This window comes from Triticum aestivum, chromosome 2B, assembly GCF_018294505.1.
Source record: "Triticum aestivum cultivar Chinese Spring chromosome 2B, IWGSC CS RefSeq v2.1, whole genome shotgun sequence".
In the NCBI taxonomy this organism is placed as follows: Eukaryota; Viridiplantae; Streptophyta; class Magnoliopsida; order Poales; family Poaceae; genus Triticum; species Triticum aestivum.
This window is the reverse complement of record NC_057798.1, coordinates 414,750,870-414,822,958: the sequence shown is the minus strand read 5'-3', so window position 1 is coordinate 414,822,958 and position 72,089 is coordinate 414,750,870. Positions and strand designations below refer to the sequence as shown.

Here is a 72,089-nt window from a genome sequence, read left to right as displayed (position 1 = left end):
ATGAATAGTAATATCAGAGATAAGGGGTTACCTTAGTCCAAGGACCTAGGGTTACAAATCCTAGCCGGCTTTGTTAGTGTACACAGAGTCCTTCACGACTCTGCTATCTTTGTCTTGTACGACTAGTCCTCCATGGGTCTCCCTAAATGTGTCTCGGGCCGACAAATGTGGCGCAGGATGGAACCAAACCAAGGGTCTCACCTCGGCCCACCGTACCTCACGCAATGACACAACCTCTGCCCCCAGGTCTCGTTATCTTCTCACACCCACACATACCAACACATACACCACACAAAATATGTTCTCCTCGTGCATCTATCCCCTCCCCCCTTGCATATACCCACTCAAGGGCATCTCTCGCCGTGACATCCTATTTGTCTCTCTCTCTCTAGACCACTCTCATTTCTTGTGCTATCTCCCCCACCCCCCCCCCCCCCCCCCGCCGGCCCTTCTATCCATGCCTCTCTCAAATACGTAATACATACACATACCTCTCTAGGCCATGCCAAATACATCAACTACACATTCACACATGTTACATCACGTACCCCATTGATCGAAAAAGCCCTCTCTTCACGTTTATTTCGCATACAACATTCCTTTTGAATAAAACCACACAAAGTGTGGCCAAAAAATTATTTTAGAATTTCTACATGTATACAACATTACAAAGTTATATGGAGGAGTATGAATGTTAATTTGCATTCCATGGTGTCCCCAATGATATTTATTCCGTGCCGTGAATTTTTATATTTTTATACTATATATAAAGTTAGTCATAATAAAGAGAAGCAAAGAGCATCTCTCTCTCCATCGCATACACCCCCTCTACGCCCCTTTCATGTATGCACACAAACTATCTCCAGGTCCTCTAAAAGTACGCCCCCAGCACATTCACGCATGTTTTATCTTTCTCTCGCAATATATATAGTGACGATCATTGTATTTGAAGCAAAAGCATGATACATATATTGGACTTTAGAATCCACCCATTACGGTCACCATTTATGTTTTGTGGTTATTATACAGTCACGGGCTCACCGTACAGCTCTGTATTTGCTCAAGACACGGCTAGTTGACCAGTTAAACGCTCCACATGGCACCTCTAGTGTTGCATCACATTATCTCACTACCATTGGTCCCACCTGTCGGCGTGTATAAGAATGAAAACAAACGATAAAAACATATTGGATGGTGGTTCGAAGTCATGACCGCGGGCACAACGGACAAGGTGGCCTTGTATTAGTATGCTGAGCCATCCGTTTTAACATACAGGGCCTGGTGTGGTGATTATACACATGCACGCATGCACATGAACTACATGCACGCAACACTCACACGAACACACGCAGCCACGCACACACGCAACACTCACACGTACACACACAACCACGCACGCACGCAACACTCACACGCACACACGCATGCATGCATGCACACATCACACGACCAACACATGCTCTCATGCTCAAGTGCTCAACCTACACGTGCATGCGCACACATCAGGCCCTCACAGACACATACACAACCAGGTGGTTCCCGCGCACGGGTTGAAGTCTTGTCGCGCCTGCGTAGATTTGTGTTTATCTGACCTTTTTCCTATACAAACTGACAGGTGGGACCCACAAGTACGTGGTCAATTTAACTAGTCAACATAGTGCCACGTAGACTATTTGGCAGTTCAACAGAGTGCAATCCGATGCTGAACGGTGAGAAAGTGACCGTATAATCACCGCAAAATGTATGTAGTGACCGTAATGAGCGTATTCTAAAGTCCGGTGACCGTATTACGCTTTTTGCTTGAAATACACTGACCGCCCGTGTATTTATCTCTTCTCTCGCTCTCTCCGTAGAGCCGAGTAGGCCAACGTGCCAGTGCCTAAATTGGCGCACGCCACCCCATTATTGATGTACTACTTTCATAAGAGCAAGCATTCACGTCTACTGTACAAACTTTAAATATGAGTTACAAATGATATGAAAACGAATATAAATATTTGAATCCACTTTATTCCCAATTTCTCTTTGTAGGCCCTCCAAAAGTACATCTCTACACGTTCTCGCATGTTACATCTAACAACTATGCAATACATCACTACTACTACACTCTAACACAATAAATCATATGTGTTTTTTGTTTTACTAGATCTCATGTTGTTACTTAATTATTCAGTTTGCATACATTAAAATTAACTTTTGAAATGTATGGCTAGTATCATCTACCATGCGGGAAAAATCCCTCCCTTGTCTGTTTAATCAGGTTTGTATCGATGGATCGTGCGAAACAACAAAACTATATTAGTACTACAATACAAGTAACAATTCACTGGGTCGCCGTGTCATGTACTCCTCCGTTGTAAGAGTGGAGCGCTCGCTTTCATAAATGTTCTACTCCCTTACACCGGCATGTGGGACATCAAGCAACCGGGTTCATGTGCCATATCGAAATAATAGTGCAGAGCAGCAGGGGTGAAGCACCCCAGTCATGGTGTCGGCGTAGTAATGAGCAATGACGCGTCAAATCACAAAGCTGCACCTTTCCCACAGTTAAGTTGGAGGGACGAAGTAATAATGCTAAAAAAAGAAGTTGGAGGGACGAAGCAACCATCATTTCGCTCATTGCTGAATCCGCTTCTCCCTCATCTTCTTCAAGTTAACCATGTGTTGCTTCTGCCGTTGTTCTGCCTCATGTGGGACGCAGATCGTCTTGGTAAAGCACTGACATGTGGAACCGCATGTTAGCAAACCGCCAGGCCAACGTCCTCTAAAAATAAGAAACCTCCCCTGTCATCCGCGCGGCAAAATCACCTCCTTTTTACTAATCTTGATACCATAATTTTTTAGATCAATATAATCAAGATTTGTATAGATAGCACACAGGATCAAAACCAAGTGGTATGGTTAAGGGCATCCACAATGTGTAGCCAAATGTGAAAATAGCTTTTGGCATCGATGGGAACCATCATGGACAGTGTTGCCAAAGCCAAAAAGATGGAACCGAAGCTCCCTAATTGATTGATTGAAGGAATATAAAAATGCAACCTCTCTCCTCTTTCTCCCATGCTTGGACGCATGTACAGTATAGAGCACAGAGTCTACTCCCCTGTCCCTTCTATCACAAATCACAAAGCAGTGAGGCGTCAAATCACAAGGCACTGACGAAGCAACCATCATTTCGCTCTTCGCTGACTCTGCTTCTCCATCGTCTTCTTCGAGAAACCACCTTACCGCACTAAGCTGGACGGACGATGCTATTGTGTAGTACTAGTACATTTACGCGTCCTTTGGTTCAACGGACTTCCTGGATGCAAATAAGTCGGTTGTCTTGGCTTGCAGGCGGCACTTGCGAATGACTTACCATGGTCTCCCTCAATGGTGTTCTCCATTGAACGCACTTTGCCAAACCACAACGTTCGAGATATCGTCAACGTCACCGCAATGGGGAAGGAAGTCAAATAGTTACTACCTCCATTTTTTGTACACAAGGCCAGTATCAAAATTACAATTTGCAGAAGGCCACTAACACTAATCGAGGCAAAATTGATGGGGTTTGCCTCGTACTAGCAATCAAGGACATTAATATACCCTTGCTTGTATGCGGAAGTGAGAAGGTTGGTTTGCACAGCGCTGCATTAATCAAGCAATGAGGAGTGAGATGGTTAGATCTTTGGGCGTTGGAGAAAAATAGGCATTAATTGACACGTCAAACGAGGATTTATATCGATCAATCCTGCGAAGGAAAACCCCGCCTTTCTTTTTTAACACAAGTAGTACTCCGGCCTCGATGGCAGCGGCATTCACGCACTCCGCGTCAAGTTGAGCCTCCATCGCCCGGTTCACATCCACGACATCCGGTTCCGCCTGCAGGAGGGCCTCGATGGCAGAGGCATATGCATGCTCCACGTCGAGTTGAGGCTCCGCCTCCCGGTCCTCCTTTAGGATCGCCAGGTTGAACCGCTGGTCCGCCTGCACCATGGGGGACCCGGACGCCATCATGAATTTGACGCCCATCGTCTGATACACATCGGGGCCCTTCTACATCGCGACCTCCGCCATGAACATCGGTTCGGCTTCCTCCTCCTTGGAGCTAGCTCCAGAGAACTCGGGGATTGTCCCATCACAAAGCGGGCTTGGGAACGGAGGTCTATGGCGCCGACCGCTGCCGCGATTTTTGTGCGGCGCTCGGGCATCGTCATCTTGTAGTACGTGATCTTGTGGCTCACCATGGCTTTCCGGTGAACTAGGGGATGCTTGATGCGGGCTAGGGGATCAAAAGGTGGGGGAATGGGCTGGAGAGGAGGTGTGGTTTTGGGGCAGTGGCTGGCATAGGCCGAGCAGTGAAGGTTTTGGTGTGAATAGTGGTTCCGGTGAGGACCGTTCAATCAGTTTTGACTGTACATCACTTTTGTCGCGTTCATGTTGCACCCCGGCATGTTGGACCCTCCATGTCGCTCACCGAATGGAATGTGCTTCGTCTTGCGTTTCGCTCGTTTGTGCAACCACCGTTGAGAGCAAACTGACGTCCCTCCCTCTCCCCCGCCCGCATCATTTATACTACTACTAGAAGAGAGAGACATCGGCCAAGTGTTACTAGTACTCCCTCCATTTTATGCGAAGTAAATAAAAACAGAGGGAGTATACTACTAGTACTATGAGCACTGCATACTCTACTACAGATGTTGTCAGTACTCCACTAGTACTATTGGACAGGGAGCTTAAAAATAGTTACTATTGGACTGGCTATACATGGCGAAATCCTAGTAGGAAGAGCATGCACAAGAAGAAGCACATTCACGTGTTTGAAAACATATTGGAAACCATCTCTGTTTGAATACAAATCTAGGAGCACGTACAAATCTAACAATATTGATTGGGCGTTGTTGAATGTTGATACTTTTTTCTGTAAGTTTGATCAAAGTAGAGATACTTTGACTACACATAAAACTTATATGTAAACTAGAAAGGATCGGAGGGAGTATATTGCACGTTCAAAAGCGAAACGAACATTGAATACCTTTTATATATGATTTGCTGATGCTATGATCACCGGTTCAATATTTTGAATCCACCTTAGGTATCACACATGCACCCACTCGTTCTATCTCGGTTTCATCTCGGGGTCCGGAGATCGATTGAAAGAGGACTAGGGTTGGTACAGTATGTTCGGTTCACTTTTGAACGTACAATATACTCCCTCCGATCTCCATAGACCCCCTGGGTCATTTCTATCATAGAAACACAACAAACATTTATCTCCTTGCATGTCACACACTTGATCTCTGAACATCAATCGATCTCGTCAGGATGTGTCGGGGCATGAATCGAATGGGATGTCAAAACTAAGATGGGAAGCGACACGTACTAGAGGCAAAGTGAAACTTTAAATGAACCGGTTGTCTGTATGTATGTCGGACAAATTACAACATTGGAAATACAAGCATGGTCTAGGCCCACATTTGAATGATACTCGATGGAATGTTCAAATGAGGCATGCGAGAGGATGGGCTCGATAGGAGGGCGGCATGATCGATGGAGAAGAGGGTTGAAGAGGAATAAGAAATAAGCAACGCCACATGATTATACTTGAACGGCTCAAATAAACAATAAGTTGTCTCGTTTTCCCTTTCGTCTTGGTCACGGAGTAAGATACTCCCTCCGTTTTTATTTACTCTGCATATTAGGTTTGACTGAAGTCAAACTTCATAAAATTTGACCAAATTTATAGAAATAATATGAACATTTACAATAGAAAATCTATATCATGTGAAAGTATATTCAATAATGAATCTAATGGTATAGGTTTGTTATTGTATATGTTATTATTTCTGTCTGTAAACTTTGTCAAAGTTTACAAAGTTTGACTTTGAGCAAAGCTAAAATGCATAGTAAATAAAAACAGAGGGAGTACGCAGGGACTAGTATAGTTATTAATGCCGAAACATGGTAAGTTGGACCCCTAAATGTGGGCACGGACTGGGCACACCTCAGTTATTCCTTCAAACAATCGGACACCTACATTAGCACACCATCTGTCTAATTAATCAAGTGTTACGCTTCACTAGTTGAAAAGTAAAAGGGTGGTACTGTACCCAAAACTACCACACTTGGGGCTAGAGTAACAACTTGGTATTGTACCACATTTGAACCAGGGCACAAAAACCACCTGTTCTGCATGTAATGTGCAACACGGAGCACTAACGCTCAAATTTGGCCGGGAAAACAGGGAACTGACATGTAGGTCACACCTGTCGGGACGACGTGGCATGGACTAGTCCAATGAAGGAGCTGGCCCACGATCTCCTCGCCACCGACAACCGTTCACGTGGGTTGTGGGGGCCAGCAACGTGGCGTAGCTCCCGCACCGCCTCTGGACATGGCGATCATGGTGAAGGACACGCTCATCATTGCTAGACACGGTCGGCTTCAGGGTGACGAGGGTGGCGTTAGCACTGTGGCACGACCAGCAGATCAACATCCAACTCGTGGAGGATGCACGGGGCTCCGAAGTGCGCGTGCGCCGCGACGCGTCTGCGGAGTTTTCTAGCACGGCCAACTGCATCCCCAGGACCTGAGACCATGCCGGGCCGTCTTGCTTTTCCAATGACATGTGGGGATCGCATGTGAGAAAAGGTCATCTCCAACGTTGCCACGACCGTAGCTGACTACCCTGGCACACCAAAAATCCTCGTCCCTCGCGTCGTTGTGCGGTGCGTTCCCAACCTGCGCCAGGTACCCGCATTCATGTTGTCCGTCTGTATGCCGTCTTTAAGAGGCTCAGTGCCCAAGGACCAACTCCGGCGACTTAATGACACATCCGGACGCTTGGCCTCATCGGAATGCGCTACTTCAAGCAGCAACGCCCAGCTAAACTCCACACCATAGCGCATCGTCCTGCTACCTGGCACCACATCCGCCATGACCGCAAGCGCGAACGCTTTGCGGGAGAGCTTATCTTCGGGGATGAAGCTCGAGGTCGCTGCCCTCACTCAAGTCGCCGCTTGCAACGCAATAGCGGCGTAGCTGATCGCGGACGCAGCCGCACAAGCGGTGGCCACGCTGGCGGCCGATGGCGGGAGCACCGTCAGCCAAGCGGCCGACGACGGGAGCACCGTCAGCCACGCGCCCTACTTGCCACTGTTTGTCTGTATGCATGTCGAACAAATTACAACATTGGAAATACAAGCATGGTCTAGGACCACATTTGAATGATACTCGGCGGAATATTCAAATGAGGCATGCGAGAGGATGGACTCGACCGGAGGGCGGCATGATCAATGGTGAAGAGGGTTGGAGAGGAATGAGAAATAAGCAACGCCACATGATTATACTTGAATGGCTCAAATAAATAATATGTTGTCTCGTTTTCCCTTTCGTCTTGGTCACAGAGTAAGATACTCCCTCTGTTTTTATTTACTCTGCATATTAGGTTTAACTGAAGTAAAACTTCATAAAATTTGACCAAATTTATAGAAATAATATGAACATTTACAATAGAAAATCTATATGATGTGAAAGTATATTCAATAATGAATCTAATGGTATTGGTTTGTTATTGTATATGTTATTATTACTATCTATAAACTTTGTCAAAGTTTACAAAGTTTGACTTTGAGCAAAGCTAAAATGTGGAGTAAATAAAAACAGAGGGAGTACGCAGGGACTAGTATAGTTATTACTGCCAGAACATGGTATGTTGGACCCCTAAATGTGGGCATAGACCGGGCACACCTCAATTATTCCTTCAAACAAGCGGACACCTACATTAGCACACCATCTCTCTACTTAATCAAGTGTTACGCTTCACTAGTTGAAAAGTAAAAGGGTGGTACTGTGTCCAAAACCACCACACTTGGGGCTAGGGTAACAACTTGGTACTGTACCACATTTGAACCAGGGCACAAAAACTACCTGTTCTGCGTGTAATGCGCAACACGGAGCACTAACGCTTGAATTTGGCCAGGAAAACAGGGAACCGACATGTAGGGCACACCTGTCGGGACGATGTGGTGCGGACTAGTCCAATGGAGGAGCTGGCCCACGATCTCCTCGCCACCGGCAACCGTTCACGTGGGTCGTGGTGGACAACAACGTGGCGCAGCTCCCACATCGCCTCTGGACACCGCGATCACGGTGAAGGACACGCTCATCGTTGCTTGACATGGTCGGCTTCAGGGTGCCGAGGGTGGCGTTAGCACTATGGCACCACCAGCAGATCAACACCCAGCTCGTCGAGGATGCATGGGGCGCCGAAGTGCGCGCGCGCCGTGACACGTCTGCTGAGTGTTCTAGCGCGGCCAACTGCATCCCCAGGACCTGAGACCATGCTGGGTCGTCTTGCTTTTTCAATGACATGTGGGGATCGCATGTGATCAAAGGGCATCTCCAACGTTGCCATGACCGCAGCTGACTACCCTGGCACACCAAAAACCCTCGTCCCTCGTGCCGTCGTGCGATGCGATCCCAGCCGGCGCCAGCTGCCCGCATTCATGTCATCTATCCTTATGCCGTCATTAAGAGGCTCAGTGCTCGAGGAACCAACTCCGGTGACTTACTGACACACCCGGACGCTTGGCCTCACCGGAATACGCTACTTAAAGCGGCAACGCCAGCTAATCTCCACACCATAGCGCATTGTCCTGCTACCTGGCATCACATCCGCCATGACCGCGAGCGCGAACGCTTTGTGGGAGAGCTTATCTTCGGGGATGAATCTCGAGGTCGCCGCCCTCGCTCAAGTCGCCGCTTGCAACACAATAGCGGCATAGCCGATCGCGGACGCGAACGCACAAGCGGTGGCCACGCAGGCGGCCGACGACGGGAGCACCATCAGCCACGCGTCCTACTTGCCATCGTCCAACGTTCGGTGGCTCATGTGGCAGGTGAAGCGACGGACCGTCCACGTCCATCATCAGCGACCTCACGTCCACCGACACCACCAAGGTCGGGGACTCCTCCGAGAATGAGTAGGGAATGGGAGGTGGCAGGGCATGGTGTGCCAACTGGCCAGTCCGTCTCCCGTGTTCTACTCTTCCTCGCCGGAGACTGCACCTTAACTTCACGGGTCTTGAACCCCGCCCCCGTACATGGAGATCACAGATGGAGGACGTTGGTCGCCGCCTTAGAGTAGGTTTAGGGTCAGGTTTCTTTTATTTTTCTGTCCTATAAAACTTCGAAATGTAATGAAAATCTGTCGTGTTTGCATGAATCTCGTCCGGTGTATATGAACTTTCACCATAATAGTAAGATATATTGTAGGAGTATGAAAATATATGGAATGATGATTTGTTTTTGTGTATATAAACTTAGAACATTTGACCCGAGACAAAGCTAACACGTGAAGTAAATAAACACATAGGGTCTACATACACAATTTATCTTAGGCACTCCAATAGTACGTCCACTACACATTCACACATTTCACATCTTTCTACATCTACGAGAACCTACAAAAGGGTTAACGTAAATTGCCTCTCTCTCCCCCGCTGATTTTCATGCTGGTGGGCCCCTCCCTCCCCCCAATCTCCAATCAACAGCCCACACGTTTCACATCATGTTAATTACGTAACTGGGATTTCGTAGGTGTACCATTACTCGTCCTAAACAAACCAACTAAGCCAACCTCCCAGCATATCGCGCGGGAAAAGACCCGGCTATGCCATTTTAGTCGGGATTACCGGATTACTAGTAGTAGTATCAATGGATCGCGTGAAGCACCAAGTTTTGTTTTAGGGGGCGAAGCACCAAGTTTAAAAGGAAAAAAGGTGGTACACTCACAGCACGCCTATCGCGGTTACGTTGCACCCCTCACACGGTCGGTCCGGCACACGGCTCACGCAAACGGAACGCGCTTCGCTTGCCTCTTCGCTGACACGTGGGGCCGCACTTGGAGAAACCGATCATGTGCCAAACTGCCCCGCCCACCGCGCAAAAATCCCCCCAAATCCCAAATTCAACTGCCTTTCGGCCAACTAGCCAATAATATTCCCCAAACCCCCTCCCCCCGGCCCCTCCGCTCCATTCGCTCTGCCAAAGCCGCACAACGATCCTCTCGCTCCCATAGTACGCTCTCATAGACTGACGTCCTCTAGCCACACCGCCACGCTGGCGACGTTCTTGTGGAGATGCATGGCGGTCAGCTTCTCCCATGGTATGCGTATTCTAGACAAAGGCCCCGTGCATGTCAGAGTAGCGTTGAATGTTAGCTAATAGACACTGTTAATCTCACTATTTGCCGAAGTAGTTTACAGTCAATATGCTCTGCTTAAGAAGCTTCCTTGCCCTGATCTGCACTCAATCTGCTTAGCTGAGATGGCATGCCATGCCCGATTAGTTGCTAAAATATCCTGCCATATATTTATTGTGACGTAGATTGCCATGGTTTAGTAGCCAATCTGTTATGTGAAATAGCTCTGCACCATTTTATATTCGATCTTTGTTGCTGAGATGGCCTTTGATGGATGTGCGCTCGACCCCATTGACTGTTGAAACAGCCTGCCATAATTTAGCACTCAAATTTGTTTGCTGAATTAGCTTTACATATATTTTGTTACTTAGATCTGCTTGTCCAAATATCTTGCCATAGCTTTAGACATCGACCTAGGTATTTTTCCTGGACTTCATACAAAAGCATATATGTTTTTCCTGTAATATCTAGTAGAAGAACTAATTTGTATGGCTAACAGATGGACAAAACTTGGATAACTTTTGCTCGAAGATTCTCTGCTGCATATGTCGAGGGGGTTGAAAACTTCATGAACTTTATCAGAGCTGAGTACAGTGGTCCGAAATCATATGTGCTATGCATGTGTAGCAGTTGTGAATTCAGTTACAAGACCCCAGTCAACTATGCAAAATCATCTACACTTGTATGGAATGTCGGTCACATATACTAGGTGGTTCATCATGGTGAAACTGTGAACGTCAATGTTACTGACTATGTGGAAGCAGCAGATCACCATCTTGATCTGCCTGATGCTCAGGTGGAAGAGGAGGAGGTGGTCGTGGTGGTGGAGCCAGTGAGTTTGACCAACATTGAAACAATGCTACGAAATACTCGTGCATTTCATGAACTTTCACCTGCAGAAGAAAAATGGTGGGCCTGCATGTTGGAACAATGCAACATGGCTGTCACCCTAGGAAATAGGCTGTCGGTATTGTCAGGTATGGTCACCTTTCTTCAGGTGAAGACATCTGAGCAGATGAACAACAAATCATTCGATGTGATGTTGGCTGCTTTCCGCAAATCTTTCCCAGATGCGTCTGAGCTGCCACACACCTACAGTAAAATGAAGAATTTCCTTCATGTAGTTGGAATTGGATATGATATGATTCATGTTTGTAAGAATAATTGTCTTCTGTTATGGCAGGATTATGCCAACTTAAGTGAATACCCAAAATGCAAATCATCAAGATGGAAAGATGGCAATGATGTGAAGAGGATTCCTCATAATGTTCTGACACATTTTCCAATTATACCAAGATTGCAGAGGTTGTTTCATGATGCTGAAACAAGAGAGGATGTACTATGGCATTCTAGGAACAAGGAGTACAGAGAACAGAATGTAATGAGCCATCCATCACATGGTAGTGACTGGAGAAGCTTCAATAAAAAACACAAAAAGTTTGTTGTTGACCAGAGAAACATTAGACTTGGCTTAGCTTCAGATGGATTTAACCCATTTGGCCACCAGAGTGCCACATATAGCATGTAGCCAGTGCTTGTTATCCCTTACAACATGCCTCCAAATGTCTGCACCAAAGAATCAAACTACATGATGGCATTGCTCATCCCAGGTCCAAAAAGTCCTGTAAAGGATTTTGATTTATTCATGGAGCCTCTTGTGGAGGAACTTCAACAGCTATGGAGGGGTGTTCTCACTCGAGACCTATATAGCAGCCCACCAGCTGATTTCTTTCTGCGTGTTGTTATAATTTGGTGCATCCATGATTATCCGGCTTTGGGCACTATGTCAGGGCAAACAACACATGGTTAAAATGCATATGTTCGCTATGATAAGAATCCGCTATCGTATGCAATACTTAGCAAGATCTGTTACATTGGACAACGTCGTTTCCTTGCCAAGGACAAGTCGTGTCCTGTAAAATACCGAAGATATATGTTCAATGCAAAGCATGAAAACCGTGATGCGCCAAAGAGGCTCACCGCCGATGAGTTGCAAGTGGAATTAGAGAAGGTCAGGATATTACACCAGGAAACCATCCTGATAGTGGTAGCGGGAAAAGAAAGCATGGCAGGGCAGAAGAGAGATTATTGTTTACCCGCAGGTCCACTTTGTGGGACTTGGAGTATTGGAAAGATTTGGATCTGCGGCATAATCTTGATGTGATGCACATCGAGAAAAATATATGTGATAGCATTATCGACACACTTCTTAATATTGAAGGCAAGACGAAAGATACCTTAAAATCTAGGATTGATTTGACACAGTTGTGTATCATAAAGGATTTGCAGGTGGAAGATGAAGGTAAACCACGGGATTTAGCATCAGCTATGTACCTCTTGGACAAGGTAAAAAGAAAAGAATTCTGCGAGGTCATGTCATGTGTGAGATTCCCACATGGATTTTCTTCCAACCCTGAAAGGAGAATAAGTGCAGATGGAAACAAGGTACAAGGGTTGAAAACTCATGACTGCCACGTCGTACTTCAAAGGGTTTTACCTGTTATCCTTAGAGGATTTGGCCACCCTGACTTATACAGATCAGTTGCAGAGTTGGGAAAATTCTTCAAGGAACTCTGCAGTAGAAATATCAGGATAGATGCTTTGGAGCGTCTTAGAGACAAGATACCAACTATCATATGCGACCTTGAGAAGATATATCATCCAGCCTTCTTTGATGTGATGGTGCATTTGGCTGTTCGTCTACCTGATGAGACACTACTTAGAGGTCCAGTACAGTATGGATGGATGTACCCTATTAAAAGGAGGCTAGGCACTTTCAAGGGCTATGTTAGGAATAGAGCTAGACCCGAGGGTTCCATTGCAGAGGCCTACATTGCTAGAGAAGCGTTGACATTATGGTTAAAATACATTGAAACATCTAATCAACTTAGCAAAGAGGTGGGTGAAGACAATCCTGGGCTCAATGTTTTCGATTGTTCTGTTCGAGTTACAGGAAAGAGTCGACAAGACGACAAACCTAAAGATTTGGACAAAATGGTTTGGTATGTGTTGAATACATGTCCCGAGATTCTACCTTATATCGAGTAAGTGCTAAGTGCTGCAGTTTATACATCATAATCTACTAAACTTGCAGCACATTCTTATATATTTAGATGTTTGACGCGATCACTATGTTGTGCAGCATCTACAAAAAGGAGTTACTGCCGCAAAATCCAAGAAACATTGACAAACTGGTTATGGCAGGATTTGCGAAATGGTTCAAGAGCCATGTAAGCTTTTGAATTGCACTATCAGTATTTTAAATATATTGAGTACATAAGATGATCAGCTTGTCTATTTTCTAACCATAGGTTAAGAAGATGCGGGAGGATGGGCAGGCAGTTAATGATGCCCTTTATGCACTAGCAATGGGTCCTGATACTCGGGTAAGACATTATGAATCTTGCGTTGTTGGAGATGTGCGCTACAGCACCCTTGCACGCGACGAAAGTAGGAAGACACAAAACAGTGCCATCATGAGCACGGATAAGTATGTCGAAGAGATAACTGAAATTTATGCTAACATAACAGACATTGTTCAGCTGCAGTATATCTCCAGTTTGAGGTTCATCGGTGTGTGGTTTTGTTGTGTTGTCATTGGTATAACCTGTTTTCTAGGATCGCAAAACCCAGAGCTGATGATTATTTCAAATCCATCAATATCAAGGCGGCATACCAGACTACGAGCCTTTTATTTTGGCAAATCAAGCAACACAGATATTTTTCTTGGAAGACACATTTGCACGTAGCGATGACTGGAGAGTATTGCAAAGTTTGAGCAGAGGAATTCGTTTAATGAAGTTGCACAACAAGATGATGCTTTCACTGCTCCTGACGTAGAAGATTCCATAGATGTTCCTAATATCTTTGAGAACCATCACATCAATGACACTGGCGAAAAGATTGTCTGTCGGGCTGTGGACATATGAGAGTTGATCAATAAGACGCCAACGTTCAAGGACATTGAGGATGAAGAAGAAGATGACACTAGGGGAATTACGATTCAGACTGATACACATGGTGAAGATGTAGACAATGCTGTTGCGGATGATGATTAGATTGCTTTTGTCGTATTTTCCTATCAGAAGACTTTTTTTATCTACTATGTGAAATTGTGTTTGTTATGACAACTGAAACCTGATGAACTTGTTGTTTAGTATTTTGTTGTGAGAACATCACTTATTATGTATATTGATTTGTGTTTGGTGATTGTTGACGACTAAAACATGATGACATTGTTGTTTAGCTGTACTCGTATTTGGCTGTGAAACTTGTATTTGATGACATAGTTTGCTGTTGGACTACAATTTGCTCAACGTCTTCGAATGGGAACAAAGCTGACCTGACAGGGCCTTTGCTAATTTATGTATTTATTAGCAAAAGGGCCTCTGCTATTTATTTATTTGTGAGCAAAAGGGGATACCCCTCCAATTTCCATTAATAGAAATCATTATATGTTCACAACACTACGTGCAGCCTGCTAAACAGGTTTCATTCATTACTAGTTTCAACAAAGTGCTCATGTTATAGCCACTGAATACATCACGAGTGCTACATACACTGCAAATAAAGAGACAATCATCCTACAGAGCACATCTATTTTGCCCATTATCTTCACAAGCTCTTTCATCTCCTAATTGTTGTCAAGGTTATTCGGCAGCTGTTGCTTGGCCATGATTAAAGGAACTGCATCTTTAACCTTCTGCTCTGCATCTTCCTCTTCTATCGTTCCCTCAGTTACTTGTCCAACACCCCAACCTGCTGGTATTGGGATTTCTCGGCTAACCAAACAATTAGTGTAGTTGCATTCCCCCACATCGGCAACTTCCTAGAAATACAAATCACACAAATCTTCCCTTTTCTGCATGAATCAAATTTGAAGATCACAACCAAACTATTAAAAAATCAGCAACTGAAAGCAGCGGAACAACACTTAAACATATTAATACCCCATGATTCGGGCATTTGTAGAAGACTCGGTCAGGGTTGAGGATTGTGGTTGAGACGCGATGAATGACTCTGCGTGATTTGCAGCAGTGGCACCACACCAACGGCAGCGGGTTGCAATGAGCAACCGGCTGCGGTGCATGTGCCGGCGGGGGTGTGATGAGACCCACAGGCGATGGTACGGGTGGCGGCTTGGCGCATATATGGTTGTTGCCTACTGAAGAGCAGGGGGACGAGCAGCCAACAGACATGGTTGCTGCGGCCAGAGCTTCTGATGCTAGGCAGAGTAAGTAGAGAAGAGGAGAAGCGAATGTTGGATATGTCAGTTTCATTACTTGCAGAGTAGCATAGCACCATATATAGTCATAGTCTAGGTTTGGATTCGAATCAGCTACAGGAGCACGTCTCTCTTTTTTCTAAAACTCAGCAATGTCTCTTTACTGGTACACTAGCTTGTTCTGTACGCCTTCTCAAGTCTTGATTTTCTTTCTCTTTTTTGCGAGGAAGGAAGGAGGACAAAATTGAGAGTTCCTGGGACTCAAACCAATACCTCTCGGTTGAAAACCAAGGCTGCTAATCACTTATGTGGCGAACGTTCCCTCGGAGGAGGACGGCAGACAAATGCATTTTCCTCGCAGTTTTAGTTGCGACGCAAGATCGAACGGTCGCAGTTTCGGGAATGTTATCAGGCGAATGAGCCCAGTTTTTCGTTTCTTCTTGTATATAAAAAGTATGCTACTTGGTGCCGGCTTAGTCAACAAAAGATTGTGCCAACCTTGACCGTTGGATTGACATTCAATGATTGTCGTGTTTTTTCAGTCTCTTCTTCCTCCAGCCGCCAAAGCCAAACCAGCGCCGGCAGGACCGCCTGCTCCCGCCTCCCACGGCTGGTTGTGCTGTCGCGCATGCATCATGGCCACATCGCACCCTAAAACTCTGTGCATCTTCCCTGGCTCCTGTTCGTTCCCGTTCGAGGCCTCACCATCATCATCTACCTTGGTTCACTCGTCGTGGCGCCGCCCTCCGGTGTTGCCAACATGTTCAACAACCGAGAGGAATAAGGAGATGATTGTACATGGTGAGGATGATAGTAGGGACCCACCAGGATCATGGCAGTAGGCAAGCAAGTGCCTCCTTTATTACAAGAAAAAAAGGGTTCCTCCTGATGGTTTCCTGACCTATGGATCGCACGCCACTGTCAACGTAGTCAATAAGCGAGATAATTGCACAAGGAGCGACAGACACCCGGGACCCAGCAGCGCATGCAATATTTTTTGGGGGACGAAGAAGGGTATCAACTAGGTTGTGCGGGAGCTGTGGCCCGTCTAGCCCAGGCTTTTATTTCATATGTTTACCACATGACCAGCCCAGTTTTTTTTCCTTTCTGAAAATGGCTAGCCCAGCTATTTTGTTTTTTGCAGAATAACCAACGTAGGCCTACTTGCTTTTCTACGCCCGGCTGGGCCAGAAATCTTTTAAGATGAGGATGGATGAATTCGGGCTTGCCCAGAAAATGGGCTACAAGTAATAATAAATGGGATGTAAAATGAAAAAATACAGCAAACAAACAATTAGTTCCAAAATACTTTTTTCTTTCGGATTTTGATATTTTAAATTTCATTGTTTTTGTGCGGGTAAAATTTCATTGGACTTAAATTAAGGTATGTTTAGTTTTTAAATTAATTTGAATTTGGCTAGAAATTTTGGGTTGTATGTTGTTTGGGACAAATTTGGAAGCTGACTTGTGGGTCTACTAGGTTGACGTGTACAAAAGGCTTTGTCAACTTAGTCCACAAACAATTCTAGCAACAGTGACCATGGGATGTTAATCCAACGGCCATGCTGCTTCTTTAATATATGATCTTCTTGCTCCAGCCGCACAAACCAGCGTCGGTGATACTGTCTGCTCCCGCCTCCCATGGCCGGTTGTGCTGGCGCACAGGCCGCACCGCCCCACCCTACTCCATCGCTGGCCAGGCCATTCCTCTACTCACCCACACCTCCTATTATTTTCCGACGACGGCAGCCGAACTAGTAAACCCTCGTACTCCCCACCACGTGGGCAACCACTGCCGAGTCTTCCCTGGCTCCGGGTCGTTCCCTCCCTAGGCCTCACCGTCATCCACCATTGTGATGCTCTCGGTGTGGTGTGGTCAACATGGTCAACGAACGACATCCATCGAAAGAGGACTGTACGTGGAGAGGCTGATAGCTGGGTCCATGGCCGCATGCAAGGAAGTGCCTCCTTATTACGCACAAAATAATTATTCCTCCACCCGACAGCAGGGACCCATCGGAAGGGCCTCTGTATTTCGTGAAAAAAACGTTCCTCCCGCTGACAGCTCGGACCCACCAGCTATATCTTCGCACAGGAGGAAGTGCCTCCTTATTACGCACAAAAAAATGAATACTCCCCCTGCTATCTGGGACCCACCATAGTTGAAGGCTGACTTGTGGGCCTACTGACGCGGACGGAGGGCTTTGTTAACTTAGTCAATATGAACGATTCTAGCTCCAGTAATCGTACGATGTCCATCCAACGGTCGTAGTGCCTCTTCAACCTCTGGTCTTCTTGCTCCAGCCGCCCAAACCAGCGTCGGTCATGCCACCTGCTCCTTCCACTCGTGGTCGGCTGTGCTGCCGCGCAGGCCTGACCGCCACACCCTACTCCAACCTCTAGCCAGGCCATCCCTCTACTCACCCATAACCCCTGTTATTCTGCGGCGAATGCAGCATCACACCGCAGCCGAACCAGTCAACTCTCATACTCCTCTCCGCATGGGCATCCACTGTCGTGTCTTCCCCGGCTTTGCATCGTCCACTTCTTAGGCCTCGCCATCATCAGTACCTTGGTGCTCTCGGCGCGGCATGGTCAATGTGGTCAAGGAACGACTTCCATCGGAAGAGTACTGTACATGGAGAGGCTGACAGCTGGGTCCACGGCTGCAGCAAGGAAGTGCTTCCTTATTTCGCGCAAAATAACAATTCCTCCACCTGACAGCAGGGACCCACCGAACGGGCCACCATATTTCACGAAAAAAACGTTTCCCCCTTGACTGCTGGGACCCACTAGCTACATCTTCACACACAAGTAAGTGCGTCCATATTATGGGCAAATAATATGATTCTCCCCCTGACAGCTAGGACCCACCAGCTATATCTTCGCACGCAAGGAAGTGCCTCCTTACCTCCCTAACAGTTAGGACCCACCCGATCGAACCGTTCCCCCTGACAGCTGGGACCCACCAGCTATATCTTCGCATGCAAGGAAGTGCCTCCTTACCTCCCTGACATTTGGGACCCACCCGGTCGAACCGTACGTAGGGTTGTCTGTTTGGTCGCGAACGTGTACATACATATTGATCGATCGGTCTGTTTGCAGGCTGCAGCGATGAACCGTGGCCGAGTAAGGAAGGGCACGTGTCGTAGTAGAGGCCTGGATGTAGCATGTCACGCAGTCCCGTCTATATCGTGTACACGTACGTACAACCAGGGTGCAAGAAAGTAAATACGGCCACGTACATACATACGGGCGGGGTCTCAAACACCTACTCACGCATACATACGGCCAGGGCTCACGTACATGGAGAGGCAGCGGAGAGCAGCGATGGTGCCCTGTTCATCGGCAGCCAACCGGGTCACAACGAAGAAACTATGTCGTGTTCATCGGGAGGCAACAGAACGCGTCCTATTCATTGGGAGCCAGCCGGCTTGGACGAAACAGCCGAAACAAGGCCTGGCATACCGCAGAACAGAGGAAATGGCCTTCTGTTCGACCGCCTACTGTCGAGACGGATCCTATTGACCGGGAGGTATCTGGCATACCGCAAAACGGAGGAAACGGACTTCTCTTCAACCTCCTTCGATCGAAACAGGGTCCTGTTGATCGGGAGGGGTGTGGCATACTGCAAAACAGAGGAAACAGACTTCTCTTCGACCTCCTACGGTCAAAACGAGGGTCATGTTCATCGGGAGGGGTGTGGCGTACCGCAAAACAAGACTCCATGGGCTACTGTTCATCCACAGTCTACTGCCCCGCTCAAGCCTCCACGGGCTACTGTTCATCCAGCCCTCACCGGGCTACTGTTCATCCAGCCCTCCACCGGCTACTGTTCAACCATCCCTCCACGGGGTCCTGTTCATCCACCCCCAACCGGCTTGATCATGGTCCTATTCATCCAGCGGCAACGTCCTCTACTACCACGGGGTCCTGTTCATCCAACCCCCACCGGGAACTGTTCATCCAACCCCCAACAACGCTCATTGTTCATCAAGAGGCATCAGGTTCGATCGGCTTCAGTTAGCAGTAGTAGCGAAGGAATCGCTCGATCAGGTTCAGTTAATAGCCAGGGATCGATCGATCGCTTGGGTTCAGTAACACGTAGCCAGTGCAATGGCTCGGGTTCAGTAGGCGAACGCCTCGCTCGGGTTCAGTTAGAGCCCAACGCCTCGCACCCACGCGCGTATGCATATGAGAGAAACGTGCAATCCCTCTGTGCATCGCTCAGCCCCGACCACCAACCGTAACCAGGAACTCCCCGATATTTTCCTCGCCCTCGCTTCTACCATGGTTTTTTCCATCATGGACGGCCCAAAGATTGTCATGCAGCTGCGTCTCCGCCTGGCCCAGGACGAAAGCCCATTTTTTGTCACGATTTTGTCATAGAAGTAGGAGCTCACCACATCTATGATGATACCGGGTTTTGTCACAATTATCGTCATAGAAGTGTCATAAGCATGACAGGAAAAAAATCGTTCGGGCCCAAAATGTCATGGATGTGTCTTTTTTTTGTAGTGCAATAAGAAATTCTTCCAAGGTGCAGTTCTTGAACTCGGAGCCATTATCACTTCTTATTGCGAAGATTTCTTTGGCAAACTTGCGTTGGGCTTGCTTGGCAAAATCAATGAAGGTGATCTTCGTCTTGTCCTTGGACTTGAAGAAAAACACCCATGTGTATCTTGAGTAATCATCAACAATGACAGGTCCATACTTTTTCCCACCAAGACTATCCCACGAAGGAGACCCAAAGAGATCCACATGAAGGAACTCCAGAGGCCTTGAGGTAGATATAATATTCTTGGGTGGGTGCTTTGATTGATGTTGCTTCCCGGCTATGCATGCACTACACACACGATCTTTCTCAAAGGAGACATTGGTTAGTCCAAGGATGTGATTACCCTTTAAGAGATCTTGAAGATTTCTCATGCCGACATGGGCTAGCCGGCGATGCCATAGCCACCCCTTGTCGGCCTTGGCCATTAGACAAGTTGCATGGAATGTGCTCTCTGAAATCAATTGTGTAAAGGTTGTCATCCAACTCTCCAACAAAGGCCACTTCGAGAGTATCTCTCTTAAAGACTTTCACATCCGTTAGTCCAAATAGTGTATCATAACCAATGGAAGCCAATTGGCAAATGGAAAGCAAATGGTATTTAAGGGATTGGACAAGCATGGCATTTGCAAGAGACATGTCATTTGTGATAGCCACCTTGCCCAACCCAAGTACCTGTCCTTTTGATCCTCCACCAAACACAATGCTCATAAAGGGTTGAATAGCTTCCATGAAATCTAAAAGCAACTTTGCTATCTCTGGTCATATGGCTTGTGCATCCACTATCGATCACCCATTTAACTCCACCAGAGAAGGCAACCTACACACAATTTATGACTTGGTTAGAGGCATCCATTTTGCAATGGGACCTCTCAAGTTAGTCATGAGGGTCTTAGGGACCCAAATAGCATAAAACCGGAATGCATTATGAGGACCAACAAATTTAGCATAAACTTCTCCATCCTTTGTTTTACGAAGTACTCCCTCCGTCCCAAAATTCTTGTCTTGGATTTTTCTAGATACGGATGTATATAACACTAAAATGTAACTAGATACATCCGTGTGTAGAAAAATTTAAGACAACAATTTTGGGACGGAGGGAGTACATAGGATGGGGGCATGAACTCTTTTGGCTTGTTGAGAGTGGGCATGCCCCTAGTGGCCTTCCCACTCACAACCTCACCTTTTCCTTGTGCCCTTCACGTACAAATGTCTCCTTGAGAGGTGTGGTGCACTTTTGAGAAGGTGTTTTCTTCTTGCTTGTGCTTGGGCAAACCCAAGTCCTTCTTGATTGTGTTGGCTCAATACATCGTTAAGGTTCTTTTGTCCTTGAGCACATGTCATTAGTCCTCTCTCGAGTTGTTCCTTTAGAAAGCGATTTTCCTCAAGAATAGATGCTAGGTCACCACTAGAGTTAGTAGTACAATCATCAACATTGATAATGGGTGAAGAGTAAGCCTTGGCTAGAGTTTCAAGATAAGTAAGTTTAAGCATATCAAAACTCTTTGTAAGAAGGGTGAGCTCCTCTTCCTTAGTCTTCAGGGACACGGATAAAAGCTCACAATCCTTAGAGAGAGAAGCATGTGATTCCACAAGCTTACTTTTATCATTCATCAACTCCTTGCAAGAGGACTTGCCCTTTTTCAAGGAGGCAAGTTCTTTAGCATGAACATCAATGTTTGCACCAATTTTTAAGCATAGTTCATCATTTCGTGCTTCCTCATATTGGACTTTTCGCTCAAGGATTTCATATTTTTCCTTTTCCTCGATGATGAGGGTTTTGAGTTCCTTAATGGTGATGGTGTGCTTACTCACCATCTCCATAAGCATAGGAAACATAGTGAGCTTCTTTCCTTTTAAGGGAGCACGTGAAATTATTTAGTTTAGCAAGCATAGGATCATCTATATCATCATCATCATAATTATCCTCCGCATCAAGATACTCATCACAAGGAATAGACGGAGTGAAAAGAGGAGGATTTGAACATGGGGCTACCTTGACATTGTCATGAGAGTTTTGGTCCTCTCCATCTTCTACCACGACCTTTGCCATTAAGCACTTGTGAGCGTTGCCCTCATAATATTTCATGTAGTTGTAGGTGACAACATCACCACTCTTGTTGACTAGCCTCAAGGTGTTTTGAGAATCTTGAGCTACTCCAACAACACCACCAACATCATCCAGATCAGATTCTTCATGGGCAAACATTGTTTTCCCATCTCTCTTCTTGAGCTTGGAGTTCAAAGGATTTGGCAACTTATTCTTAGGAAAGGTCTTGGGAAACCTCGATTTATCTTCTCTCTTCTTATAAGGGCAATCGTTGGAGAAGTGGTTGGTTTCTTCACAGTTGTAACACTTTTCTCACTTTCTTCTTCTGGAATCTTCCCCTGAATTTTCCAGCGCTAAACTTCTTGACAAAGAGGGAAATGTCTTCATATGAAGGGCTCTCATCAAAGTCAATCTCATCACCATCTTCATCATCATCATCTTGTTCTTCTTCTTCACTTTGCTCTTCCTCACATACATGCTTGGCCTTCAAAGCAAGATTGATCTTTGATGTTGAGGTACCATGCATGGCAAGATGTTTTGTAGCATTTGCCTTGGATTCTTCGAATAGTTGAAAAGTGGATATGAATTCATCTAGAGTCATTTCCTTGAATCCATGGTGTTGCCTTATGTCCCACACCATTTGGTGATGATACAGAGCAAGAGCATGAAGCAATTTGTCCACGAGAAATCGCTTAGTCAAGTTGAATCCATCTTGTGTCTTGTCACAGTCACAAGACTCAATGTCAGCGGTGAGAGTCATGAGACGCTCAAGGAGTTGCTTGGGGGATTCACCTTTCTCCATACAAAATTTTTGCAATTGACCCTTGGCAATTTCATATTGAGCTAGCCGGAGAGTGTAGGTACCGGTCTTGGTCCTCACAATACTATCCCATAACTCCTTGGCACTTGTGATGTGTATGTAAGGTCTCCTTTGCTTATCATTCATTCCTTTCCTTATGCACATGATTGCGGTGTCGTTGAGATGCTTGTCATATGTCTCTCTTGGAGTGAAATTCTTTGGGCCGACAGGGTTGTAGCCATGATCCAAGATGACCAACATTTCGTCATTGGCGTACCTAAGATGGTCCTGCATACCAACTCTCCACAAAGAAAAATTGGAACTTTCATCAAGCAAAGGAGGTTTTCCTCCAGGATTATACTTAGGTTTCTCTACCTGAGGTCTTGCATAAAGCCATGGAACACTAGAGTGATCATTGCTAGGAGGTTGTTGGCCAAGTGAAGGAGTAGGTGTAGTTAGCCTCGAGGCTGCACCACACGAAAGTGGTGCGAGCATCTTGGTTAATATGGCTGGCCTCATTTGGACCAAGGCCTCAAGAGAAGCATCATGCTCCTCCTTTTGCTTAGCAAGGGACCGTTCCAGATCCTCAGAAGTGAAGGACTTGGCTTCCGAAGAAGCCGTGCCCTTCTCCTTCAGATCTGCAACAATGGGAGTCCCATCGGGGTTCATCTTGCTCTAGGGTGGTTAAGCCACAAGAATAGAGCATGAGGCTATGATACCAAATGAAAAGGATCGAGATGGACCTAGAGGGGGTTGAATAGGCACAATTACAAATTTTAATTCTTACTTTGCAATGTTAGGCTATAATGGGGAATATGAAGGTGAACCTAACAATTGCAAAGATGATACAATGAGCTTAGCAAGGTGACCAAGTATTACAAGAATATGAATAAGCAAGAACAGTATGTAACAAGTAAAGATAAAGAGACAAGTAACCACAAGTAGGGAGCTAGGGTTAGGAATAACCGCAACTCCAAGAGACAAGGATGTATGTCGATGTTCACTTCCTTGGAGGGAAGCTACGTCATCGTTTAGAGAGGTGGATGCTACCACGAAGGCACACCAACGCCACGAAGGCTCACCCTATTCTCTCTTTGAGATATCACCATGAAGGCGATTCTCAACCACTAGTGGTAGACCTTGGGGTGGTCTCCAAACCCTCACAAACTTTCCAGGGGTAATCACAATGGTCGATTCCTCTTCGAAGAACTCCTACCGCCTAGGATTCTCCAACCTCGAAGAGTAACAAGAACGATGGGGAAAAGATCAAGACTTTCTCAAATCATGAATTCCTTTAGTGCAAAGAAGGGGAAGGAGTGGATCTATCACTTGATTGGACAACTTCTCACAAATGCTCTCAAATCCCTTCAGAATCTAAGATTTGGTGTGAGTGAGAGAGAGAGAGAGTGAGTGAGTGTGTGTGTGTGTGTGTGTGAAATGCGTTCTAGGGTTTGCTCAAAGTGAATGGTCAACCCTCTCCCGTGGAAGAAGAAGGCTATATATAGTTTTGGAGCAAATATGGCCGTTGTAGTGTAAGTGACAGGGGTAGGCCGGACATCCGGCACAGTGAGGCGCCTATGTAATAAACTAGAGAGCAGTGAACAAATCAAAGAGGCCGGACATCCGGGTGGACCCAAACATCCCACGCACCAGTGAGGTATCGGACATCCGACAGTGGGCGGACATCTGGCCCGAGCAGACAATAGGAACGATGAGGCTTCTGTAAAGAGGTTGGATTTTCGGGGAGCCCCCGGACATCCGGGGCTATGAGGGCAGCCCGGACATCAGGCATCGGGGCTGGACATCCGGCAGCCCAGACTCAGCATAAGAGCACATTCTATGCTTGGGGCCAGATTTCCGGCAAGGACCTCGGACATCCGGCAGGCCACAGGCCAGAAACACATGAAAGAGGGATAGAGTGAGTGTATGAGGTGATAGTTGATCCTACCAGTGATCGAAACTACTTGGGCATATTTAGAAGGTGTAGAAAGGTAGGGAAACATAATGACTTGAGCAAATCCCATGCTAATCCTATCGATCCCCTCTTAATAGTGCGGGATCCCTATACTCAAGAATAAACCAACAAAAAGAGTCGTTGATGTAATGTTCCTTCTTCATTGAGTTGCATCAATCTCATACATCCATGATCCACACACGTGTATCATCCGGGAGCTAACACCTGAGATTTACTTGATACACATAGTTAGTCCCCTACATGTATATTGTCATCAACATCAAACTATGATGTAAGGGCATGATTTCACTTTCAGTTGAGGGTATGTACCAGTAGCAATGTGTTTGATCTCTCTCTCTCTCTCGTGTTCTTGATCCGGCATGATCTTGATGTAACCATGGGCTTTCTTAATATAGTCAGATCATATGGTGTTTTTCCCTCTCTATCTTGTTGTGATGAATTGAGTCTTGCTCTGTGTGGTTCCGTTATGTTGGATTGAATATTTTGGGTTTAAGAACACTTGATGTATGTCGTGCATGTGGATTCCCGTGGTGACAATGGGGTATTCTGTTGAGTTACTTGATGTATGTTTTGGTATTCAACTTGAGGATTTCCATGACATTTGGGTAATCTAAGCATAGGGGTTGATACATGTTTTCGTCCTAGATTCTCCAATAGAAACTTTGGAGTGATTCTTTATCTCACACTGAGGGATTGTTATAGGATTCAATTATGTTAGCACTGTTGAGAAATTGCACTAGTGAAAGTATGAATCCTAGGCCTTGTTTCCAAGCATTACAATAATGTTTGTGCTCCATTTTATCACTTGCTAACTTGCTTTTTTATATTCTCATATTACAAAAACCTATATCTACTATCCATACTACACTTGTATCACCATCTCTTCGGCGAACTAGTGCACCTATACATTTTACCATTGTATTGAGTGTGTTGGGGACACAAGAGATTTCTTATATTTGTTTGCAGGGTTGTTTGAGAGAGACCATCTTCATCCTACACCTCCCACGGATTGATAAACCTTAGGTCATCCACTTGAGAGAAATTTGTTGTTGTCCTACAAAACTCTCCGCTTGGAGGCCCAACAGGGTCTACAAGAATAAAGTTGTGTAGTAGACACCACTAGCACGCACAGTTGACAATGAAATACCAAGAAATAACACATGTCATAGTATTACATCGTTGATCCAGTCTTTAATATATTACATGCCTAGTAGCTCATGGGCTAGCTTACAATGCAATCATGTAGCAGAAATAATACTCTAGTCTTGTGATTCCCATCCACACACACACGCAACAGTTGAGTATAGTGATACGTCTCCATCGTATCTACTTTTCCTAACTCTTTTGCCCTTGTTTTGGACTCTAATTTGCATGATTTGAATGGAACTAACATGGACTGACGCTTTTTTCAGCAGAATTGCCATGGTGTTATTTTTGTGCAGAAATAAAAGTTCTTGGAATGACCTGAAACTTCACGGAGAATATTTTTGGAATAAATAAAACATATTGACGGAAGAATCAACAAAGGGGGACCCACCAGCTATCCACAACGGTGGAGGGCGTGCCCACCCCCCAAGGGCGCGCCCCCTGCCTTGTGGGTCCCCTAGACCTCCACCGACCTCAACTCCAACTCCATATATTCACGTTCGGGGAGAAAAAAACAGAGAGAAGGACTCATCGCATTTTACCATACGGAGCCGCCGCCGCCTCCTGTTCTTCATCGGGAGGGCAGATCTGGAGTCCGTTCAGGGCTCCGGAGAGGGGAATCCGTCGTTGTCGTCATCATCAACCATCCTCCATCACCAATTTCATGATGCTCACCGCCGTGCGTGAGTAATTCCATCATAGGCTTGCTGGACGGTGATGGGTTGGATGAGATTTATCATGTAATCGAGTTAGTTTTGTTAGGGTTTGATCCCTAGTATCCACTATGTTCTGAGATTGATGTTGCTATTACTTTGCTATGCTTAATGCTTGTCACTAGGGCCCGAGTGCCATGAATTCATATCTGAACCCTTTATGTTTCCATGAATATATGTGTGTTCTTGATCCGATCTTGCAAGTTGTAGTCACCTACTATGTGTTATGATTCGGCAACCCCGGAGTGACAATACTCGGGACACTTCCCGATGATCACCGTAGTTTGAGGAGTTCATGTATTCACTAAGTGCTAATGCTTTGGTCCTGTTCTCTATTAAAAGGAGGTCTTAATATCCCTTAGTTTCCATTAGGATCCCGTTGCCATGAGAGGGTAGGACAAAAGATGCCATGCAAGTTCTTTTCCATAAGCACGTATGACTATATTCGGAATACATGCCTACATTATATTGATGAATTGGAGCTAGTTCTGTGTCACCCTAGGTTATAACTGTTGCATGATGAATGTCATCCGACATAATTATCCATCATTGATCCATTGCCTACGAGATTTTCACATACTGATCTTTACTAAGTTACTTTGTCGTTGACATTGTTATGATTGCTATAAAACTGTTATTGTTACTTTTGCCACTGTTACCGTTACTTCCATACTACTTTGCTACTAAATACTTTGCTGCAGATATTAAGTCTTTCAGGTGTGGTTAAATTGACAACTCAGCTGCTAATACTGGAGAATATTCTTTGGCTCCCCTTGTGTCGAATCAATAAATTTGGGTTGAATACTCTACCCTCAAAAACTGTTGTGATGCCATATACTTGTTGGTTATCATATAGCGTCATAACCCTACTTCGTATCTCTCTTTCAATATGGAAAATCCTGCAACATGATACATTGCAGTCACAAGGGTCAATACTTTGAATGTATTGGCAAGTAACAGTAGTCTGAATTATAGTTTGTTTAGAAAGTCAAATTCAGGTTGAACTACTTAGCCATCGGGAACATATGTTCCACTGCCCAAAGTATTTGCCCTTTTAGGGTCACTATTCGTTCCCTTTTACCAAACACATGGCTAACCAATGCCAACACATGACCTTGCGAACAAATGACTTTGCCAACTCATGGTCCACATCATCCAAGTCGGGAACGCCCCCCTATGTAGGTTAGTTAGATATGAATGAATGTATTCATCAAAACATCATTTCAATCTAGGATCATGAGAAAAATTGTGCATGGAGCTCGGGAGCTCAACATCAACATTGCTCTTGCACGGCTGTGTTGAAAATATGAAAGCTGGAATCATTTGCGCCAGGCCCGCCTCCTCAAACACTGTTTCACCGATCCCTTAGGTTGGATTGTGTGAAATTGAGTCTACAACAAACCTGTAAAATTTCATTGCGGTCCAACGGTGGGATCTCCGGCAATCTGTGAAATAGAAAGGCATTGTCGGATCTGAGTGAAAATCCACACGAGTTCAAAAGAAAGATTCTGATACGTCTCCAACGTATCTATAACTTTTATTGTTTCATACTATTATATTATCAATCTTGGATACTTTATATGAAATTTATATCATTTTGGGGGACTAACCTATTTACTCGGTGCCTAGTGCTAGTTGTTGTTTTCTGCTTGTTTTTAGTTTTACAGAAAATCTATACCAAACTGAGTCCAAACGCTACAAAACTTTTTGATGATTTTTCTCTGGACATAAGAAACCCTAGAAGCTTCGAGGGGGGACCAGAAGACCTATGAGGAGACGGCAAGGCAACAGGACACGCCTTGATGCCTTGTGGCCCCCTCGTGGCTCTCTCTGACCTAATTCCAGCGCTATAAATTCTCAAATATTCAAAAAACCCAAGAGAGCCAGATGAAACAATTTTTCCGCCGCCACAACCTTCTATTCTTCCGCGATCCCATCAGTAGGTCTTTTCTCGTACTCTGTGGAGGGGGAATCGATCACGGAGGACTTCTACATCAACATTTCTGCACCTCTGATGATGTGTGAGTAGTTTACCACAAACCTAGGGGTCCACGGTGATTAACTAGATCTCTCTTTGATCTTCAATACAATGTTCTCCTTGGAGTTCTATTCGATGTAATTTTCTTTTACGGTGTATTTGTTGGGATCCGATGAACTGTGGGTTTATGATCAGATTATTCATTGAAAGTAACTAAGTCTTTTCTGAACTTTATTATGCATGATTATTATAGATTTATATTATCTATCCATTTCGTTTTGCCTATTAGATTGATTTATCTTCAGCGGGAGAGGTGCTTTGTAGTGTGTTCAATCTTGCGGTGTCCTCACCTCATGACAGAAGGGGTAGCGAAGCATGTATTTGTACTGTTGCCACTAAGGGCAAAACGATGGGGTTTAATCATATTGCTTGGTTTTATTCTATCTAGATTATGACATCTTGCTTGCGTTACTCTGTTCATCATGAGCTTAATACCATAGATGCATGCTTCAGTCTAAGACTTAATATTTCAGTTCTTACCACATCCTTCATTTTAGTATTCAGATGGCGTTGATGATCAACAACTAATTTAGCATCAGGCTTCATATTAATCTTGTGCTGGCATAAATCGGACCAATGCCCTTAAGATCATCAAGAGTATATCCAATAGCAGCACGATGGTTCCTCGGAGTTTTAAGTAATCTCTTTTCTTCATGCTCTGAAAGGTTTGCATTGACAATAACAGGATATATCTTCTTTTCATCAAGATAAGCACACTTTAATGTATCAGGCAATTTCTTTAATTCAAACACAAAATCACTCTTAGGTGGGAGAGGATCTTCCAAAGTTTCAACAGGCAAATTGTGTTTAAGGATGTGTGTTTTTTTAAAGAATAATCCATCTATTTCATTTCTTTCATTCATATACATATTATTTTCTTAGTCTACCAGATATTGTTCTAAAGGATCGGTAGGAGAAACTGTAATAGAAGCAAGACCAATAATTTCATCTTTACTAGACAATTCTTTATCATGGGGTTGTCTATGAAACTTAGTAGGTTGAACTATCTACGGTAACCAATGTTGCTCTCTCCACCACTGCACATACTCTGTCCACGGTTTAATTACATAATTTAAACAGGGTTGTTCGTTCTGCCAATATATTAATATCAAGCTTTTGTTGGTCAATACAATACAGAAGCCTTGGTAGCAATGACATTGTTTTAAGCGGGGGTAAATCGGTAACCAAGCATAAAATACACACATCACAGCTGAGTTCATATACATAATACATGCATCTGCAGAAACGGAAAACAAAATCCTGGGTTCAACTATACCCTTCTTTTACCTTCTCATTAGAAGTAAACAGTGTAGTTTTTGAAGAGCTGAAACTGGCTACTCAGCTTTCCAAGATGACAATGGAGGGGTCTCAGACTCCTTCCAAGTACTAGCCATTGGAGGGTACCTGTCACCCTGAACATCACCTGCAGCCGCGTAAGATTCGAGTTCAGCCATTTCCTCTGGTGTGAGCTTCACAGCTAATGCTCCCACATTTTGGTTGAAATTATCGATTTTTGTTGTGCCAGGTATGGGGCAGACATCGCTACCCTGGTGGTGAACCCAAGCCAAGGCAAGTTGTGATGGTGTGCATCCTTTTCTTGTCGCCATCGCGTCAACACGCTCAAATATCTGGGCATTCTTCTCGAGACTCTCTGGTTGAAATCTAGGTAAATTCTGTAGAAGTATAAAGTTAATCAGTACAAGATCAAACTGGTAGTACAAGTTCCACTTTCATTTTATAGCAGAAATGGACAAGTCTTGTATGTACACTCATGCCAGTTCACAAAAAAACTGTGATTTTAGACAACGATATGGTCCTCGCAGCATTTTTATTATAATATACTTTGTTACCAGTAGCTTGACAAGTTCAAATGCTAGTTGACAAAAATTGTCAAATTTGCATGAACAGTCAAAGCGGCATTTCCCCCCTCTCTGGTATGACCATTTATCGGGGCTCACCAGTAAGGCCGGTAACTGACCGATAACCAAAAATACCGGCCAGTTACCAAAACTTTCGGCACAACACAAGGCCAGCAATAGAGTAACAGCTACTGCCCCCAGGGAAAATGACAGATAGGGAGGCAGAAGTGCTAAGGAGCAGGGAACAAAAGAGCAATCATCGGAGTGACAGAGTACAAGAGCGGACACACTGTAATACCAGGTAGTAGACTACTAATATTTGTCACACAGCGTTGCATCACGAATAACTAGAGTAAATTGATTACATGAGGTAACCTTAAAGGGAGACAACACTACCCGGAAAGTGTGTATCACAACAAATGATGTGCTAGTGCTCCTAGAGAGTAGAGAATAGACCGTGAATCAATGCAAGCATGGTAATTGCTGTGGTACCTTTGCAAAGAGGTGAAACAGGTTCAATTTATCATTGGTACCCAATATTTTGAGGGATACCTAAACTACCCCCAAGGTGGAAATAATAAGGTACAAAATGTTGAAATATATTGTCCACCATGCACCATCAGTTCAGACTTTGTATGAACTGGTTGGTTCGTGAATTCAATATGGTATCGGAGCCAAGAGGTTGCAAGTTCAAGGCCTGACAAACACACTTTTGAATAAAAATAATTGCAGCCTACACTGATCCCATGTCTAAGGCTAGGAGCAGGCTAGACGTGAGGGGGTGTTGAAATATAATGTTCACCCTTCTGCATTATTTCGGACTTCTAGATGAACTCCTTGTGCATGAGATCAATACAAAACACAGCGACAAGATTTTTCAAAATCTGGAGAATATCGTAGATGTTGATTGTGGACTTGCAAATTCTGAAAAACAGTGCCCGTTTGTACATCGTAAATAAATAAATAGGGTGTGAAACAACACCCATCGTAATAACTAATTTATTTTTCATATATACCACAAAATAACATATTTTCGTCTAAAATTTGCAGGCTTGCTAGTTGCTATTCGTCTAATAATAGACACCCAAGAATTTCTTTTCAAAAATTTCAATCACAGAAGTGCGCCGTTTGAACTTATTGAAAAAAATATTCATTTCTTATAAGGGCAATATGTCCATTTTACCATGGTCACCCCTATTTGACATCTTTGCAATGGTACCATAGGAATTACCGTGTTTGAAGTGATACATTAACAATTACCTTTGTAGTGGTACATCGACAATTTATCGGGTAAGATATCAGTACCACAAGTATTGGAGTTTGACTAGATATATGTCCAAAACAACTAGTTTTTGCAAGGCAATGCTTTAAAAAAGTTTCCATAGGATCAAGGGAATGAGGATCATTCCCATCATGCATAAGCATAATATTTGGATCGTTGCACATTTAGAAATCTCATGACAATGAAGAACTAAGTTGCAACCACAATGTCATGGGAAGTCACCTTGCGGAAGTCCTGGTCTGATAGTGAGTCAACCAATTTTGCTCCTTTAGAGAAGAATCCTCTACCAAGTGGGCTGTAAGCAACAATTCCAATTCCAAGTTCTCTGGAATTTACAAGTAAAATGGTTATGATAAAATAAAGCGCATGACTTTTCAGCAAACAAAATGCCCTGGATCCCTGGTTTTTGTATAATACCTGCAAGTTGGAATTATGTCTTCTTCGACATCTCTAGACCACAGTGACCATTCCATCTGAACTGCAGTGATAGGATGAACAGCATGAGCCCTCCTGATTGTTGATGCGGATGCTTCAGATAATCCGATGTATTTTATTTTTCCTTCTTCGACAAGCTTCTTGAGTTCTCCAACCTAATAAGGTGGCAAGTAAATTTAGTTGGCAACATAAAAAAAAGGCATGGCTGACATCAAATAACAACATAACAAATTTGAACATAAGGACGAGTCCGACAGTTGTGTGTACAGATAAAGGACATCCATAAGCCCCTAAGACACCAACCGTCCGGTGAACCAGCCTCCACCAACCATCTCTCTGTTCTAAGAAATTTGACTTCTCTCACTAGCAGTCTTCACTCTCCATTTGTATGTACGTATCCACTATATATATCACTAAGCTCCCTAGGATTGGAGGCCTCTCATTTAATTGAGGTCACCAATTTAGAATCGGAAATGTTAACGCCCACACGTGTGGGCGTTTGCATCTCGCCCACACGCGTGGATTTGCGTCCGTTTGTGAGCGCACGAATCTTGGCATGTTTCTAGTGCCACGTAGGATTGGCCTGGTGTGTGGGCATTCATCGGGTCACCCACACGGCCGTTTCACCGCACGGGAGGGGCTGGTGTGTGGGCGTTCAGCAGTTTGCCCACACGCCACTTTCCACGCACGCACAAGGGCTAGTGTGTGGGCATTTGCCATCTCGCCCACACGCCCGTCTCCTCTCCCACACCCAAGCTGCTAGTTGCCTTGTGTTTTGCATTGCACATGGCAACTGCCCTAGTGTGCTTTATAAGCAGGTGGCAACTCTCTTTTTTACCCGAGTTGCCATGTGTTTTGCATGGTACACGGCAACTGCCTAGTGTGCACGTAAGCAGATGGCAACTCTCTTTTACCGAGTTGCCATGTGTTTTTGCATGGTACAAGGCAACTGCCCTAGCGTGCACGTAAGCAGATGGGCAACTCTTCCTTTTACATGGCAACTGCCCTAGCATGCTTGTGAGCACATGGCAACTCTCTGAACTGCCTAGTGTTACTATGTGGCAACTCCTAAAGTTTTGAAACCATGGCAACTACAGTAGACCAGACCATACATGGCAACTGCAGTTGAGCAACCATGGCAACTGCGGTTGTCCGACATGGCAACCGTAGTTCAGCGACATGGCAACTGCAGTTAAACGAACATGGACGAGGGTCTGGACCATGGCAACTGCGGGCACGCGGTGACTGCCACGCGTGGCGTGCGGGACCACGAGGTACGAGGCCTGACATACGGGGCGTGTGGGCGTTATCTACTTCGCCCACACGCACGCGTGTGAGAGGGATCGGGAGGGGGAAAAAGAGGTGTGTGGGCATTACTTGTTTTGCCCACACGTAGGTGTGTGGGTTGTTCCTCTTATACACCACACAAAATGTGTGAGCAGACACCCTAACGCCCACACATGTGGCACTTATCGGCGTCCCTGGGTCACCAATTTTGACTGGGTCAACAATCTCTCACTCAATTATTTTAATTCGCTAGGCTTTTTAATTTTGGAGCTCTCTTATTTTATTGAGAAATTCAATACTGGATTTGGTTCATGATTTTCACTGGATCAATAATTTTTCAATCAATCAGAAGCAACTGGCCTATAAAAACATATCAATCCCAGGCACCCTCTCATCGCCTAGAAAAAAGAAGCATCAATATAATACATGCAGCCGCATAAAATTTCGCCACATAAGTATGAGTTGATTAGCAGACAACACAAAATCACACCGCAAAAGAACACACCAAAACAGCACATTATTTTAACATATAATGATGCTAGCCAACTCGTCTCCTCGGCTGTACCTCGATTTGCTTCGGTCTGGACCGTTGGCTGTTGGTCAAACTGTTTTTGTGTTGGTTGACGTTGGATCTTCATTGGTTCTCGTTTTGACCATGCGGTGAGTTCTCGGCAGACCATGACCTGTGGCCTCGGTCTCTCAGCCGATTGGCTGGGTGAGCCTTTTTCCCGCATGCGTCGTGGGCGCTACACGTGATTTACGCGATATGCATCCCGCTCGCCCCTGTGGTTCGCTCGTCGGTGACATTGCAGGTGGGGCTGGCTTCTCCTTGGTCCCGCGCGTCATTGTCCTGCCTCTTGCTTTTATGTGTGCGCGTGGCCTCCCGCGTTTGGATTGGCTCGTGTCGCGTATGGAGCGAGGAGGGACGCCATCGCCATGCCGCGTCGCGTCGTGAGCCATACTGGTGGCTTCTTTTTCTTCTGACTCGTCTGTTACCTTTTCCTGCGTCGCTTTGACCCGTCGCCCACCTGTCTCGTCATCCCTCTCGCCGTCCTCTCTGAGGCATAGCCCTCTTCGTCCGCCCCAGGCCCAGGCGATGGGGGCGCCGCCCTGGTTGCGAGGAAGCCGCTGGAGGAAGATCTCAACTAGACATTATCGACCGGAAGGAAGGAGAAGGATTCGATCTGCAGAAGAGAGATAGAAGATGAGAGGGGGAGAGGGAAGGAAGGAGAAGGATTCTATCTACAAGAGAGAGAGAGAAGATGAGAGGGAAAGAAAGATGGAAGGAGAGGAGGGAGAAAGAGAGAGGAAAGATGGGAGGGAGGCGCGACAGCGGACGTGAGAGGGTCAACGGTCGGCGTTGGCCTGCCCCGGCGAGGTAGGGCGCGACCTGAAGGTTGGTGGTGGCTCGATCCGCTCCTGAATCAGGACCTACGAGGAGGGTGGGGCTCGGGCGCGAGGCACGGCAGGCTGCGCTCCACCTCTTCCTTGAGGAGCATGTGCAGTGGGCGGATGGCAGCTCGCGCGGTGGTGCCGGGGCCTCAACAGGTGCACAATGGGGACTCCATGCATCTCCTGCGCACCGCAACCCTCCCCTTCCCGGCACAGCAGAAACAAGGATGCCGAAGCGGTTCAGGTTTGCCTTCACCTCCTCATCTGCAGCTTCATTCAGGCATGTATATTAAATTGGTAGGTATTCCAGGGATTTAGCTTATCTATGGACTACACCTACATGGAGAAGTTTTTCATGTACACATATCACTGAAAGTGGAATATATATATTCCAAATGCCAACACAACCATAGTCCAGTATGCAGAACTATTTGCACCCACGCAGTTATATCAGTTGGTTTTAGTTCTGAGATTTTTTTTTATTTTGCCTTTTTTGCAAAAAAAATTGGATGTATGAAATCTGAGATTTGTACAGTGCATTTCTTTTCTTTCCATCTGCAGTTGCGACGAAGAGTAGGAAGATCGGGCGGATAGGGTTTCACATACCTCTTCTACACTTACAAGTCTTCCTTTCCAGGATTGCCATGGTGAGCTGTTGTTGTAGACTGTAGTGCTTTATAAATTTTTTTGTCCCTTTGCTAAACTTTGTTCTCTTATTCCGATGCTATGATTTGTGATGGCTAGATGAGATTTGTGGTGAAAAGTTTCCTTTCTTTTGTTTACCTACAGATCTTGAATGCACGATTGATGATTTTGTTTGATAGGTTAGAAATCTAAATAGTAAACATTTTAGCTTACTTACAATGTTGTTTGATCAATTGCTTTGCGGCAGGCTCACTGATGGAGTATGCCTAATCTTGGACTCAATTTATTGCCTGGTGTTGGTGTGTTTCTTTTATTCTATTTAGGAGGGTTCTAAGCTATTAAGGGAAACATACAATTTATCAGTTTGAGGCCTGCTTCAGTCTGTGTGCTGCTGCAGGGGGCTTTGGGGATGGTGGCCTTGATATTCCGCACAGTGACAAGAGATTTGTTGGCTTCAAGAAGGATGAGAAGCAGCTGGACACTGAGATTCACCGCAACTACATTTATGAAGATCATGTTGCAGACTACATGAAGGTGAGTTGGATCCATTGTCCTTGTGGTATTATTATAATGCCATTTCTTCATTCCCCTGGGCTATCGTTGTTGTGTTTGTGAATTCTTTTTGAAAGATATCTGAGCCTGATTCATCCATATAAAAGAATCCTAAAATAGTGTACTTTTTTCTTATTTCTGAACAGGTTACTGAATCTTATTTTAACTTCTGCCCTACCGTTATTTCAGTCAATAGCTGATGCGGTACCTGAGAAGTAACAATTTCACTTTAGTGAGTACATCAAGAAGGGGATTGCGGCTGATGACATGGAAGAACTGCACAAGAAGGTAAATGCTACCATTCGTGCTGATCCTACCATGGCAAAATCAACCAAGGAACCTCTGAAGACGCACAAGAGGTAGATGTATCTTGCTGTTTATTAAAGTCAGACAACTTATTTCAGCACTTTCATTGGATTGCAAGTTAACGGAATCGTTCGCTGCAGGTATAATCTCAAGAAGCGTTGAGGTAGGTGACACAGCTTGCCATGCATGTGATGTTGCAGCTCAAAATTAAGATGTTGTCAATCCAATAAGAGAAGCCAAGGAGCTATTGGCGATCGTGTGGTGCGTACTGGATCATGAAGTTTATCAGTATGTGGTAATGGGGGTATCAATGTTTTCTCATACTCATGTAGTTCATTCACTCCTAAACTGTATGTTCTTCTTTTGTTAAAACCTTGGAAGTATTAAGATGTTAGGCTAAATAAATTCCTTCATAATGAATAATAGAAAAGTTTTGCTATGCAATAAGATACAGTTGCATGCAAAAAATAATCTTGTCTTATATAGTTATATATCAAAACTATGGATTTGGTATGCACTTCTTGTGATCATTAGTGTTCACTGATTTCCTTCGGATTTTCTTGGATACCTGCGACATCGTGGTGTCGGACGCGACGGACGCTGCCAGGTCCGCGCCCACATCGTGCTCAGGGAGCCTGACCTCTTTAGTCGTGTTCTCCATCTTGCAGCACATGATGAACTACACTGTAGAGTTCAGCTGTGTTTCCCCTGTTTTCTTCTACTACAAGAGTTCTAATGATATGTACTATTTGGCTGCAAATTTATGTTGTTTGCATCACCATATGGATAGTCGTAACAAATGAAGAGATTTCAGAGAGTTTCACAATCTGACTCGAGTCACAGGCTATAGGTTAACTTTAATTGAATGGTAGTATGGGAGTAATAATTTCTGAAATCTAGAAATGATCTTGTTGCTCATATAGATCTTTCTGGTAATCTGATCTACCTTTGCTGTATTAGTGGTGTTGGGTTAAAAATCAACAGTGGTGTTTAAAAAAGCTAAAGGTGACTGTTGTAGTTACTGGGATCCTCCAAGTGGATCATTATAATGATGAGAAAACATACCCAAAAAAACATAAAATGGATTAAAAGGAAACCCACTTTCTAGGATTGTGGGCTGAAGACAGAATGGATGCAGGCTTTGTCTCGAAGAGATTATCTGACAAGAATGAATTAGTCATCAACAGTTGAGGCGCAGCGTACCATCTTACTTGCTCCACCTCCGGACTATGTTATTCTCTTCTTTTTCTCCTTCGTTGTTGTGTCGCTTGACTGCATCTTTATTAGTTCAAACTCATGCTTGTTTTAGCTAGGATGAATTTAGGAATGGTTGCCTTTTCATGGTACAGTTGAGCTGATGTTGAGTATGTGTTTGTGTGTAACGGTTCATTTCCTCCTTTTCTTTCTGCAACATTTCGTGAACTTGCTTATAAAAAGATTCATCACATAGGCGTTTAGCTTGATTGTTCCGCGTACCATGAGAACCAGCATGACTTTGGATATATGTTTCTGCAGGTTTCAGAATGTATCCAAGATTGCAGGGAAGTTAATTACACCATATGTGGAAGATGGGCTGTGGAAGATGGACATAGCCCCTCAGGTAATTTCACTTTGTCCTGGATTAATAACAGATTACTAATTTGTTTGTTTAAATAGGGCAGGTTATTTACGGAAGTATTTTCTATGCCGAACTGGTTAGCATTAATTCTAGACCATTTACTATTGACTCGATAATTTACATGTTGGCAAGGACTTATTCCTGCAACCTGGTCATAATTGCTCGGCCAATTTCCCAACCCAAATCCAGAACCGCTTCATCTTTAGATCTTTACGTGCTTGATGAAATGCCTTAGTGATTAAGCTCTGCGCTTTGTCTTTCTTTGTTCTCCTGCTCACGGATTAACCGATGACTGCAAGGCCGAGAGAAGCATTAGGAACTGGTCCGCAGCGTCTTACAGTGTATGCGTACACACAATTCACTGCACTAACACTTATTGAATTGTTCATCTTCTTTCTCCTCTGTTTGTCACGAAGATTCTTCTATGACCACCTCTTTGAGGAGATCAACTAATCTCCGTGTCGCAGTTTTTGTTGAAACATTGATTAGGTGCTCCAAGAATGTATGTGAGCTTGACATTGTATTTAACTGCATCAAGGTACAATGATTCTCTTGGTTTGTATTTTATTCTGGATTGTCACTGTCATAATAAATAAAGTCCAGAATAGCATTGGTGTTGTTTTATCTTAGCATGTACTCCCTCCGCTCCTAAATATAACTCATTTTAGAGATTTCAATAAGGACTACATACGAATGTATATAGACAAGCAAACACTTTTTCGTAGATTAGTTGCTTAGTTTCATATGTTGAACTGCGTTGTTGAGTGCAGTGCGTAGGCTCTTTATAAATTGCTAAGTAGGCGATCAACGCGGCACATGTGGGGGCTGTGAGAGCTGTGAATGGCATCGGTCTTGTCATACTTATGAGCAGGAGCACGGGCCACATTACTCCCCTCTGAGCAGCCGAGATGTTGACTGCTGCTTGAATCCTGAGATTGATTTCCACGTTGTAATGGAAGGAAGGCCTGTTTGAGTTCCTGTATGAAAGGATAAAGAAGAAGGGGCATGCTGTCATGGTAGTTGCTGAAGGCGTTGGTCAGGAGTTGATTACCCGGACCGATGACCAGAACCGAGAGCGAGCAGGATGAGTATGTCAACATGTTGTTCCTTGACGTTGACCTTCTATAAAGTTTACATGCAACTCTCCTTCATGGTTAAAAAACCAATTTAAACGTTTTATTTCTTTGATGGTTACTCATTTCTCTTACCGTTGTTGTATCAAAACAATTGTATTTTTGTTGATGGCCGCTTGGGCTCATTTTCTAGGAGAATGAGATGTGGGATAAACTACTCTGAAATGCTTGATACCCTTCAAACAATTTATAAGCTAACTAATTTTGGCTGATGCTGCACATGATACAATTGTACTCTGTTGTTGCCATCTTGCCTTTTATGTGAGCTTAAACTCACAATCAATTAAAATTTTACTAAGTTCATACCTTGCTCAAACACAGTTGCTGAAAGAATGCAAATACTTTTAACGAGTACATGATTTTAAATGGGACTCCACACCATTTGGTGCAACGGGTCATGTTATACAAATATAATTTTTTGCCGCAATGGGCTATACAATTTTTTTAATTTGGATTTCGCAATGTGATAAACATATTTTCAATATAGCATGGTTTAACAAATGGGCTTTCTGACTATCAATATCGAATATGTCTTTACGAAATGAAATTATTTTCATCGACAACATGGCTTTAGCGGGTCACTACGCCATTTGGCGCAACGGGTCAACTAGTATTAATAAAAAACACACTCCATCATCCTCCCCACTGATCAAACCAGATACTCCCTCCATTCCAAAGTATAAGGTGTATTAGTTTATTGAAAAGTCAAATTTCTTTAACTTTGACCAGTTCAGAGCCAAAAATATGGACACCCCCAAAAACTAAATAAACAAAATATGAAGATTCATTTCATGATGAATCTATAAATCCAATTGATATTATGGATATTGATACATTTATACAAAAATGTGGTCAAATTTAAAGAGGTTTGACTTTTCAAAAAACTAATACACCTTATATTTTGAAATAGATGGAGTAAAAAAATATGAAAATCCAACAACATCAACAGTACAGGAAAGCGCGTCCAACCCTTCTAGTCCATAACCATAACCACAACAAATATAGAAACCACTCCAAAAACACAAACGGGATCACGACGTCCTCCTTCACTGACGGAGCGGTGGAGGACGGTAGCCCCGGAGACCGTGGGCGGCGGCACCACGATCCGAAGCTCCCTCCATCGGATCCACCGGCTAGCACTGAGAACCAGCCTCTGTCGGACTTCCGTATCACGGTGTGCGGAGGAGAGGAGAGGACAGGTGAGGCGGCGGTGTGAGGAGAGGAGAGAAGATGGGGTTGGTCGGCAAGCCAGCCTGCTTGATAAGGACATGGCTACTTTGGATACGACCAAAAATATTGCATACATGATGTTTGTGAGGTAATTTGTTATAAGAATTATGCAATAATTTATTTATGTTATCCGAAACAAAAATACTTCACCTATTTTTATTTCATGCCTAAATGCAGAATTGTTGAACACTTGTACGAACTACGTGTGAAGACAAGGGAAAAGAAAATGATTTGATGTTGTTCAAGAAGTACTCTCGCGTCACTTTTGGCCCAAGAGAAGATAGAGTGCAAGTCCCCCACATTCTGGACTCAGATTCGGACTGCACAGACATACCTGACTCAAAACGCCAACAACTTTTGCATCCGGACTCTTAATTGGGTGATATTTTTGTTGGCAAGTTTATTTTGTGCACTTTCCAACCCAATTGGATTCACCTTCAAATTTGTTCGGGGCGGGAGATATTGTCGAAACAGTCCGACGCTGCAGCAGAATCCGAGTCAAACTACAAGTCCAAAGGTGTTGCGTCACCTTCATTTGAGCCCATGGGCCTTGTACAACCTAGGGTTAGTTTTAGGCTGCCTTTGAAGGAAATATGCCCTAGAGGCAATAATAAAGTTGTTATTTTATATTTCCTTATTCATGATAAAGGTTTATTATTCTTGCTAAAATTGTATTGATCGAAACCTTAATACATGTGTGAATACATAAACAAACACCGTGTCCCTAGTGAGCCTCTACTAGACTAGCTCCTTGATCAAAGATGGTTAAGGTTTCCTAACCATGGACATGAGTTGTCATTTGATAACGGGATCATGTCATTAGGAGAATGATGTGATGGACAAGACCCATCCGGTAGCTTAGCATAATGATCTTTCAGTTTTATTGCTATTGTTTTCTTCATGTCAAATACATATTCCTTCAACTATGAGATTATCCAACTCCGGATACCGGAGGAATGCCTTATGTGCTATCAAACGTCACAACGTAACTGGGTGATTATAAAGATGCTCTACAGGTATCTTCGAAGGTGTTTGTTGAGTTGGCATAGATCGAGATTAGGATTTGTCACTCCAAGTATCGGAGAGGTATCTCTGGGCCCTCTCGGTAATACACATCATAAGTTTGCAAGCAAATGACTAAGGAGTTAGCCACGAGGTGATATGGAATGAGTAAAGAGACTTGCCGGTAACGAGATTGAACTAGGTATGAAGATACCGACGATCGAATCTCGGGCAAGTAACACACCGATGGACAAAAGGAATTACGTATGATGTCATAACGGTTCGACCGATAAAGATCTTCGTAGAATATGTAGGAGCCAATATGGGCATCCAAGTTCCGCTATTGGTTATTGACCGAAGAGGTGTCTCGGTCATGTCTACATAGTTCTCGAACCCGTAGGGTCCGCACGCTTAACGTTCAATGAAGATATAGTATTATATGAGTTATGTGATTTGGTGACCGAATGTTGTTTGGAGTCCCGGATGAGATCACGGACATGACGAGGTGTCTCGAAATGGTCGAGGGATGTCACCGAGTTGAACGTGTGCAGAACGCGGAGGTGTCGTGCGTTCGGTACTTGATCGGTTGAAGCGCAAAGAAGTTTGACTACATCAACTGCGTTGTGAAACGCTTCCGCTTACGGTCTACGAGGGTACGTACACACACTCTCTCCCTCGTTGCAATGCATCTTCATGGATAGATCATTGTGTGTGCGTAGAAATTTTTTTGTTTTCCATGCAGCGATTCCCAATAGCCTTGGGACGTCCTCTCAACTCCTTGGCCGCCACCCCTTGCTCCTATATAAGTAGATCAATCTAGTAGCTTTTTTCCTTGGGATTTGTTTAGTCAAAAGTTCGCCATTGCAACTTCGTGTACTTCGTTTGTGTCCAACGACCAGGCCAAGACCGCTTTCGGATCCCCACTTTTATCAATACTTCATATATATTTGCAATATTCATATTGTTTTATCATATTCTTGCTCGTTCTTCGATTGTTTGTAGGAATAGACCTTCGAAGTTAGGCTGATCATGCTTCCGGCATCGTCAGTAACCTCAGGAGATTGGTTTAACAATTGTCAAGTCGCAACATCGTGCACGTTTGTAGTTGGATCGTGAAAGTCGTCTTCACCAAATCGATAGTTATCATCTCATTGAAAGATGGGACCCTCGCCTCTATCACTTCTTAAATAGCCGGGGCAAGCAGACTGACGCCCCTTCAGTGCGGCGCAGCGGCCGAAGTAGGTTTCTCGGTTGACACGTCAATGTGAATGCCGACGGAGTCAGCCCTCCGGTCACGTCCGTCTGCTGACATCAATTCGGGTAGGCGGTCGTCCGGTCTCATTCGCTCTGCATCCGCGCTGAGCGGCATGAAAATGCGCAGCGAGGTTTCTGGAGCAGAAGGTGCGGGAAGGGTTTTGGGTAGGCCCATGTAGACGGATGCAAACATAGCACAGGTCCAGACGCCCGCAAACCTTCCCCGGGTTTTAACGGTTTGTGGGATTTTGGACATCTGGACGCATCCACGCGCGTTTAAGGGACACCATTGGATGGCAAAATGTCCGGACAAGCCAGTCCGAACGTTTAGGGGAAGTTTGGTGATCAGCGTTGGAGACACCAACCGTCCGGTGTGTTAAACATGTGTACATGTACGTAGGTCTGGGTTTCGTATGCAGTACCTGTAGTGTCTGTCTCCCTCTATATGTACGTGTCTTAGGAGACAAGACACCGGTCGCACCCCTTGTACCTATATATATGTGCCTAGTGCACGATCAATCAATTATCGATGCACCAAATCATTCTCCACATGGTATCAGTTTTTTAGGTTTTCCTCTCGCTTCCGCCGCCGTTGCCGCCACCTAGTCACCGCCGTCTGCGCACCTCTCGCGCCGGCCGCCGCTCCTTCCTCTCCCTCCGCGAGCGCCTACCTAGCTGCTTCCGATCCCGATCGGACCCGCCCGCTAGCGCTGCTTCCTGCCTCTGCCAGCCTCGCTAACTGCCGCTGCTTCCCGATCCCGATCGCACCCACCACGCCAGCGCCCGCCCGCCCGATCGCTCGCGCCAGCGCCCTCCTGCCCGATCGCCCCGCCCGCTAGCGCTGCTTCCTGCCGCCAGCCTCGCCCGCCCGATCGCCCGCTAGCACTGCTTCCTGCCGCCAGCCTCGCTCGACTTCCCATGCCGCCATGACTTCGTCTGGCTCCTCTTCCTACAACCCCTTCGCCGGGCCGGACCCCGCTGACATCCGCGACATCAACATCCACGACCGCGTCCCCGCCGTCCTCAATGCCACCGACGCCACGTACTTCGCGTGGAAGGCGTATTTCTCGCTGCTCTTCCGCGAGAACAATCTCGTGGATCACGTTGACGGCTCCGTCGACTCCCGCGCCATGGTGGGCGACTCCGAGTGGACCACGATCGACGCCACGCTCATCCGGTGGTTCTTTACCACCATCTCAAAGGACCTGTTTCACACGGTCGTGAGCGATGGTGATGACGCTCGCGCCGTGTGGGTCAAGCTCAACGGTCTCTTCACCGACAACAAGCTTCAGCGCCGCGTTTTTTTGCAGCAAGAATTTTTTGACTGTCATAAGGATGATCAGTCTATCGATGACTACTGCCGCCGCCTGAATACGTTGGCGGACGAGCTCCGTGACATCGGCGCCAAGGTTGATGACGACCTCCTCCTCAGCACGCTCACCACCGGCCTCAACAAGGACTTCGGTAACGCCGCCTCCAACCTCTCCCTCATCATGGAGCCCTCCTTTCCCAAGTTTGTGGCATACTTGCGATTGGAGGAGCATCGGATGAAGGGGGTCAAGAAGCGCGTGCAGCACCACGCCCTCGCCGACGGCACCTCGCGTGGCACCCCACCACCGGCCGCCCCTCCCGCGCCTGCGCCCCGCCACCAGTCGGCGCCCCCCGCGCCTCTGGGGTTCTACTCCCTCCCGCCCGCGCCCCCCGCTCCCTCCCAGCAGCCACAACAAGGTGGCGGGCGCCGCGGCAACCGCCGCGGGGGCGGGCGCAAACAGGCGCAAGGGGGGCTCCTCGTCAGCAGCAGCAGCAGCAGCAGGTCACCCCGCCCTGGACTTACGGCACCAACCCGTGGATGGGCGTCGTACACGCGTACTCGATGCCGGTTCCGCGGGCTCCCGCTCCGAGCATCCTCGGGCCTCGTCCGGCGAGCCACCAGGCGCTCTTCACCGCGTAGAACGCCGCCCCCTACAGCGGCTACGGCGCCGCACCCGCGCCCGCGCCTCCCTACGGTGCCGCGCCGGCCTACGGAGGGTTTCTCCCTCCCCAGGTGCCGCCGCCATGGGATCCGGCCCTCCTCGCTGCTCTGCACTCGGCTCCGTCACCAAGTAACTACGGTGGCGGAGGTGACTGGTACATGGACTCAGGCGCCACCGCTCACATGACTGCTCATCCCGGTAACCTCACGTCTTCCACTCCCATTCATACTCCCACTCGCATCACCGTTGGTAGCGGTTCCTCCCTACCCATTACACATGTCAGTCATATGTCATTTCCCTCTACTTCTACTCCTGTCAATATGTCTAATGTTCTTGTGTCTCCTGACTTAGTCACTAATCTCGTTTCTGTTTGTCGCCTTGCTCGTGAGAATCCTATCACTGTTGAATTTGACGATATCGGTTTTTCTGTGAAGGAAGCCCGTACACGGACGGTAGTCCACCGATGTGACAGCCTAGACGACCTTTACCCGGTGCATCCCTCCGGCGCCACCACCACCCGTCGTCCCGCCGCCTTCGCCGCTAGTGTCGATCTTTGGCATGCCCGCCTCGGTCATCCCAACTCCACCGTTATGCGTCAGATTCTTCAGAGTTTTTCTTTCTCGTGTAATAAGGTTGACGACCACATTTGTGAGGCTTGCCGTCTTGGCAAGCACGTTCGTCTTCCCTTTAGCGAGTCTACAAACATTTCCACATTTCCGTTTCAGTTATTGCATAGTGATGTTTGGACGTCGTCGGTTGCAAGCAACATGGGCTACTTATACTATTTGGTGATATTGGATGATTTTTCTCATTATGTGTGGACATTCCCTCTCCGTCGCAAGTCCGACGCTCTCGCCACACTCACAGCTTTTTATTCATATGTCACCACACAGTTCGGTCGTCCTATTCTCGCCTTGCAAACTGACAACGGCAAGGAGTTTGACAACATCGTCGTCCGCAATCTTCTTGCGTCCCACGACACCATCTTTCGCCTCACCTGTCCCTACACGTCACAGCAGAATGGTCGCGCCAAGCGCGTCATTCGCACTCTTAATGACTGTGTCCGCACATTGCTCTTCAACTCCTATGTGCCTCCTCGGTTCTGGCCGGACGCGCTCGCGACCGCTAGCCTCCTTATTAACATTCGCCCATGTCGTTCCCGCTGGAACTACACTCCTCACCAGCTCCTCTTCGGTGCGGTTCCATCTTATGATGGTCTTCGCATCTTCGGGTGTCTCTGTTATCCTAGCACCGCGTCCACTGCTCCTCACAAACCCACTCCCCGGTCACTTCCTTGCATCTTCCTTGGTTATCCTCACAACACCAAAGGTTACCAGTGCTATGATCCAGTGTCCCACCGCGTTTTCACTTTGCGGCATGTGTACTTTGATGAGCTGGTGTTCCCGTTTCAGCAAGTACCGTCACCTTCGGCGTCTCCCGCGGCGCGGCGCGCTCCCTACGCCGGCGGCCCTGTCGCTGCGGCCCCCCAAGCGGCCCCCGTCGCTGCGGACCCCGTCGGCGCGGCCCCCGCCGTTGCGGACCCTGTCGCCGTGGCCGCATCCCTCACCGGTGCGGTCACTCGGGCTCGGACTGGGACACTTCGTCCTAGCAGGCGCTACCCGTCCGACGAGTACGCGTGTGCCGCATCCACCTCAGCGTCGTCTCCGCTCACCACCTCCGCTCGCGCAGCCCTTCGGGATCCGAACTGGCTAGCTGCGATGTGTGAGGAGTTTGACGCCCTGCAGCGCAACCGTACGTGGCAGCTTATCCCGCGGCCTCCCCGTGCCAATGTCATCACTGGCAAGTGGGTATTCCGCCACAAGACTCGCCCCGACGGCTCTCTCGAGCGCTACAAGGCGCGTTGGGTGGTGCGCAGCTTCCGCCAGCGCGCCGGCGTGGACTTCACCGACACCTTCGCCTCGGTTGTCAAACCGGGCACGATTCGCTCTGTCCTCCAGCTTGCTGTTTCTCGCGCCTGGCCAGTCCACCAGCTCGATGTGTCTAATGCTTTCTTGCATGGCCATTTCGACAAGCAGGTGTTCTGTCAGCAGCCTACTGGTTTCGTCGACACCGACTATCCGGACCATGTGTGCTTGCTCTCCCGTTCTCTCTACGGGTTGAAGCAGGCACCTCAGGCCTGGTACCAGCGGATCGCGGCCTTCCTTCAGCAGCAGGGGTTCTGGTCCACACGGTCCGATGCCTCCCTGTTTGTTTATCATCAGGGCCTCGCCACTGCGTACCTCCTCCTGTATGTCGACGACATCATCCTGACTGCATCCTCGCCAGCACTTCTTCAACAGATCACAGCTTGCCTCGGCACCGAGTTCGCCCTCAAGGACTTGGGGGCTCTCCACTACTTCCTCGGCATCGAGGTCGTGCGCCGGGCCACTGGCTCCTTCCTGCACCAGCAGAAGTACGCCTACGAGCTTGTGGAGCGAGCGGGCATGCTTAACTGCAAGCCTGCTCCCACGCCTGTCGACACGAAGGCTAAGGTGTCCGCCATCGAGGGTTCTCCGGCGTCCGACGCTCCCTTCTACCGCTCCATCGTCGATGCGCTTCAGTACCTCACGCTGACGCGTCCGGACATTCAGTACGCTGTCCAGCAGATGTGCCTTCATATGCATGCTCCTCGTGACACCCATTGGGCTCTGGTGAAACGTATTCTTTGGTACATACATGGCACCACAGCTATGGGTCTCACCCTGACGACATCACCTGACACCAGCCTTGTCGCCTACTCCGACGCCGACTGGGTTGGGTGTCCCGACACTCGACGCTCCACTTCTGGCTACTGTGTCTACCTCGGGCCCTCTCTGATTTCGTGGTCGTCTAAACGACAACCCACGGTCTCACGATCGAGCGTCGAGGCTGAGTACCAGGTTGTGGCCAACGCCGTCGCTGAGTGCTCTTGGCTACGACAGCTATTTCAGGAGTTGCTATGTGAGGTTACCAAGGCCACGCTTGTCTACTGTGACAACGTCTCCGCGGTGTACCTTGCTGCCAACCCTGTCCATCACCGACGGACGAAGCATATTGAGCTCGACATCCACTTCGTCAGGGAGCACGTCGCACTTGGTCGTGTTCGCGTTCTACATGTGCCCACCGATCAGCAGTTCGCCGATGTTATGACGAAGGGACTACCCACCTCGACATTCGAGGGCTTTCGGTCCAGTCTCTGCGTCACCGGCGACGCTTCGACCGCGGGGGATGTTGAACATGTGTACATGTACGTAGGTCTGGGTTTCATATGCAGTACCTGTAGTGTTTGTCTCCCTCTGTACGTGTGTCTTAGGAGACAGGACACCGGTCGCACCCATTATACCTATATATATATATATGCCTAGTGCACGATCAATCAATTATCGATGCACCAAATCATTCTCCACACGGTGAACCAGCCTCCACGGCTCCACCAACCCACTCTCTGTTCTAAGAAATTTGAGTTCTCTCACCAGCAGTTCCCACTATCCACTTGTATGTACGTATCCATAACTATAACCACAACAAATATAAAAATCACTCCAAAAAAAAAACCAAAAAAAATAGTCGGGGACATGAGACTCACCGTGACCTCGATAGGCACCCTGGTGTCGACGCGGTGCTGGTAGTAAAGGTCAATGCAGCTGACGCCGAGCCGCTTGAGGCTGCCCTCGCACGCCGCCCGCACGTAGGCCGGATCCCCGCGAACCTCCCGCTTGCCGTCCGCGAACGAGATGCCGAACTTGGTGGCCAGCTCTACCCTCTCCCTCACGCCCCCTAGCAGCGCCTGTCACGAGCAGAGCATTACATCGAGCGCCTTTAGAGCGCGTTCATAAATCAAAGATCTGAGCATGATTGCAGCATATAACCGACCTTGCTGAGGAGGATCTCGTTGGTGTGCGGCCCGTAGATGTCGGAGGAGTCGAGAAGGGTGACGCCGGCGGCGACGGCGTGGTGGATGAGCGCGACCATGTCGGGCTCGGGCTTGGGCGGGCCGTAGAAGGCGGACATACCCATGCAGCCGAGGCCCTGCGCCGAGACCTCCATCCCCTGAGAGCCCAGCTTCACGCGCGGCACCACCGTGACAGGAGCGGCCGCCATGATCGTAAGGTAGTGCTCCCCGCTGGTCTTGGGTGTTGCCGGATAGTTTTGGTCTGGCTCTGACGTAAATGGGAGCAGCTAGGCGTTCTCTAAGTTTTCTATTGTTTTGTGCGAGTGTCTGAGATGTTCTGACTTCTGAGGTTGGTGGAATGGCGGCATCAGTGTCGGGACAAGCAAAGAAGGCAGTTTTCACCTCCAGTTGACTGTCTCATCCGTTTACCGTGCAAACTAGCACGTTCCTTTTTTTTCTTCAGATTTGTGTAGACACGAGTGGGACAAATTTAAAATAAGTAACTTGAGACAAAGGTGATATTAAACATCATCTATCATTAAAAACACACTTTTACGGAAGTAAAAAATACTCCCTCTGTCCTGTAATATAAAAGTGTTTAGTCTGTAGGGTGTTGAAGTCTTTAGCCCCGTCTCAGCAAAGCAAACTTGTTAAAACTCACAAACTTGTACAAGCAATAGTCAATTTGTCAATATAGACCAAAAGAGGCTAGTGGTCATGATCTACGTATCAGACTGCTGTCTCGGATACTAGCACTGGAGAGGGCATGTAGAACGCCTATGTCAGCGATGCACGAGCACAGGATACTGAAGATCGTCACCAGGCGGCAACAGGTTCAGATACTGTTCATGATCCGGCAAGCGAGGAAGAAATGGCAAGGAACCAGGCTTCGAGCGGGCCCGCGGCGCGGCCCACTCGAACCAAGAAGAAGCCCAGGTGGAATGATGGCCCAGAATGGGCTCGATAGTTAAATACCACTGTGTAACGTTCGAATTGACTTGGCTTGGACTTGGACGGCGGCTGCGGCCGATTGTAATCGAATTGTAGCTGTGAGGGAGGTTGGAAGGAAACACATGCTACCGAATTCCCCATTTCGCCATGAACCCTAGCTCCTAGCTGTAGATCGATCGAGGCCCTTAGACTTGGTATCAGATTCGGCGGTCCTGGCGCTTCCTCAACACCATCACGAGACGCGGTGGCGAGATCGGCGGCGAGCGGCGGCGATGGAGAACAGGAGAAGTTGTCGGAGGATGGGCGCGGCGTCTACGAGCTCCTCCGGGCGGATCTCGCGGTCGACCTCGACAAGCGCTTCCGAGAACAAGGTGCGGATCTCCTCAAGGCCATGGAGAAGCTGATCTCGACGAATACTTCGACCCTCGACGGCTTGCTCTCCTCGCGGGTGGACGGGGTCCGCGACGAGCTGTTGATGGAGCTGGAGCAGATCCGCGGCGACCAGGTGAAGCGGAGTCCTGCGCGACCTGAAGATCCGTCCCCGTCGCGTGTGGCTAGGAATGGTCGCGGCGGAACCCCGACTGATTCCCTCGGCTTCGACCACGTTCACCGGGGGAAGGCGCATAATACTTATGTCCCTCCTCCGGTCAGAGGTGCACGCGAGTCCAATTTTCCGTTCCATCCTCCGTTGGGCCGCGAGTCGAATTCCTTTGATGCTGCTGATTCGTTTGCGTTTGGTGCTCGCCTGGAATTGCCGAGATTTGATGGAGCCAATCCGCGTCTGTGGCAAACGTGTTGCGAAGATTAGTTTCGGATGTGGTGTACCCCGACTCACCGGTGGATTTCTCTGGCCACGGCTCAATTTGAGGGTGCTGCTGCTCATTGGTTGGAGTCGATGCAACATCGTCAACCGCAGGCAAGTTGGTCTGAATTTTGTTGAGTCTGCAGAACCGCTTCAGGCGTAATCAACATCAAACACTCCTACGTCAGTTGTTCAGGATAGCTCAGACTTCTTCTGTAGCTGATTATGTGGAATGTTTCGCTGATTTATATGACCAACTGTCTGCGTATAAAGAGGCCCCCAATTCGCTGCATTACACTACCAGGTTCATGGATGGACTCAAACCTGGTGTTCAGGTTGCTGTAGCTCTGCAGAAACCACGAGATCTGGATTCAGCGTTTGATCTAGCTTTGTTACATGAGGAGTTGGGTGAGGGCATTACTCCTATTAATCATGTCTCTCCTGCTAGATCGGGGCCTATGCCATTTCCACTGCCACCTTATAAACATCGCAGCTCTGACGACAAACATAGCTTGGAAGTTCAAAAACCAGTTCAGACTGAAGATAAATGGTCTGCACTGAGAAAATTTTCGTAAGTCTAAAGGTATTTGTTTTGTTTGTGGTGAGAAATGGTCTAAAGATCATGTATGCAAGTCATCAGTCCAGTTGCACATAGTGCAGGAGCTTATAGATCATATTCAGTCAGAGAAAACAAGGTCATCTGCTGGCAGTGATCAGGATCAAGATAGAATGTATGTCTGTAGCATGCAATTGTTTGCTGCTGCTGTAGGGAAGCAATCTAATGCACCGACACTGCAAGTTTTGGTTGAGATACAAGGCATGGAACTAATTTTCCTAGTGGATTCAGGCAGTACACACTCTTTCATTGACAGTAACTTACAACATAGATTAACTAATGTTCAGTCACAACCTCGTGTGTCAGTGGTTGTAGCTGGTGGAGGCACATTGCAGTGTGATTCTGTATTGAAATCCTGTTCATGGAGCTGTGGTCAAGCAAAATTTGCCACTACCTTCAGGTTGTTGCCCTTGGCCAGTTATGATGGGATTATTGGTTTGGATTGGCTTGCCCAGCATAGTCCTATGCAAGTGGATTGGGTGCAGAAGTGGATGTCCTTTTCCTATCAGGGTATAGTGGTTACTTTGCAAGGATTGTTGCCTGAGGATGTTGTTACAGTGTTCTCTATTTCATTAATCAGACCTACAGAAGAGAAAGTGAAACATCCGGAATTGCAAGTGTTGTTGGATAAACATGTTGTAGTATTTGAAACTCCTACCACGTTACCACCCAGAAGGCTCAAAGACCATACTATTCCACTAATCCCCGAAGCAAGACCAGTGTCTGTGAGGCCTTACAGGATTGCTCCCCATTTAAAAGATGAGTTGGAGAAGCAAATAAAAGAACGGGTGGCCACAGGAATGATCAGACATAGAAACAGTGAGTTTTCCTCTCGTGTGTTGCTTGTCAAGAAAAAAGAGGAGGGCACTTGGAGGATTGTGATTGATTATAGACACCTTAATGCTATTACATTGAAAAGCAAGTATCCAGTTCATGTTATAGATGAACTTTTGGATGAATTAGCAGGAGCTTGTTGGTTTTCCAAACTGGGTCTAAAAGTTGGCTATTATCAAATTAGATTAGCACCAGGAGAAGAATACAAAACAGCTTTTCAAACTCATAATGGACATTATGAATTCAATGTGATGGGCATGGGGCTGTCAGGAGCACCAGGAACATTTCAAGGAACAATGAATTATGATCTTTCCCCTGTTTTGAGAAAATGTGCATTAGTATTCTTTGATGATATTTTGGTCTTCAGTAAGACCTTGAGGGGGCATTGGGAGCATCTGGATGAGGTGTAATCTATTTTGCGTAGAGAACAGTGGAAGGTGAAGATGTCTAAGTGTGATTTTGCTCAACCTAAGATAGCATACTTGGGGCATGTTATTTCAGTAGACGGGGTTTCTACCGACCCTGATAAAATAGTAGTTGTCCAACAATGGCCTATCCCCCAAAATGTGAAGGAGGTGAGAGGATTCCCTGGGTTGAGTGGTTATTACAAAAAGTTTATTAAGCATTATGGGATTATTGCAAGGCCATTGACTGATCTGCTTAAGAAGGGTGTTCCTTTTGTGTGGACCAGCATAACAGATGAAGCTTTTGTGACACTAAAACAAGCACTGGTGTCTGCCCCTGTCCTGGCTTTACCAGATTTTACTAAACCCTTCATGATTGAGACTGATGCTTGTGAATATGGTATTGGTGCAGTGCTCATGCAACAAGGGCACCCACTAGCATTTTTAAGCAAAACATTGGGGCCCAAGAACATAGCTCTCTTAGTTTATGAAAAGGAATATTTGGCTATCCTGTTAGCAGTGGATAAATGGAGGCCTTATCTACAAGTACAACATTTTACTATCAAAACAGATCAAAGGATCTTGGATCATATGCAAGATCAGAGATTACATACAGTTTGGCAATAGAAGTGTCTCACTAAACTATTGGGATTGAACTACCAAATTCAGTACAAACAAGGTTCAGACAATACTGCAGCTGATGCATTGTCTAGAAGACCTCCAGATCAGTCTCAACTTTTCTTAATATCCAGTAATCAACCTGCTTGGTTGCTTGAGATCATAGATAGTTATCAGCAGGATGAGAAAGCTCTGGCTATAATGCAGCAATTAGCTATTCAGCCAGCATCTAAACCCCCCTACAATTTAGTAAATGGATTACTGAAATATAAGCAGAGCATATGGGTGGGTCCTGCTCCTGCCTTGCACCAGAATTTTTTTGATGCCTTCCATGATAGTCCATTGGGTGGCCATCCGGGTTTCCCAGTTACATATAAGATAATTCATGCTCTATTTTCTTGGCATGGTATGAGGAAGTTCATTTTGACTCAGGTGCAGTCATGTTTGCTGTGTCAGAAAGCTAAACCTGAGAGAGTCCCTTATCCTGGATTATTATCTCCATTGCCAGTGCCACACCAAGCTTGGGATACTATTTCTATGGATTTCATTGGTGGTATTCCTCAATCTTCTCAGTTTAACCGCATTCTGGTAGTAACTGATAAGTTTTCCAAGTATGGTCATTTCATTCCTCCGAGACATCCTTTCAATGCTTAGAAAGTGGCAGAGGTGTTTTTGGATAATGTCTATAAATTACATGGCATGCCAAAGTTTATTATCTCTGATAGAGATCCAATTTTCACTAGCCAATTCTGGAAACTGTTGGTTGCTCGAACTGGGACTCAGTTGAACATGATCACAACAAATCATCCTGAGACAGATGGGCAGACTGAAAGGGTTAACCAGCAAGTGGAGTGTTATCTCGGGTGCTTCATTAGTGCTCAACCTCATAAATGGAGTAAGTGATAGAGATCCAATTTTCACTAGCCAATTCTGGAAACTGTTGGTTGCTCGAACTGGGACTCAGTTGAACATGATCACAACAAATCATCCTGAGACAGATGGGCAGACTGAAAGGGTTAACCAACAAGTGGAGTGTTATCTCGGGTGCTTCATTAGTGCTCAACCTCATAATGGAGTAAGTGGTTGTCCTTGTGTGAGTTTTGATATAATTCAAATTGGCATTCTGCTCTGGGGAAGTCTCCTTTTGAAATATTGTATGGGTACACTCCAAGATATTTTGGTATTAGTGAGTCTGATACAATTGCACCAGTAGAGATGCAAGAGTGGTTGCAATCTCGCCAAGCCATTACAGAGACAGCTAGACAACACTTGATGAGGGCGCAACATCGCATGAAAAGCCAAGCTGACAAGCACATATCTGATAGAAGTTTTGCCATTGGAGACCAGGTATTCTTGAAGATGCAACCATATGCTCAGCTGTCATTGTACTCCAGAGCGAACCATAAACTTGCTTTTAAGTTTTATGGGCCATTCCAAGTAGTGGAAAAGATAGGGGACAGGGCATATAAGTTGGATCTTCCTGCCACCAGCCGTTTGCATCCTGTGTTTCATGTTTCACAGTTGAAGAAATTTCTGCCGCGAGAAGCTCTTGCCCATCAATCCTTGCCTACACCCCAAGCTGCACTTCAAATTCTAGTCCAAGTTATGCAGCGCAAGGTCTGTCAGGTGGGTCACCGTACTATCGTCCGAGGACTGGTTCAGTGGTCAGATTATTCGCCGGCTGATTCCACGTGGGAAGATTTGGAGTTTCTCAAGCAACAATTTCCCCGTGCTCCGGCTTGGGGACAATCCGGCTCTCAAGGAGGGAGGATTGTCAGCGACGCACAGGCATAGGATACTAAAGATCGTCACAAGGTGGCAACAGGTTCAAATACTGTTCATGATCCGACAAGCGAGGAAGAAATGGCAAGAAACCAGGCTTTGAGCGGGCCCGCAGCGCGGCCCACTTAAACCAAGAAGAAGCCCAGGTGGAATGATGGCCCAGAATGGGCTCAGTAGTTAAATACCACTGTGTAACATTCAAATTGACTTGGCTTGGACTTGGACGACGGCTGCGGCCGATTGTAATCGAATTGTACATGTGAGGGAGGTTGGGAGGAAACACACGCTACCGAATTCCTCATTTCTCCATGAACGCTAGCTCCTAGTTGTAGATGGATCGAGGCCCTTACAGCCTAGATCCGGCCAGACGCAGCTAGAGAACAAGGGTTATGTCACTCATTCCTTGTTCAGTATAATTAAGTTTGGAAGATTTGTGGACACATATCTTTCTCTCGTTGTTAGCTCACAACAAGGTACAAAAGACAACTTGAAGAAAAGCATGTTGCTAAAACTAGAATCTATTCAGCATTTAGCTTTTGACTATGTACTTGCCTCTAATGTTAGGCCAATTAGCTCTAGTTTCTTTAAAGTTCAATAGGTCTTTGAATCTGTTTTGGATTGCCAATAAAAAGCACCTAGTTCTTAACTTTGGCACTGTGGTATGGAGTATCTGAAAACATAGGAATAGCATGTTTTTCACAATGTCTTGTGGATTAACATCAACCAGATTTGATGGAGAATCCTGAAAGCTATCAGAACTTCGGTGATTTTTTGCCCTCTGCAGGAGAAAGAAAGAGCAAAAGGATGCTCTTGCTCTCCTGAGAGCACCCCTACCTGGTGGTTGAGCAAAGCCAACATCAAGCCCCAGTTAGATGAACTGGAGAGTTCTCCGTCATGTCATGTGGATGACCATTCATTGTCTTTAACATCTTGGGAGCACTTAGGCCCTCTGATGGAGAAGAGCCTAATTCACCACCAAGAAGCAAGAAGATCTCATGGAAGCATGTCTTCCAGAGCCCAGCATCAATCATGGAAGCTGGTTGTTTATCACTCCTTCCTGAGGAGATGTCTGACGTAGAGCTATGAGAGCTTATGTTTAATTTTCTCTTCTCTTGTCAACGTAATACTTCCTCCGTTATAAAATACATAATTGTTAACAGGGGTGACTCCCTGATCTCGGGATTGAGTGTGTCTGTCAATAGGACTAGGCCTAACTCGTATCAGAAAAATACAGTGGGTCAAACTATAAGTGGGTTATAAACTAAAAGCTTTAATTAGATTGAAACGAGTAGAAGCGAATATAGTACTCCCCCAACAAAGAAATATAAAAGTGCTTAGATCACGAAAGATGTGGTCTAAATACTAGAACGAGCTGCTTCAGGTTGGGCTCGGCCATCCTGGTCAGATCTCACGAGTATCCGTCTTCGTTGTTACTGCACTCAGTCATCCACAATGTACAGAATGCGATACTCACTCGTGATGACCGGACAGCAAATATCACACAAAAAAACTTATGCATTGCGATAGTAATCATAACCATATCCAGGTTACCAGATGCAGGCAAAGTTTATTTCACCAGCCTCTGTCAAACCATACAGAGACATGCTTGAACGATGTTCAACAAATCGTACGGACAAAAATGGATTCACTGAATCCTGCAACGACATAAAAAAAATGAAACCATCGTATTGGTAATCCACCAATAACCGCCCAATCATATACACTCTACACCGGACATTCCTAGTCTATAAGCGAACTTGGGGACGCGCCCCAACCACAGGGCTCATTTAACAAATTCCATCGACCAAACGGAGCCGGAGCTCAGGACCAAAACAGCATCATAACAAGTGTGTAGTATCATCTGTAGGGCTCGCACTGCCCATAAACAAATAGACCGAGGCTGCAAGAGATTATCCACGATGGTTCTGTTGTCGACTTCTTCTATTCCAAGAACTGTGTGCCTCAGGCCTCCAAAAACAAGTAGACCAAGGCTGCAAAAACCCATTGCCTGCGATCACCAAATCACGGGCACTGGCCTGCAACAAAACTCAAGACAAACAACCATTGCTATAATTCATTCATCACTGTGCATTTGCTTTCTCCAACTTCTCTTTCTCAATTTCAACTTTTCTTTCCTCGGCATGCTGAGCAACGCCATTAGCCAGTGCCTGGTAGTGAAAATCCAGTGTCTGCATAAGGCTCTGGAACCTGGCTGGGTCGGATGCTTGTACAGCTGGACAAAATAATTATTGCCTTGTCAGCAACTTTTGGGCACAAATAAGTACTGCAAAAGAATGTACAGTGGGAAATATTCTCTACCTTGGATGGTTCCAACAAAGAAGATAAATGGATCAACCTCATCTATCGGGGTCTGCAGCTCCTCGTCATCACTAAAATCCTCATCAGAATCATCATCATCATCATCCTCATCATGGAGCTGAAAACCTCTTGCCTGAATTACCACAAGTGTGTAAAGAGTGATCACAGGGTGCTATAAAAACGCAAAGAAAATTATACCCAAAATACTTGTGTGACATCTCTGCTACAGGATCTTTTCACTTGTTCTTTGCAGACAACATTGTTAACCAAAGGAGACTGAGGTGTTCTTTCCAGCTAACAGCACATGAACTGTGTCTGTGTACACAGGGAGGCAAAAGGCTCATCGAGCTGCTAACAGGCCTATGAAACAAGGGCAGGTGATTTTATGAGGCCACAAGTGAAGTGTGCGCTTTACTTAGCATCTTTCCCTAGAGTACGAGTATTGAAGATATAAATTTCATCTAAAGTAGCGTTGGAGATGCATAAATGCCAATGGCGGTCGACCTCCATGGAGGTGGGTATTTTGGAAAAATCGAAAAACATATTTTAAAGTTTCAAAAAATTCTGAAAAAAATCATACATGTTAACATGGATGCACTATACGTGTGTGCAACTTTTGAAGATGAAATACATTATGATGAGAGCTACACAAAAAAGACAAATCGCGGTTTTCAAACTGATGAACAGTGCAAACACTGTTCACTATTAGAAATGCACGATTTTCTCTTTTTTGTGTAGCTCTCACCATAATGTATTTCGTTATGAGATTGTATACACATGTAGAATACATCCATATGAATGTGTAGAAAAAAATTTCAGAATTTTTTGAAACTCCAAAATGTAATTATTGAATTTTTTAAAATATCCACCTCCATGGAGGTCGCCCGCCAAAAGCCCTCACTCCGTTGGAGATGTGCTATCCATGCAGATTAAGGCCCCAGCTCCAGGTACCATTTGCCCCTGCCTACCAGACCAAAGATCTTCTGTGAACCTCAGAAGTCCAAAGCAAGGTGAAGTTACCTGCCAATGCTACCCAACTTCCCAACATACAAATATTTGAAGCAGCCCTTTCGTCCCAGACCTCTCTTTCAGTGTTTCTAGAGCCAATAACATTGTTTTTAGGACTTATCTACTAATCGCTGCCAGAATCAAGCATATTCTCTTCTGTGTGCTTTTATGAGACAGATCCAGATCCTCAAGACTTGGAAGGATCAGGAGCTGGTTGGCTGGAAAATTGGGATCTGGAACTCTACCAAGCAGTCTACGTATTTATGTAATGACTTCCTCTTGGCGATTCTCTGGTGCTCATATTTGAAGGTAATAAGCACCTTCACCAGAGATTGCATTAGCTCTATTAACTATTCCATCATGACAAGCACTTGTAGATAAAATTAACATGGTGGGCATATAAAATAAAAATTAAACCATGCCAATAAGATCTTCGAATGCGAATTTTACTCGAGACAAGATAACAAAACAAACCTGTACTAGTTTCTGTATATTAAGACTATTTACTTCATCCTGATCTTCATCATCAACCCCCATCTCCCCATCATCCTCATCCTCCTCATTCTCTTCTTCATCAGCATCAAATTCATCCACATCATCATCAGCAGCATCATTTTGCCTCTTAGATTCTGGTATATTAATGCAAAAGATTAAGATTTAACTGAAGAAGAAATTTAAGCATTCAACTAATACACTACATATATAAGTTCTGCAAAAGATTAAGATTTAACTGAAGAAGAAATTTAAGCATTTCACTAATACACTACATATATAAGTTCTATAACAGCAAAAGGCAAAATAAAGTTGGAAGTCCTTGTATGTTATTTCCTTCTTTTTCTTGTATAAATATGCAGTGGGAGTCTCTCCTACTTTTTCTGACAGAATACAAGGGAACTCTTGATTTGCAAAAGTGTGAAACAATATATGGAAGTGCTTAATCAACCCGGTGCCTGAAATCTCAGGAATATATGGTAGTTTTTTAAGGGCTAGCGCTTTATATCATACAATAAACAAGAGATGCACCTGCAACTTGCTCCTTGTATGCAACAAGCAGCTCAAGTGTTGCCTTGAAAATGCGTTCTAGAGCCTCTGCTGGAATATGATTAGCTGGAAGGCCAATAAGTGAAGTCAATCCTAAGCAGCAGACTTTCTTGTCATGCTCTCTGAAAATAAAGCAAAACACCATTTGTCGAGTCAGTACAGCAAATAAACACAAAAGGAATAATTTTACAAGCAAGAGCTAATTAAACTTACCTTTTGAAGTTCACCCTCTTGCCACTTTTTTTCACTTGTTGTAACATGACAAACCAGAGATTGAAAATTTCTGTCGCAACTCCAAGTTTGTGCAACATTGCAAGTGTCAACGAAGGATTGTAGTAGAATACGTTAGCTATCTGCAGTAGGCATGGAGAGTGTGATAAGTAACTTTGCTGACTCAACATGAGTACATGGCTGTCAAGAGGGCCAACCCACGCAATCAGTAGTATCAATTCTAGACACAGAAATCAGAAGGAACACATGGCCTGCCTACTATGACATGAGGTTGCTTCATACAATATGAAATACACAAATGTGCTTATTTAAGATACATGAAATTATATAGTGATGTTACTTTGAGCAATAGCTACGGACCTATGGCACTGTAGGCCTAGAAAACCATATGTGATTTACCTTCACAGGAAAAAAATAACATTTTACAAACAAGAACAAGGCGTTATATATCTTGCTGCATTCTGAATATACCCCACACGTCCGAAATTATCTAAAGGAAAAAAGGCATGCAAAAATGAACCGCATGAACATGCAAAATTGTTGCTCCATATGAGTCTAAAGTTTAAAACTACTGATCATAATATATGAAAATATATGATCATGATTTTGGTTATATAATATCTTACAAAGCACAGTACGTACCCAGCATAAAGCAGTTGCACAGTCTATAGCATAGTTCAATAAACTGAGGTTAGTGTTGCTGATTAGTTACTGTAAATCATGGCAAACAAGGTTCTTCAATTACAGAAGCCCTGTTTGGAATCAAATTATTTTGGAAAAAAATGTATTCAAAAATTGCAAAAAAAAAAAATGTTGCATCTATAGAATAGCAGAGCTCACAAGTATTAACAGTTTTCTGCAGTATTAGCAAAACCCAAGGTGAGTTTAACAACTAAATTATCCAGGAGAATTGTTTATTTTACTTTAACTCTCTGAAAGTCGGCAACTAGCCGATCTAAAAATAATTTAAATAAGATTGCATTCATGCATATATATAATTACCTGAGTGTATTTGGCTAGCTAGCTTTATAGTTTGTGGTAAGCAGTTAAAGTATTTAGGAGAGTATTTTTTTACTAAACTCTTTGAACTCATCGGTCTACAAATAATTAACACAAGATTGCATGCATCCATGCACACTATTAAAATGCCAAAGTTTATAAGAGTAGTCTTTCTTATATCCAAATGGCTCAAATTATTTAAAACTCCAATTTTCCAGAAACCATGGTGTTTCAAGAGAGCTCCAAAATATTATGTATCCAAACGGGATCTTAATAGTTCGCTTTGGAAAAGTGACCAAAAGAAGGGAGGTAAAGGCAGGCCAACAGTTAACAGCTCAGGGTTGCCAAACCAGGCTGCGGAATGCATTTTAAGTTGATCATTTATGTTTAACACTACACTTAGATATCGTCTATTTTGTAAGTACTACTTAAAGTCTACACTGACAGACAACGTTACTTATACACAACATTGTTACCAAATAATGCATACTATGATAGACCTTTAGCTGGTCAGCATGTTTTGGAACAGATAAAGGGAAATATGCACATTTCGTACCACTTGCACAAGGAGAGATTTCAGATAAGGCTTCTCTGCTCGACGGAGCCTATCAATCGTAAGCCTGAGATACGGCTCAACCCAATGATCAACTTGCCCTTTGCAGTTTTGAAAAAACACTTCAATGAGCTTGGGTGCCGGCACAATATCTGAATCTTCCATATTTTGGTCTGTCATAACCTAGAGAAATGTTGATATACCACTGTAAGAGCAGAACTACTTAAACATTCAGAACAAACTAAAGCTAAAAATGAATCAAATCTACACTCACAGATGACAGTCCTTTCCATAAGCTTTGTTGATAATCAGGATCTTTGCAGCTAACAAAATGTTCAGTGCCACGAGAAATGTAATTGTCTAGTGGGACAAGAATATCTGCACGGCAACAAAAGTATTTAACAATGAGCTGCTGTAAAAAAATAATGTATGTCTATCAAAATTAATCCAACTGGTAGGAGATTGGCTACCAGGCCAGTTTGCGAACAAGTAGCCCAGCAGATAAGCACTTCATAATAACAGTCCACAGACCAGACCAGATACTGTACCAATTATGTCAAATGGAGCAAGAAAAGACACAACATGCCTGTTGTTTATATATATCTAAAGAGAAACAACGCGCCAATGAATTAGCGTTTTACCCAAAAGATATCAGATACCAGGATGCTAAATTACTGTTTTGGACATCATGATGCTGGTTTTGAACTCGATTGGATGTTGCGTCGTCTTTCGGATATTATTATGATTTCTAAAAAATACCATAGTACCATAGAACTTTGAGACCTTTTGACGCAAAAGAAAATCATACTCTTGCGTCCCATATTGGCCCTGTTTGGATACCCTAACTCAGTTAGACGTTAGAGCTAGATTCTAACCCTGAACTAACGCTAGCCAAAGAGGTGTTTGGATGACAGGGTTAGATGGAGCGCGGATACGGCAATGCGCCTTCACGGGCGTTGCGAGAGGGTGGGAAGAAGAGGACGAGAAGCTTCGAGGAAGTGGGGAGGGATCTGCTGTGGGGAGAGCGAGAGAAAAATGTGTTTTTTTTTGTGCTCCGGAGAAGAACTAACCCAAATAAGCACCTCTTGGGTGGGTTAAATTTTTTGGATGGGTTAGATGCATCTAACCCAAACTAACCCTCATGTTTGGATACTTTTAGGTTAGTTGAGTCCAAACTAACCCAAACTAACTCTAACCCATGGATCCAAACAGGGCCATTTATTGACGCTCAAACGGATGTATCTAGCACTGAAATACGTCTAGATACATCTGTTTGAGCGTCAATTAATATGGGACGGAGGTAACGGAGGTAGTACTTATAAACAGGTTCATCCCAGATAACATGTCTTTCTAAAGCAAACTACGGATGTCACTCAACCTTTGATCCTCACCAAGCAATATTGTAACAGATGTGTACATAGTGGAAAAACTGTGGAGCATCCGTACTTGGTAGGGGAACTGCAATAGTATCCAATACCTCATCGGACACAGAAAGGTGCAGATACATCACCAGTGAGATATCTGGCTGGATAAACATCACGAATAGACAGTATGTACCAGGGATACTTCATGGACACACTGTCCAACAAGACAAAGAGGTTTAACCCTTGGTGGGTGTCCCTCGCAAACACTCGCATGAGAACTTCCTGTACCCACGGGGACATGCCCATGGCGACCAGGCGACCACCACCAGTCAGCAGCAAGAATCTTCCCACCCCAACATCAAGTGCTTATATGAAAAGAGGAAACAGCTATGTTCATGTTGTTCTTCAAAGTTACTTTTTTTTGTTTCCTGATTCTAAGAAAAACTCATCACTGAGAAATTATTTGGACACAACTAATCGATGAGCATGGCAAAATCACATGCAAACTAGTCAGCTAATTGAGACACAGGGCAAAACAAATACAACTTGCGAACATAAAGGAAATGGAAAATAATATAATAAGTAGCATGGTATCCAAATAACCAAATGAAGAGATCACACACAAAGATAGCTTAGTCCCTTCGTTCCCAAATACTTAGCACCGTTAACGAGACAGGCAAACTATGTTTTGGATGAAATATGACCAAAGTACTTTCAGTTATATCCCAAGTACTTGAAAAGGTGGCAAAGTGAGGGGTGTGAGTGGAGATAATCAAGGTGGTCTAGGAAAGTGCCAGTGATTTGGAAAGATTTTTTTCCTCAGAAGTGATAATTATTTGGACGCAGAAGGCGTAACAGACAAAAAGCAAGAAATGAGCATGATCTAGAATTCAGTTTCCAGCATATAGCAAATTTAACAGCAACCTGTTCAAAACTAGACTTACTCTCAAAGAAATCAATGGCCCAATCATTAAGAGCCTCCATCATCAATGGCCACAAGCTCCACATGTCCAAAGAAATTGTTGGTGAGTAAAAGGTCAGATAGGACACTATTTCTAGAACCTCTTCATAAACATCTGCAAAACAGAGTCGAATGCATCAGCACAAATTGAAGGAAGAAGAAACAAAGTTTATAAAATCAAAACTGATATTAACACAAAAAACTAAATCTCCCTCAAACCGCTAATAATTATCGAGTTCTTATATCTTTTCTAGCAAATTTAGGGGAGGGAGGGTAGAGATAACTGTAACTACCTACAAGCTTCTAATGAGCTGAAAGGTTTTATCACTGTCATCAAAAGTTTAAAGAAAGAGAAGACTACCACAATTCAGAAACCAAATAAGTCTAAGTTCGTTTTAACTACATCTATACAAGCTTCTAATGAGCTTAAAGGTTTTATCACAGTCATCAAAAGGAAAGTTTAAAGAAAGAGAAGACTACCACAATTCAGAAACCAATTACGTTTAAGTTCGCTTTAACTACATCTAAAGGAATCAATATCCTGAACAACCAAGATTAGTTCCAGTAAGGGACTGACAAAACCGATGTGTAAACAACCAGTTGAGACTATACATATCCTTGAAATGGAATTGCGGAAGCAAATACTTATAATTAGACAACAAAATACCTTGACCATCCGATGTCAACATCCTGCGCAAAATAGGCAACAAAGTGGGCTCTATTTGGATAAAAAGATGGGGAAGACTGCTGATGGACTCAAGGATTGTGCTTAAAGCACGTAAGCAACCAACAGCAGCCAAAGCACCAGAGTCCTCTATTTCATCATCAGCTTCTGAACTAGCCATGCATCTCCAGAAGGCAGCAGCCTATCAAATTAGTAAGCATGAAGTTTCAGGAAGGTAGATTCAGTGCAGCATGTGACCAAATTGAGTTAAACATAAATCAAGGGCCAACATACCAAACTCTGGCACAATCCAAGGGCATATGGTGCCATCTCTTCACCAAATCTATCAACAATTGTCTCGAGAGTGAAAACAAGATCCTCATTCTCAACTTCACCCATAAGCTTAAAAAATTCTGCAAATAAAGTAATAAACAATCAAACCACATCAAAATCACCATTCCTACCAAGGTCGAATAAAGTAGTTCTTACCATCAAGAAGCTGTGGGAGGATAGGACGGATCTCATCCAGATCTGTAGAATGGAAAAAGAAATTGTAAGGAACAAATAGAACAAAGTTGATAACTGACTAGGTATCAAGAAGCTCACCTTTGCATGCTTCAACGAAAGAACGGAGAGCAAAGACTGAATCAACCCTGACAGGAAGTTCTGGATCACGCAAACCGGAGATAACACAATGCATAGCTTTGCGAAAATTGTCCTGGTCTGAGAAGGTGATGTGCGCATACTGCCCTGCCACCCATGCTGCCTATTGCCCATATAATATATTAGTCTGGTGTCACATAGAAGTAGCGAGTACATCAAGGAAAACTAGGGAAGGTGAGCATAACCATAGAAATAAAGAGAAATAAGAACTTTGATACTACTCATCCCATAATGTAAGACATTTTTTTACATTACACTAGTGTAAAGAAACGTCTTTGATTATGGGACAGAGGAAGTAATTAGTAAACAAATAAACTTGGATTATAACAGAACATATAAAGCATTCTGTTAAAATAAACTTGAATAGTTCCCTAAGGATAGCAATTAATTAAAATATGACAATAGTGGTCACAATGTGCAGTCAACTTTTGAGATTGTGGTCAGCAGCTCATCTTCTCGTGGACTAATACTAGACTTGATGGCATACTGGTTAGGTTGCTGGCACCTAATATCAGATAATCTAATGTGGCAGCCCAGGTGCTGAGAGTAACACTTGGATCCAAGGTAGTTACAGTGCTCTCTCAGCTCAAGAGATTATTATCATCTGTCACTTTGAACTGCATCTGGACAAATTCCCTTTCGGATACAAGAGAAGACGCCATTTTCTGGCGCTTATCTCCAAAACTTCAGTAGTCCGGCTAAGTCAGAGTATAAGGATTCCTTCTCTGAACAAATTAACTTCCATTGTCCTCATTTATTTTGTTAAGATAATGTAGCTCTCAAGTGTTGATTCTTTGGCTTGAGCTGCAACACCATTGCTTGGCTGCAGGTTACCTTGCGCACTGTCAGCTCCCCAACCATGGTTTCTGTCCTCTAGCACAAGAGCCAGAGACGGTACAGCACTTGTTTGTGTGTTGCTCCTGGATCTAGCAGCTTTCAATCAGGACGACTGCATGCAGCTTGGAATATTCAGTTTGAAAGAAAATAGCCAGTTATTTCAGGGCTATCAGCATGATCTGAGAATGGTGGACAATGCTATCAAAACAGAAGTAGAACGTTGGAGGGCAAGTCACGTTAGGCTGTGAGAACTACTGAGATTAGCCTTTTGTTTCATGTTGAGAAGTTGTGTGTCGTTCCCTAGTGAATTGCTGGCTCATGGCTAGACCATCCAGAACCTAAAGCATGCCCTTCAGCCGTTCTCCTTAATGACAACTTGTTGCAGGAATACATCCTCTGTTCCTAAATATAAGACATTTTGGCGGTAGTGGACAGAATATTCACAAGAAAATAACACAATTAACTGTGTTTGGTTTTAAGATGAAAAATTCCCAGCACCTTTTCTTAAACTATTATACAGGCTGTTACAAAGAGCAATAGTGGACAGAGGTATCTTGGAAAAGTACAAGTGAACATGGTAACTTTCGGACCTGAGGTGGGGCAAATTTCTGGGACAAATAAACATATTTCTAACTTAATAGTAAAAAAAAGGTAGAACACTTAATGCACAGGCTTCAACAAATTGTATACATGATCTGAATGTCTAAATGATAATAAGGAACAAAAGGTAGAACTGCTGGCCAAGTTGGAGCATACTACCTTCGCACGCAAGTGTCCAACATGACTACTGAACTCTGGAAAGACATGCTGAACTAACATTCGCTCTAGCTCAGCCTTGTACGGATCAGTTTGTTTCAGCCTATCACATAATGTCCCAATGGCAAGAAGGGCACCATCTTTTTGGCGATAGGGCTTCACTTCAATTGATGCCTCATTATACCTACCAAGTTATTCTTGAATTAGTAGCTCAAGAAGGTTGAGGATCACAGCACAAATCACAACAACGATGCATACCTCATGAATATCTCCACAATAAATTGGATAAACTTTTGTAGGTTGCCCTTTCCCCGTTTTCTTACCAATTCGCTGACAAAATCCATAGCAGCTGTTCGAGGACTATAAAGATCTTCAATTATATCTGCATGCAAAAGAAATGGCATCATGAGTAAACAGATGAACACTGAAAATAGTGCATGTTAACTTACATCATTGAGAGGAATTTGATCATGCAATTTTACCATAGCCTTTACGAACATACTCATGTGGATCTTCATCCCATAACATTTGGTCATTGTCATTGAAGCACATTAGTGGAAATATTATCTCAAAAAGAATTATGTCGATTTGTGGTTGCATCAGCTGATACATGCTGTTCTTTGTGAGACTGCAAGAACAAGTAACCCATTACAGTTAGTCACCGCACATTTAAAGATCACCAGGTACACATATTTTACGTGGTAGATAGATATGAGGAGATATCCAGTAAGCTACAGATAAATATGCCAAACAAGAAATTTTCAACATACAGCTAGTAAATCTCAAACACAAAACTACTACGTTCAAAAAGAAATAACATAAATCTAACAGTAGTTATTAAAGGTACATTCTGCTAGGCAAATTATATATTCCTAGGGAAGATGGAAGATCAAAGAGAATATGTAACATTAGTAATCTCAGTAGAGCAAGTTGCGTTGCTGAAATTATCTAACAGGCATAGAGAGACATGCACAGCAAGCTCGTGACTAGTGGGACATGCAGAAACCATAAATAATGGAAGGTGGCAATCTGAACATTATGAAAGCTGGTTTGTCCTTTGAAAGTCTACCACGAACCTGTTGGTGAGATATTGAAGGATAAGATTGATAACCCTATCAGGCAAATAGCCACCAGTGCGAATTGCATTGAGCAACTGTAGATGGCATCCCAGAATTTTTCCAGCATAGTTCTTTTGAAACATTTGAGCAAAAGCTTTACTCTCTGGTTTATGAACCTTCATATCAGCAAACCTGTCAATGACAAATGAGTAACCAAGTAAAAATACTGATTTAACGAAAAACAAACCAACTTCTTTCAATACTGACCGACTGTATAAACGGTTCAAGATATGGGTAATCCATTTCTTGACTTTCCACCAGCCCCAGGCTTTCCTAGCGTCAGGATCCGATGGTTGCCCTTCCAATGGAACTGGCCTTTCCAACAAGTTTAAGAATAGAACAATCCATGCATTGAAGATGTTTGGTTCAAACAGTTGCTTTGGAATTTCTAGCTGCAGAAAGCACATGACAAGAGCATAAGCGTGCAAGAAAAAAAAGTGGGGGGTGGGGGGGAGGGGTAAATTAATAAGACGATGAACGTACATAAATTGAGGACCAGAATATTTTGCAGATCAGCTTGATCAAGTCAGCAACTTCAATTGGAGGATTGGCAATCTGTACAAGTGTGCTGAATATATTCAACAAACGAGGAAAACACTCCTCAACAATTTGATACAAAGGTATCCTTTCCTCCTCTGACTTGAACCTACACCATGAGGCACATAAATAAGATAAGTGTGCCAACTCGTATAGAAGTAAAACAAAAGCATTGTGCTGCAATGCCATCAAGCCAACAGCAAAATTTCAGTAAAGAAGATTTATGATAGATGGAAAAGGTGGTATGTATGCTCACTCATATTTCCGGGATAGGATCCTTAGCACATAAAGTGCTCCGAAAATTTGATCCTGTGATTCCATGTTATGTGTAACCCAATGTAGAAGACTAGGCCACTGCTCAGGGTAATCCGCAAGGATCAAGGTCTTGATACTTTCTCCAAGCTGTGCTCTAAAGATATTCATGAAAGATGTGTCAATTATCCATATGTTTCTCATCAACAACTGCCAAATGTTATGCTTTCACCATTAAGAAAACTTATAAATACAAGAATATGTGAACTGGTATGGCTAGCCAAAAAAAATTACCATGTGGCCGCATTACAACTTGAGAAAATACTTTGTATAATGCTTCTCTACAAATGGAGGTTTAATAGAGGGAAAAAGGGAACAGATGCATTCAAGAACTAACAACAAGCCAGCGTCTATTATTACCCATAATGCGTTTCATGAAGGCAAAGTCAATATTTTTTTACTACATATTGCTTCTATTAGAAACAAAATGGAACTTCAAGCAGCATAAAGAAAAATATAAAAGCTTCATTTTTAATTGCAATTAGCTGGAAGATCAAGTATATGTAGGCCGAAACTAAATATTGGTCAACATTATTTTCCATCCATAGGTAAAACAAGTAAACAAAAATAGTGATATCAACAATAATAAACATAGTGTAATACACTATTGAAAACTACAGGCACTAGAATTCAGTTTATCTGGTAAAAAACTGACAATATAACAAAATAATCAAAAACAATGAGCAGTACAATTGTAGCAAGCAGCGATGACAGTAAACATTACTACTTGTTAAGGAAAGGACAGGTGGATTGCGTCAGTTATTTTTACCTTAGCAGTGGAGGCAATTGAGTAACAAAACCCAGTATATTCTCACGAACCATAGACTTGTCACCTTCTGGAATTTTACGTGTTTCATCTACAGAAAGGAAGAAAAATTGTCAAGTTACCAAAATGAAGGGAACAATGCCCAGGTATTACCCTCCACGTACCAGGATCAATAGGCGACCAGGCTTTTGAAACAAAGTTCTTGAAGTGAATGCTTGCGACCTGTCTCACAGCCATATCACAACTTCCATCGACAATGATCTGTAACAATCTCACCAGATGTTGTTGCATATACTGAAGCTGCAGGAATCGCAGGAACTTCAGTACAAGGGTCCGAAATGAAATAACAAATGCATATAGCATCGCAACATGTATAGAACAAAAAGAAACGAAACACTGAATAAGAATGAACAATACAAAACAAAATGGCCAGCTTAGTTAGAGCATTCTGCATTATTCCTTTGGGTATGTTAACAAGTAATGCGCTGTAGTTGATCCATTTCTCATTCTTGGAAAAGGGTAGCTATTCATCAATCACAAACAAATGCAAATTAAGTTTCTAAGAAAAATGAGAACATGGCAATATGAGCTGCTTTGCAATCTCCTGAGTCCATGGTAACTTTCTATTTAAAAATACTAAATCTTCCATGAGTGTTGGTTTTGGCTCAAATTCTTGTTAGCGCATATTGTAGTATTGAATACACTATTATACAATAAAAGAACAAATACAAGTATGAACTTTCAGAAAACACAGCAGCAGTCGCTTCATATATGATTAATAACTATAGGCAAACACACTTACAATAGGTTATTAAGGCAACCGGGTAGATTTGTCTGTTCTGTATACAGATCAGCTCGAATACAATTTCAACACTGATGGTCTTACACTCGGTAGGCTCTCATGAACAATAATTTCAATTACATAATATGTAAACAAGCGCTGTCCAAAATGCAGTGCACTCGAGAGCGGTATTACAACAAATATATAGCAAACAGCTCCTTCAATGCACGGAAGTTGGCTAAGAAACTCTCTTTACAGACAGTTCGTCCAAGTGGACGTGTGCAGATAGCTAAAAGAAAGGATATTATCACTAAAAGAAAGGATATTATCACTCTGCTCCAACAAATTTACAATCTTGTGAAAAGATTTGACTGCATCCTTACAAAGCATATAATATTATGACATTAAAAAGGAAGGGACCAAACAAGCACCACTGTGATGTACAAATGTTCATCGTTAAATAAGTGCTCTGTGTGCGGAGTACATGATTATATGTCACTAAAAGATTTAAAATTTATATGATGTCTTATAGTTTGAGCTGTAATGGCAGCCTGCTTGATTGAACAGGTTGCTAAGCCTACCAACTCTGAGGTGTTCATGAGCTGGAAGTCAATAATGCCAACTACAACACTGAGCATAGCTCCACAACAAAGTCGAACTAGATGACAACGGGCAGCAAGCATCAAAACGGTCAAGGAGTGAAGCTCATACAGATCACCGGTTCATACTGATCCAATTCAGCAACCTAGCTCCAGATCACGGAAAACATAGCAACAAGAATCAACTCAACACGGAACAGAGAAGTTGTGTTGATGTGACTGGTTCGATTGAGCAGGATTCCACGGCTAAACGAAACAGCGTAGAGGCGCGAGGCAGTGATCCGACGAACCCCTACCCCCAATCCAACCCCTTCCGCCGCGGCAGGAACCCCAGGCTCCCGATAGCGGCGTCGACGATGCAAGCAACGGAGCGAGAGGCTAGAGCGGCATCAAGGCGGCAGTGGAGGGGCTAACCTGCTCGAGGCTGGCCTCAGCGGCTTTGCGCTCCTCGGGGGCGTGGCTGAGCGCCGCGCGCAGCACCAGGGTCAGATTGGACAGATCCATCGCGGCGGGCCGGCCGAGCTCGAACACCGACGGCGGCGGCGGCAGGGCGGGAGGGGCGAGGCCGCAACCCCGAGCTAGGGTTCTCGATCGGCGACGCGGGGTGGTGGAGAGGGAAGGGGGCGGGGGTGGGGTGGCGAGTGGGGAGAGTCGGGGTCGCCTCCTCCCACTTCTGGCCTCGCGGTCGCGGAAGACCTGGGGAGTTGAGAAGCGTGCGTGCGTGCGCGCCGCACCGTGCCGTGCGTGCTCGAGGCAGAGAAAGGAGGGGTGGATCAGTGGAGTAGTGGTGGGTATTTAAATCTAGGGTTTGGTCGAGGGGTTTTGCTCGGCCGAGCCCGAGCAAGAGCAAGCCCGGCAGCAGCAACTTTTCTGGGGGCAAAGGCCCTCGTCCGAACCCGAGGCCCAGTATTAAGGCTGAAGTTTTGGATCCGATTAATATACTCCTAGATGGATAAATGTGTTTGTCTCAAAAAAAAAGATGGATAAATGTGTTCTCAAAAAAAAAGATGGATAAATGTCCATACCATGTATCATATTTCGCATTCTTTTGGATTGAGAGGTCATTTATCAGAGCATTGCACGTGTTGCGTCCTAGTGTCGTCACGTGTTGCACTTTGTTGAAGTGGTTTTTTTGGACGAATTATTTTTCTAACTTTCTGGCTAAGTTAAGCACGAACTGACCCATTTTGAAAGAAACAATTATCTTACCTTTTTTGGTCACGACAATATCCCTGGTGTTTCTTTTGCATGGGAGACGCATGGTCTTTGGCGTTTCCCCCCGGCCCACACATTGTGTTGGCTCGTTGTAGCAAAGGGGGAAACACCATGGAACCCCCCCCCCCTCCCCCCGACCCAGAACGTAACAGACCGTGTCGTTTTCTCCTGATAAGTCATCCAGTCGAGCGGGCCCAACCCACCCCATCTTCCCTATCCTCCCTATCTTCTTGTGGGGGCCGAGCGCACTAACAGAGAGGGATTCTCTCTCGCCCCCTTTCCCTCTCCCCTCGCCAAATATTCAAGACCTACTCATTCCACCACTCAAATTCATGGATCTGAGGGCCCTGGGCGTCCTTGAGGTATTTTATCCCCCCTTCTCTTCATTTTTTCGATTGAATCCTCTTCTTATTATGCATTGATATTCAATGTTGGGTGGTGTTAGATGAGTAGATGATTTCTTCATTTTTAGAATTCTTTTGTCATTGGTAGACAATTTTAGAAGATCGGTAGGCACTAGATGATGTGTTCTTGAATATGTAGGCCATATTATTTCGGATTGGTGCCTGTACAGGCTATTCGTATGTTGTCATAGGAACCTGTATGAAGAGAGATGATGAACTCTTCAGAGGTCATTTATGGGAGCATTGCACATGTTGCGTCCTAGTGCCGTCACGTGTCGTGCTTCGTTGAAGAGGGTTTTTCGGCAAAATTACTGTTCTAACTTTTTGGCTAAGTTAAGCACGAATTCATCCCCGTTTGAAAAAAGATGTATCTGACCTTTTTTGGTCATGCCAAGATCCCTGCGTCCCGTTTGCATGGGAGACATCATGGTC

At 44.8% G+C, this 72,089-nt stretch overlaps 2 protein-coding genes and 1 long non-coding RNA gene across 10 annotated transcripts; 1 reads left to right on the top strand and 2 right to left on the bottom strand.

Moving 5' to 3' along the window:
* Nucleotides 1-29,741: 29,741 nt before the first annotated feature.
* On the bottom strand, nucleotides 29,742-48,879 carry LOC123045226 (probable aldo-keto reductase 2). Its single transcript, XM_044468189.1, has 5 exons — nucleotides 48,504-48,879; nucleotides 48,217-48,417; nucleotides 32,242-32,414; nucleotides 32,047-32,149; nucleotides 29,742-30,356 (listed from the first exon to the last, which is right to left on the bottom strand). Exons 1-5 carry the CDS (start codon nucleotides 48,729-48,731, stop codon nucleotides 30,018-30,020), a joined length of 1,044 nt encoding a protein of 347 aa, XP_044324124.1. The 5' UTR covers nucleotides 48,732-48,879; the 3' UTR covers nucleotides 29,742-30,017.
* On the top strand, nucleotides 34,506-39,495 carry LOC123045227 (uncharacterized). 8 transcript variants are annotated; one of them, XR_006421160.1, is made up of 5 exons: nucleotides 34,511-35,182; nucleotides 35,474-36,117; nucleotides 36,325-36,494; nucleotides 36,582-38,041; nucleotides 38,830-39,495. It is a non-coding gene; the product is annotated as an uncharacterized lncRNA (long non-coding RNA). The 8 variants fall into 8 exon arrangements; XR_006421157.1 differs by having other exon boundaries at nucleotides 34,512-35,182; nucleotides 35,500-35,585; nucleotides 35,831-36,117; nucleotides 36,582-39,495; XR_006421155.1 differs by having other exon boundaries at nucleotides 34,512-35,182; nucleotides 35,474-35,585; nucleotides 35,831-36,117; nucleotides 36,582-39,495.
* A 7,147-nt stretch (nucleotides 48,880-56,026) lies between the features above and the next one.
* LOC123045225 (importin beta-like SAD2) lies at nucleotides 56,027-70,788 on the bottom strand. The gene is made up of 22 exons (XM_044468188.1): nucleotides 70,453-70,788; nucleotides 68,823-68,958; nucleotides 68,662-68,749; nucleotides 67,837-67,989; nucleotides 67,527-67,689; nucleotides 67,251-67,435; nucleotides 67,002-67,175; nucleotides 66,408-66,553; nucleotides 66,184-66,307; nucleotides 65,929-66,109; nucleotides 64,276-64,435; nucleotides 64,159-64,200; nucleotides 63,964-64,082; nucleotides 63,673-63,871; nucleotides 62,989-63,120; nucleotides 60,955-61,058; nucleotides 60,684-60,863; nucleotides 59,111-59,250; nucleotides 58,880-59,019; nucleotides 58,331-58,485; nucleotides 56,849-56,981; nucleotides 56,027-56,762 (listed from the first exon to the last, which is right to left on the bottom strand). The coding sequence occupies exons 1-22, from the start codon at nucleotides 70,540-70,542 to the stop codon at nucleotides 56,611-56,613; spliced, it is 3,096 nt and encodes a 1,031-aa protein (XP_044324123.1). The 5' UTR covers nucleotides 70,543-70,788; the 3' UTR covers nucleotides 56,027-56,610.
* Nucleotides 70,789-72,089: the final 1,301 nt, after the last annotated feature.

What these genes read in the sequence shown, in the direction of transcription:
- LOC123045226 (XM_044468189.1), bottom strand. Translation starts at nt 48,731, where the DNA reads ATGGCGGCCGCTCCTGTCACGGTGGTGCCGCGCGTGAAGCTGGGCTCT. An exon ending in ACGAGATCCTCCTCAGCAAG is followed by an intron (nt 48,418 to 48,503) that starts GTCGGTTATATG and finishes TGCTCGTGACAG; the next exon opens with GCGCTGCTAGGGGGCGTGAG. An exon ending in GGGTGCCTATCGAGGTCACG is followed by an intron (nt 32,415 to 48,216) that starts GTGAGTCTCATG and finishes CCACCTTATTAG; the next exon opens with GTTGGAGAACTCAAGAAGCT.
- LOC123045225 (XM_044468188.1), bottom strand. Translation starts at nt 70,542, where the DNA reads ATGGATCTGTCCAATCTGACCCTGGTGCTGCGCGCGGCGCTCAGCCAC. An exon ending in ATTGTGGAGATATTCATGAG is followed by an intron (nt 66,110 to 66,183) that starts GTATGCATCGTT and finishes ATAACTTGGTAG; the next exon opens with GTATAATGAGGCATCAATTG. An exon ending in TATGGAAAGGACTGTCATCT is followed by an intron (nt 60,864 to 60,954) that starts GTGAGTGTAGAT and finishes ACATTTCTCTAG; the next exon opens with GTTATGACAGACCAAAATAT.